Below are 70,174 nucleotides of genomic sequence, written 5' to 3'. Positions count from 1 at the left end.
TTCTTTCTGAAGACTTCAACTCGATGCTTAATTAGTCCCAGTTCTAGAAATGTAAAGCTCCACATAATATATGTAGGAACGTACTCTCAACATAGGAATTGAACTCAATCCAAATTGATTTTAGATGAGTAGTCTTTGTAGCTTCTTCTTTCTTTATCGTTAGGGTTGAACATTTTACTTCTTGTTTAGCTTATTCCAATTGTGGAACGTAACTCTCTAGTTAAGCTATTCCAATTAAAGAACTTGAGTAATATTTTTCACACACAATTAAATAATACTAGTAAGGTCCCGTGCAATGAACTTATGTTAAAAAATAATTTGTTTATTTTTCGAATCAAGAATCAGCATCTGATCGGATACCCATGTTTTCCATATACCCTATTTTATAGGCCGAATATATGATCGAGTTTCGAATTTTTAGATAATTTTATTGAACTACCTTTGACACTTGTTTAAATGCATAAAATATAATAAAAATCACTCAAAATTTTTATCGATGTCGAACCCGACCTGAAGTAAAAGTGATCCGAAGTAATTGGACCTGATCCGGAGTAATTGATTGATTGATAATAATATTTATTGATTTTGGTTGTAAAAAGAATGTGCCAGAAAAATTCTCACAAATAAGTTACACAATATTCTCGATATAATTTTAAAATAAAATAGTGTAATTAGTGATTGATTGTTCAAAATGAAATTGTAAAAAAATAACATTACGTATTACAAAATATTTACGTTTCCATATTTTGATAAGAATAATAATGTAATGATATTATATACCCTATATATACAAATGGTAAATTTATAGGATGATAAAGAATATCAATTATATAAGGAATGATTTTCTAATAAAAAAAAAAGAATGATAAGATTAATTTAAATATGGTGAAATATTTTTGGTAGAAAAAAAAGAGGAAAAATATACTAAGGACTCACCATGACGTAGGGCTGACCAAAAGTATCTAATTCGACTGATCCGATATGTGATCCGACCGATCAGATCCGGCAATTCGGATATCCGATCCGGGTTTTCTGCTTTCATATATTTTGCATCGGATATCGGGATTTTTTCTGATCGGATTCGCAATGCTACTTTAAAATTTTCAGATATCCGAAATATTATTCGATTTTTTTAGACAAAAAAGTATGTTCAAAAATTAAAAGAAAATCCTAAAAACTATTGTTGTGTGGGTTCATTCTCTCTCCTCTTCCACAGCCAACAACCTCTCTTTCCTCTATTTAATCTCTCTCCTCTACCCCGCAACCATGCTCCAGTAGTCGAAATTAGCATATTAAAAAATATTTGATTGTTTTTAAGCAGCTACTTGTTTTTTAAGCAGGAATTCTAGATCGGATAGGATCAGATAATCGATGATCCGAACTAAAATGTTGGATATCCGGGTTTTTCAGATCGGATTCGGATCGAATTTTATCAATTCGAAATTTTTGGATCGGATCGGATATAAGGTTTTGGAGAGTCCTAGCAGGACGTGTCACGTGCCATTCGTGGTGCATGTGTCGTTAAGTATAAAGTTATATAGTAATAATTGATGATTGATTATGATGTTTGCTTTGTCATCAACCAAAACCAAAGGGTCAACAGTATTCGTTGCTTGTAACGAAAGAAGATGTTAAAATTATTTAAGTCTATATTATATTTGGATTTTTTTTACATATGGTATGTACACAGAAGAACTAGCATGATCAACTATATCTCGGTATGCTGGCCCAACACAAAAGTGCGGGTTTTGTGCAGTATCAAATTCGCATTTTTAGAAAACCCAAGTCCAGGCCAAAAATGCTTGAATTAGCCAAAAGCCGCACCAAATTTGTGCTAAATCCGGTCCTGCCCGAATTTTTGAGTTAAATCCCCATCCGGCCCAAATTTTGATCACCATTAAAAAAAACCTTACTGTATCGGTGCTTTAGAGGGAAGTCCTTAAACGTTTAAGATAAAGAAACTAAACCATCCCATCCCTAAAAACATAACTGGCAGGAAATAAACTTATAAGAATACAAACTGTTTATCCTAACGCAACATTTACATTATACTTGGAGTGTTGGGTGTATATCTTGGAAAATTGTACTCTAATATTGAGAAGTGTCACCAAGTTAAGCTTAATATGGTGATTATAACCGTAACTTCGCATCTAGATCATGTCTAAATCTGTACATATCGGTTCTGATTTGGGGATGATATAGTACAAATTTGTGTCTAATCTGGATATGATCTGGACAGATCGATTCTAATATGGACATGATCAGTAGAGATATTGACACGATCTATACAGATAAGTTTTGATCCGGACATGATCGATCTGTATATACAAGTTCTGATTTGGACATGATCTGGACATATCGGTTTTGATCGAAATAGATCGATTCAAATTTGGACATGATCTGGATATATGTGTTTTGATATGGACTTGATCTTGACAAACCAGTACAGATTTAGACATGATCTTGACAAACCAGTACAGATTTAGACATGATCTAGATATATGAGTTCTAATCTGGACATGATCTGTGTATATCAATTCTGATCTGGACATGATCTATACAGATCAATTCTGATCTAGATATGATTTGTACAGATCAGTTCTGATCTGGACATGATCTGTATAGATCATTTCTGATCTGTCATGATCTTTACAAACCAGTTCTGATCTAGACATGAACTGTACAAATCAATTCTGATATGGACATGATCTCTTCAGATCAATTCTGATCTGAACATAATATGTACAAAGTCGATATTTAGGCCAGTTCTAATATGGATATATCGATTCTGATCTGTACATGATATGTACAAATCGTTTTTAATCTGTACATATTGGTTCTGTAAGGATCGTACATGATTTGTAAGGATTGGTTCTGATCTATACAAGATCTTAGATCTGGACATCATCTGGACATGCTCTGGACATATCAATTTTGATATCGATATTATGTGATCATACCGGTTTTGGTATGGATATATAATGGTTCTGATTTGTAAAATCAGTTCTGATATTGATATGGACTTGATCTGATCATATCGTTCCTGATCTGGACTTAATAGTTTTATTTAGACATGATGAATTTGAATGTTTTGTTAATGTTTTTTATGCCTCAAATAATAGATATTGTACGACGACATTTTTTTTTTATTAAACAATAATAGTAATAATAACTAATAAGTCACGGTAAACATACATGACGTACATATAACTATACAAGAGTAGATGCACCAATAATTAAATAACACATTATTGCTGCCTTATTTGACTTTAAACTTCATACATTGGCATATAATAGTTAAATCAACAAGAGCAAATCCTTGGTTCCCTTCACATTTCTGCAGCCTCACCATCACCATCACCATCACCATCACCATCACCATCACCATTATTATTATTGACTTTAAAAACATTCATCAACACCTTGTAAAACGGAGATGCTAGGCTGCTGCTGCTGCTTTTGCCTTCGTATTTAAGAAGCCCCATGCATGGAGTAATATCACTGACTTTCGACACTTTCCAAGGATTACTTTGATCATATGTTAAATCTAGCTCTGGCTTGATCTCCCCTTTCTTAGAGCTCTTAATTGCTTTTGTAATCTTCTGCCAACTCTTTTCCAATTCAATCGTTCTCGGGTCGGGCCTATTTTCAAATGAATCGAATTGATCCAAAATCAAGTCCTCGATATACTTGAATCGTGTTGCCTCTGCTATCGTTTGGACGACAATAAGCATAAATTGAGCTTCGTCCTTAATATCAGCGGGCTTAAGCGGGCTTCCGTATACTTTTTTGATAAACTTGTTCAATTGCGGAATTCCCAACCCCAATTTCGTTCTATCCCCACCCTTCTTCTCCATATCAGCATACGGACTTTTGTAGTTCAATTTCATACGATTAACACCTACAGGCACCTCTGGAAACAGATTCTTCATTGCATATGCAGATGCATCAGGAAATAAATGTGCTCTTAAAACCTCTTTATTATTAACTATAATTTTGTCAAGATAACCTTGCACATATAAATTGAATTTATCTTCTTTACTGATACCTATTGTGATTGTCTTTCCGTCTGATGACTTGAGATCAATCAATAGTAATTTGGGCTTTTTTGGAGCTTCTGCTGCCATTACTGGTAGGTTGCTATCGCCATAGTTGAGTTTCGGATCCTTGACATTATCACGAATGTCGGTTAACAGTTTGGAGTAGGTAGTCTTAGTAGCACTCCCAACATCCAAACTTAGATCTGATGCTGCGATAATTGGTTCAACTAGTATCACCAATATTGATAACGCTACCACGATGAAAGCCTTCACTGCTTTCCCTTCCATTTCTACCGTTTCGGACTTGTTTCACCTGTCAAAATAATATACACGTTTTTTTTTAACTTATATACTTCATCCGTCCCTTAATACTCACACCGCATTTTTTTCGGGCTGATTTTTAATACTTGCACCGCTTATATAAATGGAATTTTTTTACCAATATTATATTATTTCTCACACTTCTTACTAACCCATCTACACCCCTATAAAAAAAAAAATCATTTCAAAATTCACACCCCCACTCCCCACTCTCCACACTTACACATTTCCCACTAACTATATTAAAAAAATACCACACTATCTACTAACACCCATTATATTAATAAGTCAATTTAAGCGTCTTAAACTCCACACCGGTCAAACTGGTGCAAGTATTAAGGGACTGGGGGAGTATTCATATACGGCAACTTTTGTGTAAGACTGCCTTACCGAAAAGACCACTTTCATTGATTAACTAATTAGTTTCATTGTTTAACTAATTAGTTTCTGTGTGTAACTAACTAGTTCCATTGTTTAACTAATATGTTCTAGTGATTAACTAATTACTTTCAGTGCATAACTAATTGATTTCATTTTTTTGAGGGAAACTAATTGATTTCATTAACTTATATGACACCAAAACGGTCTTTTAGGTAAGACCTCCTTATATAAAAGTTTGTAATTCATATATACCAACCACCTCCGTTTTTCTGAGTCTGTGATCTATCCTTTTCAAATCATATACTACCTCCGTTTTAAAATGATCTTTACCTTTACGTTTTAGTCAATGCACAACTTTGACCACCAATATGTTATTATAAAAACTTATAAAAAAAATTAATATTTTGAAATATATATTAAAATAAAGCCAACAATATAGTATATTACTATATATACTAACATTTATTTTCATATATTATAAATAAGGGTCAAAGTGAATTATATAAATAGTGCAAAAGGTCAAAACGGTGTGAGCATTCCGGGACGGAGGGAGTACTTCGTACTATTTTTAGACATGAAAAAATACTATCTTAACCCTCGTATATATCCTATAACATTTACCATTTTCACCCACTTCTATTACTTTTTTCTTTTTTTTTTGCTTACACCCACCCATCTTTTTACACAATCTTCCACTTTTGTCTTAATATTTGTACAAATAATAACAGTAAAGATGACATTATGAAACGAAGGTAATACGGTACTAGAAAAACCATTAAAGTACACATAAGCACCTCAACCGCTATTTAAACAAAGAAAAATAACCATATAATTGATTGCATAGAGTAACAATTTCAACCCATCGATCATCAATAGCTTAGAAAAATTAAATGACCCTAAAAAACATATGACATTTCATGCGTATCAACAAGATTGAAGGCGGCTTACCAAAAAAAAAACTGCTATGATTTTATAACCGGATGAGCGAGTTATACACGTGGATGAGTGAGAGAACGTTATACGTACATGTCGTACTGAAGAAACAATGTGTTACTATCTTCTTTAAATAGAGAAATCAAGGAAGGAAATAATGCAGAGACGTTTTAGTTTAAAATTATTATACTATAAAAAAAATGTGATTAGTTAGTAGTTGTGATGTTGTTGTCTACAATAATTTAAATATTTTTGTAAACCATTATCATAAAATTATAAAGAAACTTTGTCCACTAGCTGGTTTGAGTGATCAGTCTGACCACATGTTTTTAAGGTTAGAAAATGTGATTAGTTGAAGCTACAATGTTGTTGTTCCAATAATAGTACTTATCTTTTATATACTGAACTTAGAATTATGAAAACGAAAATACATAAATTAGATTAGGACGAGTTAATCTCTGTCTTTAGGATAATATTAGCCCCCTTTATATTGCTGATGGGATTCAAAGCAAATTTACCCTCAGGATTCCCTAATTAAACAAACGGATTACAGCAAGATCATTCATTCTCATGAACATGGGTTCATACTAGTAGCTTTTGATGAAACATATAGCTAACGAATCAATGAAGCAAATCAATTTGATCTATTTCAGTAAATTAGGGTTTATGACCAATTTTCAAGGAAATAGGGGAATTTGAGCGTGAAATTGACCTAATTTTAACAAAAATTGAGCAATTTTCGAAAATAAATTTTCAAGCTTACCAATTCAGCAGCGAATGAGTTGAGCGAACGAGGATTTAGGGGGAAGAAAGATCAAGCCTGAATAATTTTTGAGCTGGGAGTGGATAATCTACAATGAATTTGGGAGAAAATTAATAAGGGATTTTAGGGTTTATCATTTTGCATATGCTCGAAGAAGACGATCCAGTTAAGTCGTCATCTTATTTGTATTAAGGAGGGCGAAATGTCTCAACTCGCCCTCTTTGGCTGGAATGAATAGGACGACACACTTTTGCCCAATTTGATTAGTTCTACGAAGGCAAAATTAAATTCGCCTTCTTTGTGCAATTATGTCTGCCCTTTTTTATCTCTTATTTTGTAGTGCACATTGGGTGAAGGACATGTTTCCTTCACGGGAAACGGCCTAGATAGCCCCCCTTGGATCCGCGATTGGTAACAATGTCATGGTGGAGCGCCTCCGCCTGCAGATTGAACCAACATGTGGGCGCCAGGAGAGAGAAAACAGAAGGAGAGGAGGAGGTGGGGTAGTCGCTTTGTTTTTTAAATGCACGCACACGCATCACATGCACCCAATACTAGTTACTCCCTCTGAATCTAAGTGTTTTTCCCATTTTACTTTGGCGCATTTGCCAATGTGTATTTTACATGGTTAATATCTCTAACTAAGTGTTATTAAAAATTAAATTTTTTTTATATTGTTAAAGTACTCATTGAGACGAATCAAACAAGACCCTACATGACTATGTTTTTTCTTATATATTGAACGTAATTCATAAGATTCTCTTCCATTGTGAATACTGTCAAAAAGTGAAATAGGAAAAACAATTAGATTCGGAGTATTATTTAAGTGAATTCTTGATGCATGCAAAAATATCAAGTCCCTTGTTTAATTAAGGAGTAGTTAGAGTAAACATTAATTGATAATCCTAATTAATTAACGATTAATCTGTATCTAAATTAAAGCATCGATGTGTTAATTCTTACGAATTTTATGTCCGACACTCCACTTAATTTGGTACATTAACCGAATGGATAAAACTGAAACATATGTACAATGGTCATTATGGTCACAAATCGATTCCCCTTCCCTCTTTGTTGAAAATTATGTACAATGGTCCAATAAATCATGGCTCCGCCACTGACAATGGTCATTATGGTCACAAATCGATTGGCGGACTCATTCCCACTAAAAATTAACAATAATCGAAATGACTTAAAAGTTGAAAATATTTTGTTTCAAGCATTAACACATGTGATTGATAAAATTTGAAGTTCTAATACTTAATTCTATTTAGTTGTAATAATTGAACCAATCAACCTTGTTATGTTCTTACTAGGAGTAATAATTAAACCAATCAACTTGGCCGCTGGCCGATTAGGTTCAAATATTTAATCTAGGGCTTTTTCTGGATTTGTTTGATTCCACCGATAACAATTTTGTTTTGCTAAACTAATTTTAACGTAACGTATTCGGTGGCGTGGATCTGGAGAAGAGCTCGTAAGGGCGACTTCTCATTATATAATATTTGAGATCAATGTGTCGTGGTCTAGTTGTCAAGATTAAGATTGATAGTCTGTGTACAATTGTCGAGAAACGCACTCTGGCCCACAAAATATCACATGTGACCGAATTAAAAAGTGGACCTCACACGTGAGGGGGAGTGTTGAAGAAAGCCTTTCCAAAGAACACATGTGAGTGTCCCACATTGAGAAAAGATGAGAGAGTTAATCACTTAATAAGGCTAAGGGGCTACTCCCCTTATTGCCATATGGTTTTAAGGTGGAACCTCCTACGGTCTTGTTAAGTGGACCCTCTCTCTGGGTGACGGGTGCGGTCCAGGCCCGTATTTAACATGGTATCAGAGCCGGGCCCACAACTTGGACCTTGGACCGTTAATATTCTGGGCCAAATTAAAATGGCACGTGTGAGGGGGAGTGTTGAAGAAAGCCTTCCCAAAGAACACTCACGGTGCGGCCCAGGCCCGTATTTAACAACAACGGACTCATATTTGAATAATCCGTCTTTATTGTATTATACTTTTAGCTCATTCGCATCAAAGAAAAATAACATACTTTTGAGCAGTTTGATATGCACTTTAAAAGCTCTTGAATATTAAATGCAGTCACTTGTAAATCTACTCGTCCGTTTTAAAGATTTGCGCTTTCTTTTCTTGATATTTTCCGATTGCGTCACGACTTTGTAGCAGCCATGAAACGAGTTGTGTTGTTGAGAAATACTTGGAATACCTAGTCAAAAAATGTTTCTTGTAGAAAAATATTATGAGCAAGATTAATTAGCAAACTTGAAAAACAAGGCTTGGTAAAACAGGAAACAATATTTTATTTTGCAAAAAAGATCGATTAAAACTTAGTGGAGCGCTAAAAGTCGCCTCATATTACTCAAAACTGCCCTACTATTTTCCCTTATTTTCCATTAGTACCCTTAATTAATCTTACTTTCCAATTCTCCCCCACCACCTCCGGCCACCACCATCATGTCGCCGGCGACAAAATGGCCGATCTTCACAAGAGTTCTTTTTTTTTGGTCCGAAAATTTTTGTGAAACTTATGCACCTATAGCTTGTACCATGGTACAAGCTTATGAATTTTAAGCTTGTATCATTGTACAGATTTATGAGTTTTTAGTTTCGACTATGGTATTCACTTATGCAATTTAAGCTTGTGCCATGAAAGGAGCTTGAAATTCATAAGCCCAATGAGCTAAAAATTCATACGTAAAATTAATATTTTCTTTTGTGTAAATAATTTCCATAAAATTTGCTACCAGATATTTTGATAAATATTCTAATAGTTCCTTAATATAACATTAGCAGTATTAATATTTTACACAAATTTTAAGTACAATAAACTACCTAGTCTTTGTGTCTTCCCTTTTCTGGAGATTACAACTCAGAAACTTTAGTTGTTCCGCTCTGGTACGTAGTTGTTCCTCATTTAGTACAAAGTAACTCAAAACTAGGAACTTTACCATTCTTTGCTTAATATAGGAATCGTCCGATTGTAATAGTTGTTCCTCTTATTTGTATTAGCTTTTGATGTTCTAGCTTTGCCACTTCCAACTCAGGAATTCCAGCAGCAATCCTTAGTTCCTCACAAGAACTTGAGCACTTAACTGTGAACATAAACCAACAACATTAGGAAGTTTGTTTCGAGTCATCAACCAAAACTTAGGGTCAACAATTACACCTTAGTAATAAGCAAATTAAATAAACATACATTCCATATACACAAGATGCACCAATAATAAGTGCTCCTTTTGTATTGTGAATATTTGGGTGGTCAGTTTTTGGGTGTGTCCCTTTTGTAACAAACTTTCTTATGGACTAGAGTCCTAAATTAATAATATTGTCTCTGTTTTATGTCAAAAAAAAAGATGCACCAATAATACATTATTGCTGCCTTATTTGAGTTTGAACTTGATACATTGGCAATTTGGCATATAATTAACATATAGTTAAATCAGCAAGAGCAAATCTTGGTTGGCTTCACAAATCACAATTCTGCAGTCTCACCATTGCCATTATTGACTTTAAAAACATTCATCAACACCTTGTAAAACTTTGATGTTATGCTGCTGCTGCTGCCTTCGTACTTTAGAAGCCCCATTACCGGAACAACTTGATCAACTTTCGACACTTTCCAAGGCTTACCCTTATCATCCACTAAAACCAGCTCTGGTTTGATCACCCCTTTGATAGAGCTCTTAATTCCTTTAGTAATTTTCTGCCAACTTTTTTCCAATTCAATCGTTTTAGGGTCCGGGTTATAAAATGTACTGAACTTCTGCAGAATCATCCCTTCAATATACTTAAATCGTGTTGCTTCTGCTAGCATTTGGATAACAAGAAGCATAAGCTGAGCTTCAGTCTTAACATCAAGCGGTTTTCCGTAAACTTTGTTGATCAACTTGTTTAATGGTTGAACACCCAATCCAAGTTTGCTTCTATCACCAGCTTTCTTCTCAATATCACCATATGAACTTTTGTATTTCATTTCGATACGATTAGCAGCAACTTTTGCCTCTGGAAACAGAGTCTTTTTGGCATCTGAAAGTGCATCAGGAAAGAAATGTGCTCTGAAATCTTTTCCGTTATTAAATTTGTCAAGATAGCCTTGCACATATAAATCAGTCTTACTGAAAGCTACAGTGATTGTTCCACCATCTGAAGCCTTGAGATCAACTAAAAGATACTTGGGTGTTTTTGAAGGAGCTGCCATTACTGGTATGTTGGTATTTCCATACTTAAGTTTCGGATCCTGCAAATTATTACGCATGTCGGTTAACACTTTCGAGTAGGTTGCCGTTGTAGCACTTGCTACATTCAAACTTAGATCTGATGCTGCCAAACTTGGATCAAGTATCACCATTATTGACAACGCTACCACCACAAAAGCCTCAACTATTTTGCCTTCCATTTCTACCGTTTTTAACTACCTGTCAAAAATAATATACACCAATTTTTTATTACAATTCATACGTAGTATATATATTAGGCCCTGTCCTGACATTTTATATTTTGGACAAATTGTTTTTACTATCTAAAAAAATTAAAAATTTATTTTTACCACCTAAAAAATTAAAACTTGTATTTTACCACCTAAAAAAATATTAAAATTTGTTTTTTACCACCTAAAAGCAAAAAAAATTAGGTGAAACACTTATGTATGATTATCTAATTCAATTTCTCTCCACTTTTTTACACTTCCTATGTGATTTTCTTTAACTCTTTCACCCCTTCTATTTACTTCCATTAAAATTTGTCAAATTTATGAATTAATGGTGGTAAAAAATTATGTAAATTCATGGAATATAAGGAAGTTGGGGAAGAGAATAAAGTTAAATACTTGAAATCGTGGAAGAATAAAACATATAAGAAGTATTATCGTTGTTGTTGCCCCCTACGTAATATTTCAATATATTTTTCTATCTTTCGGGTGGTAAAATACAAGTTTTAGTTTTTTAGGTGGTAAAAAATAATTTTTCGATTTTTTCAGGTGGTAAAAAAGAATTTATCCTTGTATTTTTATGTAAAAAGGTAGGTTATTTAGAAAAGTAAATAAAGTAAGAGAAAATGAGTGAAAAGTTGTAAATGTTGTGGGAGATATATATGAGGGGTAAGATAGTAAATTTTCATGTGTGAAAATAGAATAAAACACAATATAAAGAACATTATGACACAGAGTAAAATGAAAAGAAAAAAAAGTAAAGATAATACCAAACGGATGTAATATTGTACTAGAAAAGAAATTTTGTGGAACATTACCTTTAAGTTTGGTGATTTTGTGAATTGATACATTTTTAAATCTTTTTTAAATTTAACTAGCTACCTTATATGTTCGGCTTGGTTGACTAACACTACCATTTGATGTTTTCCGTTAATGTTTTCCGTTGTGTATTTCATCTATTCTTTTAAATAACTCTGTTCATTTGCCATATTAAATAACTGTTGTAGTGTGGTCCAAAGACGGAAACATTATCGACAACCGTTAAATAGTAGTGTTAGTCAAACAAACCAAACTTATAAAGTATTAAAATATAATTTCCTTTAAAAAGATATCAATTTACAAAACAACCAAATTTAAAGGTATTATTTCACAAAATTTCCTACTAGAAAACGATGAGAGTAACTAAAACATAAGCAGTTCGACAACTATTTAAACAAATAAAGATAACTATGTAATTAATTGCATAAAGTGCTACATTTCATGCATAAAAAAGAAGAGGGCTTACCAAAAGAAAAACTGCGATGATTTTGAAGCGAGTTATAGGCTTATAGACGTGGATGACTCAGAGAATGTTGTACGTGAAGAAACAATGCCGCGTTACCATCTTCTTTAAATAGAGAAATTTAGGGCAGGAAATAATGCAGAGACGTTTTAGTTTTATATAATATAATATTATTAAAAAATGTGATTAATTAGTAGAAGCTGGAATATTGTTGTCTACAATAATTGAAGTATTTGTCAACTGTTATCATATTTTTAAAGAAACTTTGTCTAGTGGGCGAGTGATCAGTCTGACCAACATGTTTTTAAGGTTAGAAAATGTGATTAGTTGAAGCTACAATGTTTTTGTTCCAATAATTGAAATATTCATCACACATTATATAATTATAAGGTGACAGTATGATCAAAAATGAAAAATTTAAGGTTAGAAGATGACTTGAGCTTTCATGAATTGATCGATAAGTATGACACATCTATTATCTCAAGTTGTCCAATAACTATTTCTTGCTCCAATGATAAGTTAATTGTTAATTAATTTTTATTGAATTCATACTCCAATGATAAGTTAATTGTTAATGAGAAATTAAAATAATGATTTTTAAAAAAAAAAATACAATAGGTCATAATGGTAGACTTGAAGGGATAAATTATAAAGACGCAAAAATTTGCAGTACTAGGCGCCTTTATTGCACGCGCTACTTCTCCCCTCACGTCACTTTCACGCACACAATTTTAGAGTATGTTAAATTCTTGGTTGATTCTGCCAAGCAAATAAGCTTAACATCGAATTCTCTTATCTAAGTGAATTAACAATATTTGCAACAACGGTTCAGCTAATTGCTTTATATTTTTAATATTTGCGAGCAAGACCCTATCAGCGACCATTGGAGTTGCTAAGAGGCTAAGAGTATTAAAAAGGACTCAAACCAGTTCATTTGTTTTTACTCTAAAGTCAAAACAGTAGCTAGTTTGAAAAATACAATAAAAAATATTTGGTAAATAGAATTTGAAAGCTACTTTGGTAAAAAGATCACAATGTTGTGAAAATAATAACGGGAGTCAAAATGAGGGAAGGGATCGAATTGAAGTCTCCCCTGGACACGTTATTAGCAACGGCAACTTTTGTGTAAGACCGTCTTACCGAAAAGACCACTTTGATTTCTTAACTAATTCGTACAATTGCTTAACTAATTAGTTTAAGTGCTTAACTAAATTAGTTTCAGTGCTTAACTAATTGCTTCTCGTGCTTAACTAATTAATTTGAGTGCTTAACTTATACTACGTATGACACTAAGGCGGTCTTTTGTATAAGACCGCCTTATATAAAAGTTTGTATATAAACAAACTCGTGATTAGTTATTTTCTCATTTTGATTTGCGGGACCATCCATATTACAATATGTCGTCTTAGCGTCCCTTAAGGAGCTCAAATTCTCACCTGAAATCATTTGTATGCCTGAGCATTTGTCCACTTATTCTCCGTTTAAAGTATTTGGTTTTGATTGGCGTGACCATCCATATTTCAATATGCATGCCGTCTTAGCTTGGCCTAATAATAGGAGATAGAGGTGAAGTTGGGACAACCAAACACAAGGAAGCACCTCCGGCAACCTGATGATCTTGGTTAACAAGTAAAGCGAAGGAAGACAAATAGTAACCGGAACTAGTTGGAAATAACTTGTGAGTAAATCACAAGTGACATGAGCCACCAAAGATGACTCCATTAGGCATTAGCATGTTATGAATCCCCAAGATTTGTGAAGCATAGTATAGATAATAGTTTTTGAAAGCGTTGAGAAAAATACACTTCGCTAACCTAAATTGAAAATTAAGAACGGTTAATCTCAAAAACCAATTAACAATCGAGGCCCATAACCACCTACTCGCACATCCACCAACACCTGCTTTCCCCGTTAATCTTCCTAAACAACTACGTCCAAGATCACACCTTCTTTCAACACCAGAAGATTTTTCGGGAAATAGAGGACACTACAGTTATTTTCCTCCTAACACCTATCGACTAATTCCAATAGTACAAAAAACTAGGTAAAAATTACAAGTTACCTTACTCGATTTTTTGTTACTTTTACGTAGTTTTTAAGAAGTTACAAATCTAGTAATTTAGAAGAACGAAAAGGAGTTCAAGGTATGAATAAATCAATCGCAGGTACTAAATGTAGTACAACTAAAAGTTACAAAAATTCAAGGCATGCATATTTTTCATTGATCAATCTAACACCATTACAAGACTACATAATACAGACAAGTAATACACCATCATAAGTTCATAACTCCATAAGCTCACCCAAGAACAACAAAATCACAAAACTCTTAATTACTTATTTAATCTTGATGTCTAAACTACACTGCATCTTCAAGAAATGGATAATCAGTATAGCCAACAACACGATCACAAGTATATAACTCTCGACACTGATTAAGAGGAGCGTTAAGCTCAAATCTTCTAGGCAAATCCGGGTTTGCTAAGAAGAGCCGGCCATAAGCTACAAGATCACAGTTTCCCTCGGCCACAACCCTATTTCCACCTTCTCTGTCATAACCACCAACAACGATGAAAATACCATTGAAAGCCTTCTTCATGGAGTTTAGACTATGAGGGCATTCTTTTTCTTCTCCAAAAATTCCCATCCTAGGTTCCAATACAAGGCAATAGAGAATTCCGTAGCTACTGAGTGATTTGGCCATATAGAGGCCTAGAGCCTCTGGATTCGAGTCCCCTGCTTCCATAAAATCGGTAAAGGGGGAGATATTAAACCCAACTCTATCTTCCCCAATCTCCTTTGCAATTGCCTCAACTACTTCTAGAGCAAATCTGCAACGGTTCTCAAAAGATCCACCATAGTTGTCTGTTCGATCATTAACTTGGTCTTTCATGAACTGGTCGATTAGGTAGCCATTAGCTCCATGGATTTCAACACCATCAAAGCCTGGACATCAAGTTTAGGTTTAATCTCAACAATTTTGGGTAATCATGGGGTAGAAGCAAACGAGTATATAATTCAAATCATTTAGAAGTGCTTATTAACTAATTAAGACTCCGTGAAAAAACTTACCAGCTTCTATGGCATTCCTTGCAGCAAGTCTGAAATCATTTACAATTAAAGGTATCTCGTCCTCTCTTAGCCGCCTTGGGGTTGAATACTGTGAAGGATCAGAGTTATTTCCCCAAACTTGAGGTTTCAGAGGCTTATCAGTGCACGAGATTGGAGCTTGTTGGTTTGGCTGGAAATCTATTGCAATATGAAATTTTGGTTACTCTTAGCACAGTCCAAAAACTAAGAAAGAGGAAAAAAAATTACTCAGTCCAAAAACTAAGAAAGATGAAAAAAATTTACTAGTCTACGAGAACAACATAAAACACAGTTTATTTGCTATCCAGCCAGAAAGAAAGAAAATTTGATATTCCCCGTCTCCCAAAAGAATTTTGCCTGCTTGTTTTTCGTAGTTTACAGAAACAAAGTCGTATTTACAAAGCAAGAAAATTATCTATGAATTTCTAATTTTCTTTCGGGAAAGAAAAAAAACAACTCCATATGTAGGGAAACCATACAACTAGATATCCTGTAAAGCTACTAATTTTAATCTAAACTTTAAGTATCAGTTTCAATCAAATATGCCAAAAGGCCCCAAATCTATGATGATTATGCAGCTTTAGATAATCAGGAGTCATTACGAGCAAAAGGTTGAAGTTGATTACCTTGATTAGAAACCCGTCCAACATGCCACAGTTGGCAGAAAATACACCACCTTTAGCATGCACAGCATCAACAATAGGTTTCCAGGCTTCAACTTGTTCTTTCGTCCATATACCAGGTGTGTCTGGATACCTGCACAGTCAAACCAATTTAAGTTCGCAGGAGAATTTCTTGTTGATGACAGGGTCGTCTGTCAGTGTTCAAAGTGACCCACAGCACAAAGTCTTCTAATAGCACAGAGTTATCTGCGGTCTAACACAAAATCGGTGCCTCTAACATACCCTTGAGCAGTTTCAGAAACTCCAGTTGCTTCAGCTATGAGCAAACCTCCATTTGTAGCACGCTGAGAGTAATATAAAATTGCATGTGGTTGAGGTATATTTCCGTAAGACCTCGACCTCATCATTGGTGCTAAAACAATCCTGGAGTTAAGGCAGAATATTACGTATGACTTAAGTACGATCAAGATAACTTCAAAAAATTGAACTTAAAACATAATAGTAGCAATATTTTGAACTTCTTTCAGATTCACATGTCCTGTTTACAAGAACTCAGACCAAATCATTAACCCCAACAATAAATATATAAAAGAGAAGATGAAATAAAAATGATAGCTAGTTGATAAATTTCACCTGTGAGAAAGATGGAACTTGCCCATTTGGTAAGGAGCCAAGAGAGGGATGGTTGTCGAATCTGCAGACATTTTCTGAAACCAAAATTTTCAATGAAACCTTCAATCTGATTAGCTTTCAAATTCTTTATACTACTAAAAAGCCTCTGCAAATTAAAGAAGAAATGAAGTTGCAGGAAGCTCACCATATTTGACCACCATGACAAGAATAGGTCAATTAGATCATGACATTTGAGTAAAAATGGGTGAGTGAGGCCTACAACAGTTATATTTATGACCGCCTAGTCAATTTTTTGACTGATTGAGAACCTTCAAGCCAATTTATGTTGTTTTGACTTGGAAACGGCCAAATGAACTGCATTCTTCAATCTGACTTCAAACTTCTGTTTCAGTGTTACACTCAACTCTCATAAAAGTCGAACTGTAACCGGACCTCAAGTGTATTTGTTTTTCCTACGACTTGTTCCAATATGCTATAAACTGCCAATAAGTTCATCTGTGTCTATCTTCCTCTAGTTCTGATGAGTAGAGATCTAGATGAAAGAAAAATATGAACACTTTTGTCAAATGATTAACTACAGTACAACAATTAACTACCTGATCTCTTATTGTCAGCCACTTAGAGGTGGACGCTCTGACCATCTCAATAGGTAGGCTGTAGCGATCTGTAAATCAAATCACCCATGCAAAATTACATTTTAGCTGTACGGAAGTTCTAATACGGGCAGTGACGTTAGCCGATTTGACAAGTGATCAAGTAGTTCGCAATAAACCAAACTCGATCCGAGCATGAGCTTGTCGGTCTCCAAAACTATTACAGAGATGGACATTATCTTTAACAAATGTTTCAAGTTTACTCCCAAAAACCTAGTTACAGAGATGTAACGAAAGCTGCCATTATGACCGAATAACGTTAACTTTTAAGCAAGACTGCAAGACCATACACAATTAAAAAAAATGCACAAGTCACAGGACCGCAAAATCTCACACCAGTGTTGGATGAATTTTCACTATAACACAGAAAATTTCTACAACAGAAATCACTCCAAGGTATTCAAAGGGCTCCCATAATGTATTCACCAAATGGCTGGTATATATCATGATTTTGCTCCAATATAGCATCAAGCTAAGCATTGCAAATAACTAAATAGAATGGAAAAGAGAGAAAAATCAACTAAGAGCATCCGTCCAATTAACAGGTGTCTCGATTTTGAACAATTTGCATCTAGTTTCAGTCAGTGGATATATGTTTTAATACAGCATCTGTAGACTTCTTCGCAAAGTACTTCTGTCTAAGCTGTACATAAGGATAACCCATGAAGGACAGAAAATGTGCTGGCTTTGAAAAGGACAGTATTTCATACCACACTTGATTGTTATCATCCAACTCTACCGAAAAGCGTTCTTCCCCAGCCTGCTTGATCAAATGTCAAAAACATCGGTAAAATAGGGTACTTTAGAACCTTTAATGTATGTCTCATATAAGCTTTTTTGGCGAGATTCAATTCTATGCATATTAAGCGCAGAAAAAAACAGGTTTATGTAACAACATTGAATGCGCCATCAAAATTCTGAAATGACAAAGTCCACAGACAAATATTCTGCAATATTTAGACCTTGTTATGGCAAACAAACCCAATGTGATATATATTTTTCATTAGAATAATCTGTAAAACAAGACAAAAGAGGAAACTGTGCAAATGACAAAGTAATCATATTCCCATAAAAAGTATGTTATTTCGGTATTTCCCTTTAATACGATAATGGATCAAGTTAGTAGTTCTACAGCAACAAGAATAATAGCATGTCAGGGACTCTAGACATACTTGTCTCACAACATGCCATTTCTTTTGTTACATGGGAGGCTGGTGTGAGTGCGTTGAGGATGGAAGTTATTAATAGTACAAACTTCAATCAGAAAAGGTTATAGAAGTGCAGCTGAGAAGGGAAGGATACTGAATACTGACCAATAGATGAGCTTGAAGGGTGCCACTACCGAAGCTGAAAGAGGCTTTCGTTTTCCCAGATCTCTTGCTTTCATTCACATACACCACCTGAAGGGGCATCATCAACCATGGCAGGAACTCCTTGACACAAACACAAAATTTTACCCCACTTTTGATTGGAGTAGTAGATTCAACGAACGTCCAATTCATTTGGAAATGCCTGTGTACATATGATGATCAAAGAGCACGGAAATTAATAGCTGATGATAAGGGTTTTTCTTCACATCTTCTAAATTTTGAGAGATATAGATGACACTACCTCCAATTCTGAAGTGCATTCTTTCCTTTCTCATATATCTCTTGACCAGAACCAATTTGAACACGAGCATGATTAAGTAAAAAACCCTCTTCTGATAACTGTTTGTCTTTCTGAAGAGAAGACACTGGTCTAGCAGTAGCTCCTTTATATTTACTATCATAGTTGAAAGAACCAGCCCTGAAAAGAACACAGAAGAAACAAAAAGAAATCCCCTTACGAACAGAAGAAAGAGAACAAATTTATAACGGCATAAAAAACAGGACTGAAAACAATGATTTACTTCTCTAAGCAAGCTTTTTGATCTTTCAGGGATGGGCGATTCCAACCTAGGAAAACCATTTCCTGCCAAAAGCATTTGAGATACCTTAGATTTAGGAATCAAGCTTAAACTTTGATGAGAAGTAAAAAATTGTACGCAAAATATAAATTAAGACGAGTGTATACAAGGTGATAAAAGTCACCCCAAATCAAATAGATATCACGTTATCACCCATCACTTAGTCTCCCCGTCTAATAAGTGATCTAACCACATAAGTTAACTACACTTCATCTCTAAACCATCAACAAAGAACACTTGCTAATTTATCAACGTAACCCAAACAAGCGAACAACGATACATAAACATACTCTTATACTGCTATAACCGTATTGTTACAGGAACCACATTTACATCATAAAAAGTAAACACAAATGTGTCATTGAGTTTAATCAATTCTCTTCAAAATGACACTGAGTTACTGATTCTGTTTCCCTTTTCCATTTCCACCATTATTGTTTACAATAATATTATAAAAACACTATCAAATACTACAAAAAAATCAAGGGAAAGCATAAAGAAAATTCAACCCAGTTCTCATTGTGGCAATATATCAAACAGTTGGTGTGCAACGCCCCACATTTTAAATCTTTTCAACAACCCACCACCTCAAAAAAATTGAAACTTTATTATTCAAACAACGACCAAATTACATTTATTATTGAGCAACATTATCATAATTATAGAGAATTGATGGGAAATTTAGTGCGATGATCAGAAGAATTATGCAATTAGATTAAACGAAAGACGGAAAACCAGAAAAATTAAACGATGGAAACTAAAGGAATTTAGAAAAGACGAACCTAAGTTAAGTTACAACAGTGGTGAGTGGTCTGTGGAAGTCGTGATTTCAGAGAAGAGAAGCCATCAGATTTCTTTCTTGAGGTTAGACGACACTACGACAGTAAACAACGACGTAAGTCGCCCAATATAATACTTTTTTAATATAGCTAGGGTGTATGTGTTAACTTTTCAAGGGTAGGGTGTATGGGACCACAAAATAACATGTGAATAGAGTACTGTATTTGATACTCCCTCCGTCCCATAATATAGTGCCTGTTTTCCTAAAATGGTGTCCCTAAATGATGTGCCTATTTCTATTTTAAACCATTAATTTTTACTTTGAAAATTGTACTTTTTGACTTTTACTCAACCCATGTGCTTGATTTTTGTCCTTTTTAGGCCTATTTATTATGTACACACCTTTAATCTATAATTTATCTCTCCATTTTTGCCAACTAACATGTACTTTATCTTGAAAGTACAAATCATTATTGTTTTTATTATCAATGTTATCCTTAACCTTAATAACCGTGATTTTGGTCAAACGGGCACTATATTATGGGACGGAGGGAGTATAATTTTAATAAAAGTTTATCATTTATAGAAACGGTGCAAGGAATCCGGGACGGCTTTGTAAGAAAAATGGTGCAAGTATTTCGGGACGGATGGAGTACGAAATACGAAGTATTTTTCTAGTACAAACAAAGTTAAGTTCAGTACCAATAAAATGAATGACTCGTATCGGTATTACTTAGTAAGTTACCAGTGTAACAGTGTTTTGATACGTCAATACTAAATTAATGAATATCAATAAGAGTAACTTACATCCATTATGGACATATGTCACTTTTGACATAAACTTGCTCGTAAACAATCAACATAACTACATAAGTAACTAAATAACAGTATATTTTGATTGGTACACGTAAGAGAAATTTCATTGCACAATCGGTTGTATCATACACATCCCTTTTAGGTATAAACCAAAAGGTGTTATTGTACATGCGAGTGATGTGCCCATTGGTGCATCTTAATTTTTTTTACAAAAGAACCAGTAGAAAAATTAAGCAATATAGTATAAAATTTGAAGGAGAACGTAACTAAAAATACACTATGAAATTTTTCAACCGCTGAACAGGGCCCACCCTCGTCATGAGGAAGATACTCCACTTATCATATGACCTCGCAATAATTTGTGGATAAACTATGTTATTCAACATCATATTATCAACCTAAGTTATATACACAAATTCTTATTTAGAAAGTAAAAGTTAACTCAAAATGTTTAAAAGTTAAGCTTATATATGTAAAAGTTATCTATTTTTTAGTGATAAATTTTTTCATTTCAGTAAAAATATATTTCTTCAAAACCACTAATAATGTATAAAATTAATCATTTAATCATTTCTATCAACTTTTTTTTACTAATATAAAAGTTAATCAAAACTAGGTTAAAGTTACGAAAAAATGGGTAAAAGTTATCTTGGTGTACAATAAATTTATTGTACACCTTGTGCGCGCAAGACCTTTTGAGTTATATATTGTACTTAGTCAACTCTTATTTTTCTGAACTTATCGACTTATTTATCTAAACTTAGCTGAATTTAATTGAACTTAAAAACTTATTTCTCCTTAAATATGTGGAAATAAGATGAACAAAACAAAGCCCTAGTGTGCGAAATGTGGATATTTATAAAGAGAAATTTGTACATGTTATGTCCCTTTACTTTAGCCGTCGTGGTTCAAATAATCATTTCACCGTTAAGGAAGGGTCAACGCCTCAACATTAGAGCATACTAGATGCACTTAGGTGCATCATATACCCTCTCACATTTTTTCCTTACATTTTTTTTTAATAGGTAAGAAGTGACACTACTAAACCAGTACCTAGCACAGGTTAACCAGTGCAACCACCACGCAGGTCTTCGCTTGAGCCACTCTCAAGCATTTTGCAGCTGATGAGGCTCGACCCTATGACCTCCAAATCACAAGGTGAGTTCCCCACCAACTCCACCAAATTATGTTGTGTGAGGAGAAAATGTGATATGAGCCACTAATAGGCGTAAAATACCCTTTGGTGTAAGGTGCACCTAATAATTTTCAACTCAATAGAGCATCTCAATAGAGCATATTAGATGCAGGTACACCTAATAATTTTCAGCTGAGCATAGTATTCCGTATTCTTAATTTAAGAGAAATAACAAACGTATACCTAAAATCACAAAATGTAAGTAAACCTAACCTAATAGGTGTTGCTGATAATTGGTTACATAAATAAATATATGAAAGCCAAAACATACAACCCTTTCCATGGAAATACCATAGCGCTAATGAACAATGCCGGTGTGTCCATCTATATAAACTATAAACTATATCTCCCGTATGCAGGAGACTCCTATCGTACAGCTATTAACAAACCAAATTACTTGTCAACTTTTACATGGAAAACCCCACTGTGAAAACTAAATCAACTGCAATAACTGTCACCGTCTCAAAGTCAAACTCTTGATGACATCTAACATGTATGAGAAGTTCTTAAAACAGCCTGAGATCCACAATCTGCAAAATAAACGCATATATCATAAACCATAACATTCCAAGTTAGCTTACACTGAAATCACAGATGGTAAAAGAGTAAAGGAAACACACCAAAAAATTTGGACAGTAGGACGCCTGATCACGTTTTGATCTTTTGTTAAATCTACAACAACTTGCATTACTTGAAATATTGAGAAATAAGTAAAAACTCCTTTCTGCAAGCGGAGAAATGAAACCATCGTTAGTTGAAGGATCGAACATACAATAAGTAGCTCTAGTTGCAAATGTTACCTACTGTAAAATTAACGGAGCTCTTCGTGGTAGTCATAATCGTCCTCATCACTGAAAATAGTACTATAGAAAACATATGGATTATCAATCATCTCTCCCAGCGAAAGCCGCCCGTCCTTATCTGTATCAGCCTGAGGTTCAAAGAACAGGAATATTAGAGCTGCCAAAGTCATATTAGTACGGTCGGCCACAAAAAAGAAATACTGCTAGGCTAAACATGAATCTTCCCCAAGGGCGAGAGGAAAAAGAACTTGATAATAAATAAAGTCGCTGATGGTAGAATTAAGCTGAAGATTATTATTAGACAACATTTTTATATATAATTCCATGTTTTGGAAGGCAACATTTGAAATGTATTTCAACAACTAGTCTACTACATACGTAGTATACTACTCCCTTTGTATTTTTTTAAGGGATACACTTGCCTTTTCCGGCCGTATTTATTTAAGAGATACACTTACCATTTTTAGTAACTTATCAACCCCACCATCTAATTAAATAATACATCTAATATACCCTATCACCCACCATCCTATTAAACAAATATTTTCATAAACCCACCCCACCCTCCACCCACCAAAATGACATGGTCCCCACATATTTAATTATTAAAATATCTATCCAACCCCACTTGCGTTATTATTTTATTTCATTCAATTATTCTTCTTAATACCCGTGCCCGGCCAAGTGTATCTCTTAAAAAAATACGGAGGGAGTAGTATATAAGAAAAAAGAATGAACGGACAACTTGGCATGGTAAACCCAGGAAACTTGTTAGAAACAGGATTAAGTACATTAATAATAAAAGATAAAGCTTGCCACAATTGTAGCTGTAAACCAGTATGCTTGAGATTCACCAAATTACCAAATACACAAGTTATTGTGGGAAAAACAATATAAAATCGAGCACCACCACTTTTAAGTCAGCTACCTAAGAGTTGAACACCACCAAGTCTACCAGCAAATCTTACAGCAAGGATTCCCTGCTTGCTCATGTGATCCGCCATCCACGTATCTACTTCTCCTGTAGTCTACCTTTATCTCAGGAAAGGAGTGCTTTTATCCCCTACCCCTTCCCTTTCCCCACTCAATAAAAGGGAAAGTAAAATGACACTGGGACAAACAGGAGAAGGGGCACAAACTTACGAAAAAGAAGCAAAATGAATAGGCAAGCTTCTAATTAGCAACATAAGAAGAGATCCTTCATCCAGCTGAATGCTCCACACGCTGCACCCATCTTACCCAGTGGGTAGTGGGGGAGGAGAGAGAGTGGGAAAGATAAGAATTGAGTTTAGAAAGCTTGGCATAGCGTACAAGTCACCAATAACCAGATCTCCAAGCTCCGACATGAAGCCCAGATTTCATCTTATCGTACTTGTTCTACTTCTAAACAATTGAAAATCCCAACGTACCCAGCTCAATTTTATTATGGGCTTTCCGCATCTGTTTTGAAAGTACCATATAAACTCCCTAGGTTTTGACCTAGCCTTATTCCTCAAATCAATAAAACTTTCCTCTCCTCAGCATGTGGACGTAGCTAACGCCTAACGCATTGTTAGTGAACCACGTAAATCTCCATGTTCTTTATTTCTATTCTTTAGTTATCTTTTCTGCATCCGTTGTAACAAATATAAAAAACTTAGAGCGGATCCAGCATAATGTAAACTAAAAAGGCAGGGAGATAATTTCCAGTTTTCCAAGACTTACTGCCAACAGTTTGTTTAAGATTTCAAGTATGTCCATAACTCATTCAACAACCAGTAAGTCATTCTCTCCTCTCCAATCCTCCCTTCTCTTCTTTTATATCGTCTTCCTCTGCCAATTCAATTCTCTATCCTTTCTTCTGCCCCTCTTCAGTTAAGCAAGTAAGCAACTCTCTGGTTAGCAAAACAGTCCAAAACTTTCATACCTAGAGTTAGCATTCAGAAAAATGGAAATCTAAAATTACCAATGAGAAACAGCATCACTATGTTAGGGACTTTAATCCTTGAAAGGGAAACGAGAGCAACGTTCATGATAATCCTATTCAGTAGTATCAGTACCGATGGCCAAAACCAGCAAGTTCTCATCCTCCCTCATTTTTCTCTCGCTGTTAAATCTTCTCTTCTCTCTATTTTGTATTTTTGTAACTTGCTTTTTTTTCTAATCTGGATTACAAAAAAATCGAAGACTAGAATTGGTGGTAGAGCCATTGACCCCAGAATTTCAGAAATTTACCCTCGACATTAGATATAAGCTTATGTACAAAACATAAAATACCAAGGCCTATTATGGATTGTATTTGGGTAGAAAATGACATGTAAGAATGAAAAAAGTGTGGGTGGTTGAATGATCTGTGACTCCACCACACAGCTCAACTCTAAGGAATCTTCACGCCAAAAACAACTTTTACTTTTAAAAGAAAAGTTTGTAACTGATTCAAAATAGCGTCAGTAAATACAACGGCTTTAATAGCTGATTATAATGACTGATGCGTAACATAACACCTACTCTATATTATAATTTATAAATGTTAAAAGTGTGACTTTAAATGCATGTTAGAGAACAACTTGCCGAATGGGAAGTTGAAACCCTTTATCAAACAGCAATCATGTAATGGAATGACCTTGATTCAACAGATGGTAGTAGCAGTAGTCTGAGCAGGACAAAACTTCAACCCACTACAGACTTCCAAATAAGGGTAGACAGGTGAAAGAAGTCAAGAACCTAATGAATCACCAGCTCCCCTAACACCTACTCATGAGGATCCCTTCTAAAATGAAAGTTCCAAGAAGAGTCCACAATTCCCAACATAATTAACAGAGTTCCAAGAAGAGTCCACAATTTCCAACATGATTAACAGAGTTCCAAATATGTTTTCGAAAATTTTTAGTACGTAACTTGTATATGTAAATGTTTTTAAAAATTTCTAGTACGTAACTTGTATATGTAAATGTTTTTGAAAATTTCTAGTACGCAACTTATACATGTTTTTGAAGGAAACATGGCCTAAGTATAAACGTTGGAAGTTGAGAAGGTATTTTAAGTTGATGAGAAGCCTAAACGTCTTAACTTTAGACCAAGGCCTTTTATCCTCACTGTAACTTCACTAAATGTAAAACCTTAAAAATTCAGGTATCATCTAAAACATCTGGACAGACAAATGAAAATAACATCGTCCCTTTGAAAGTACTTAAGTGTGTACCCATACTTCTCCGAGTTCTACTTTACTAAGCCTGCCACGCCCTTCTGCAAAATATGGTCTTCCAAAAGCCAATTTCATGACTGAAGAACTGGTGAAGAATTTGCCTATTCAACTGTGTACTGAACTGAGCAAAATCATGCTCTGATTCTTTCAGAAAAGATACTGATATCATGACATTAACCAACCACGCCAGAAACAAGTCATTGGGTGATAACTCAATCATTTGTCACCAACTTCACAGTAAAGTAGCTCAATATGACAAAGAATTTATTCGTTTTCAGAAAGTATATATGTATCAGGGTCTGTAATCTCATATGAGGAAAAGCATAGCAGAATGCTCTCACGGATTAACACCAAGTTCTAGCCACACATAGAACATTATGTAGTATGTACTACCAAATTAAGTTAAAGAATTACCTGAGATATGATGTAATCTGCCTGTTGTTTGGCGTAATAGCGTTCTGAAGGATGAAGCTTATCAATAATAGGTAACAACTCTGGGTCTGTCAGTACCCTGTAACCAAAAATACTATGTCATATTTCACCCTAAAGAATCATTACAAACCAAAGTCCGAGAGCCCAAACCAACGGGACTGCCAATTGGTAATTTGTGAGAATGGAGCAAAAGAGTCCTGCGCGAATGAAAAAAACTGAAGAATTTTGAGAAATACCCATCACCATCTTTGTCAAGCTCATTGAACCATTTCCTAGCAGCAGGAGTTTCAGTAGAATCATCTGGATGATGAGTAGAATTGTGCCCATGCCCTTCTTCATCGTAGCTCCTCACCAAATCAAAAAGCCCATGGAAAAATTCATTGAAGTTGACCTTGCCATCTTTATCTGTGTCCCTTTCCCTAAGGGAAGAGTAAATTAAAAAGGATGAAACAAGATCAGAAAGATCGAAGTGCACCATGCCAAAAAAATCACTATTGAAAATCTAGAACCAGTTAAAATATGTTTTTTAATGATACAGACAAACACAACAACATATTGCGAAACACACAACTCATCCTCACGTCAGCATCAAAAATTAACATATAGTCTTTATCAATATTATCAAGATCGGAACATCTTTACTTCAGATATGTGAGAGGTTTTCTCAATTCACCGTGTTTTGAACTCCACAATTTAAAGTAATACAGTTACATGAATCAACCAAAGGTTCAAACTTCAAAGGCAATAAAGCTAGCAATTTCAAAAGTGGCATAAGGGTATTAAGAAAAGGGATTTTCCCAAATGATCTAAAACCTAAATCCATTTTGGGTTTCTATTTAAAAATCTTAAGAACATTCTGTGTAAGTGTGTGGTTTTCTTTAACTACTCAGAAGGTTCCCAAAAATGAGTTTGGGATTGAACTGTTTGTTCTTCTGATTGGTTTGAAAACCTGATTGAGGAAGACAATATTTTGGCTTTCCTTTTAGAAAGTTAATCTATCTACCGTGCAAAACTGTAACTGCACCTTCCAAAAGTAAAAAGGTCGGTGTAAAAATTTGGTATCCTTCTGGGAAGTGGAAACATTATAACGAAATGTTATTTTCAAAATATGGAAGGAGAGGTAAATAATTTCTGACTTCCTAGACTTAATAGAAGCATACCTAAAAAGTTTGAACGAATAATTAACAGAAAGTAACACAATGGATTGTATTAATCCACTAATATGCAGTACTGTTGGGACTTGGGAAGGCCAGCCTTGCCCATATTCTAATAAGCAGTCATATCCACACTGTTACCTTTTCTCTTACTTTTTTGATAGATAAATTTGAACTCTAACCAGTGGCGAGGCTAAGTGGGGGCCTGGGTAGGCCATGGCCCCCCCTAAGATTGTAGAATAATAGAAGTTGCACTTATAAATTACTTCTTCTCACTTAGCTGAGTTGGTATAAAATGCTTGCTGCCAAAGTGCTAGTTGCATGTTCGAATCTAATGGCTAGCCTTTTCTACTTACCATTTTTTTTTTTTAACTAAATATGTATACATTCAATACTTAATATATACAGTTAACACTTAATGTTACTTAATTGTTGATACCTAGCTACTTTATACTTAACGGTACTTAGCTGGTGTTACTTAAAACTTTTTTTTAGGGTGTCCAAGTATTTTAGTGTTCGTGTCTTCAAATATTAAGAATTTTCGGCCAATTTATATTACAGTAATAAACAATAAAAAAAAAATAGTTGAATTGATGTATTGAAATTCTAGTGTTTTGTTTTAGGGAATTAGAGAAGTACTCGTGTACAATATTTTGGCCCCCCTTACACAAAAGATCTGCCTTTGCCCCTGAGTCTAACCATGACTATGAAACAAGCACGGTATTAAACACTGCCAAGCCCATGGTATACCATAACAAAAACCAGAAGCCAAGTCCACAATATGGCCTGCAAACCTAGACCCCATATACTTTATTCATCCTACGACACTTTGTCTAAACATGAGTCGAGTTGCTACTGCCTTACGACAAGCCATAGTTTGCTTGCAAGTTAAACTAGCATATGTTCAAGGTACTAGCTCATACTGCAAGTATTAGGAAAGTCATGTAAAAGGAAGATTTAAGGGATTAGATCACAAATTTCACATCCTTGGACAACAAGTTCATCAGATCCATTTACCCCAAACAAAAGTCCATTGCATTAACCACTATTGTGTCACTTAAAACCAATTTGCAATTCTCCATCCATGCTACCTGGAAATGATTGTAGGAACAAACAACTGAAATAGAAATGGAAAGAAACAGGAAAATGACAATCCCTCCCTCCAAGAATGTGATTAAAAGATTTACTTTCACAGTTTGTTTCATTTGATTTGAACAGTACTCAAATAAATTATCATTGACATCAATTAAGACAAGCAAGTAATAAACAAAAAAGGGAAGAGGAGGGGGGGGGGGGGGGTGACAGTAAGCAAACCCTCCCTAATCAGAATTCAACGCACACCAAAATTTTCAACAGACATCCTTCCCCCAGATTAAAAGTCCTGTATGATAGCTCCTTTCTCATTCGTACTTTCTATTAGTTGATCCATTATAAAATACAAATCTATAATTTGCAGATGTAATTCTAGATCTAAAAGAAAATGCATTGAAGAGGAGTGATCCGAGGAAATGGAAATACATTTCAGCACAGACTAACTACGTTGAGAAATACTAATTACTAATTACTAAACAAGCGAGAAAGGGAAGATGAGATTGGATAAATTCAAGACATATAACACGACAAAAATAATAACACGGATGCTTGCAAATTTTTATTAGAGAAAACTATTCAACATACCTTATTTCCTCTTTGCACAGCCATTGAAGTAACTTTGGGTTCTTTGTATCAGCAGGATGTAAAAAGCTATCAATTACAAAGATTAAAAAAAATTATTAGTGAATCTACGACAAAACAGAAGCCCCCAATAACCCAAATGAGAATTTCAGACGGATTGGGAGCTTACTCCTTGAATTCTGTGATATTCAAAAGACCATCTCCATTCACGTCAGAAGCATTGAAGTGTTCCTCTCTCCACCAACCCATTTCATATCCAAAGGTATTATTATCTGCCAATTTTAATGTTATTCAATAATTACGGCAAGCTCAGAGACAGCAGTGTAGCACTAGCACCTGAATAAATGGCAAAAGATGCGATGGGGACTCTAATAGAAACTGGATTCAGATGTTCTGAAAGGTAAATTACTAATAGCAGAAATGAATAAGGTGGACCCAAACAAACAACTGGAACTCAGAACCAACCCCCTTCTCTTAGTTGAACTTCCAATCAGTAACATCAAACAGTGATGTGAAATGTGGATTCAGATGACAACCACAGAAAACATTCATGCCCCTGGACATAAGTGTGTTCACAACCAAAAATACAATATCAACCAAGTTCTTCTATTGGTAAACAAAGCCCCTGAGTCCCTAGAAACTATTCCAACTCATGACAGCAATAACTCTGTAAGAAATTACAACAATTGACTTTCATAGCTTGATACACACACTTGTAGATACTAGGCACATAAACAGATATTGCTAAAGTCTCAAGGGAGATAAAGAAAATGAAACCAGACACAGATATCAGCAGTATTGACGTCTACAGAAAGACTAACAAGGTCACAAATACCGCTCCTCTTTGCTGATGCAGTTAGAAACACCGATCAAAACATCTCTTGCAAACAAATTTGGGATAAATCATATGCACAATATCAACTTTTGGATACGCTTATCAAGCAGCAACTACTTTGCTAGGAAGAAACTTGCTCAGTTTAGGCTATTTAATGATGCGGCCATCTTCTATCCATTAAGGTGTCCATTCTGTCCATAGCAATGAACTCAACTGTGATAGCAAAACTAACTTCTAGAGTCAATGACTCACTGCATTGAAGATAAGCCTTCAAAATGTGAGAAAAGAAGATTCAACCTAACCACCACCACCCCACCCCACCCCCCACCCCCATAACCCCCTTTTGGCCCCCTTTTCTCCCCAACACAAGAATAAAGTCCCATATCTAATTGCCTTCATCAGTTAATTGTAAGATTAACAAAAGAGAACCTGACTGATTAATGATTAGTCATTAGTGTCTACCAGACACAAAAGAGAAGCTGAAGCTCTAATTTCAATCACTTCGTATACATATTTCCTTGATAAGTATTGCACTTAGTTAGAGCCTTAGGGGCTTTAATTTTTTAACGGTACGAGACAACGTAAATTAAACTCCTAAAACCCTAATTAATTTCACCAATATCCAACACTCGAAAATCAGATCTTGATTTGAAACAGAAATTAACACTTCTCAGTCCATCAAATCACCGCGGTATCAGAAGAAACAATGTAACTTTATCAAGAGAAACAAACCCAAGATCCTCCTTTAGCCCATTAAGAAGTTTGGCAGTTATAGTTCACAAAAAGCAACTGATCAAACTCCTCAAACTACACTTTGAAACTCTTGAAAGCTGCATTAATCCTAAGGACTTTGATCTTAGTTCCAAAATCAGCAAAAACTACCAAACCCTAGACCCAATCAGTCAGCCATTTGGAGGTAATCGTATCAAAATTGATCTCAGTTCCACAATCAACACAAACTACCAAGAACCCTAAACACCCTAAAAACATAAACCCTTATCAGTTTCACTAAAATCCCACCATATGTACCGTTTAAAGCCGCTGCGAGCAGGAAAATCTACCAATATCAATTAGAAATACAGTTTGTTCAACACAGAGCAAACTCACATGAACAATTTCTACCCAAAAATAAAAATTGAAAGCAAACCTGCAGATTTAACCCAGCTAGGAGGCTCATACTCAGAAAACGAAACAAACCCATCGCGATTCTTGTCATGAAGCTCCATCTCCCTCTCAGTCCTATGATAAACCTCTCTCTCCGTCTGCTGCAAATTCCACTCCGTCAGCTCGTGCTCGGTAGCGTAACCATCTTTGGGGTCCACATCAATCCTCGGGAACAACAACAACAATCTCCCAGTCACATTGAACCTCTCCTCATCGTTCAAATACTCCTCTGCATCCATGAAGTCCTCCCATTCAGGCTGCTGTTCATGCCCCTGAGCGTGGTCGTAACTATGATCAATTTCCCTCTCTTCCTCGGCGTGTTGAGCGAGGCCAGCGATCTCCTGGTGGTGCTCCTCGAAATACATTCGCTCCCACTCCTTGTCTTCCCGTTTCCGCTCCATCTCCGCCACGACCGGATCGAACGCCACCGGATCGTGCTGATGGTGTCGGAACTCGAGGTGTGGGTCGGGACGTTCTAGGTGGTCTTGCGACGTGAAGGTGAAGTTGGAGCGGAGTTTAAGGCGGCGGTGGTTGTTTCTCCGGCGGAGAGAGTGGTGGTTGGAGGAGTCGTCGAACTTAGGAGAACGAGAGAGGAAAAGGAGGAGGGAAATTCCGATGGTAATGTACAATATTATAGAAAGTTTCACCATTGTTGGAGGTGCGATTTGCAGAAGGAAGAAGATGGAGATGGGGTGTTAGGGTTGACAATGTGGAGTGGTTGAGTAAACTGCGGAGGGAGAAAATGAACGGCGGAGGGCGTAACACGGGGTGGCGGTGCAGGTTGTCGTTGGAAGGCGAATCTTGAAGTTTGCTGGGATTATAAGTTATAAACACCGTAGCTCCGCTACTAGATTTACGATTTTACGTTAATACCAGTCTACTACTATCCTGATTTGTTCCTACTAATCTTTGACTTGCTAATATTTTAATCGGAGATTTGGATTGTGGGCTGGGCTGGGCTGGGTCGGGTCAAATTACCTAAACCTCTCTACGGTTGTATTTGTTCAAAGCCCATTGTTGGTCTTTTTTTTGTTGGTGTATGAAGTGTGTAGTGTATCCCCTTACGAAAATCTGAGTGAACTTGATCGCATTTAGTTTGCCTTACACAATGACATCGTATAACCATTATCTGATAAGACCTGTTACGATTCGATCAAATCCAAAATCGACCTGCATATTCAATTTGGTAGATCTATACGTGACGCATGTCAAATGAAATTATTTGTTCCTTCTCTCATGTTATAATATGTTACAAACATAATATATGGAGTGTGTGTGGAGGATGGGAGAAGTAAAGAGAGATTAAAAAAAGGGGGAATAATGTGAATGGAATGAGAAGAGAGATAAAAAGAAATCATATGCAACAAAGGAAGTGGTGCAATACTTAAGAATTGGAGAAGTATTTGGTTAAATCTCATATAGATAAATGATATCATTGTATTATACAATTATGACATATTTAGCTCGCCTTAATTTTTCTAATATGATCTGATATGAACTTACTCGCGTATTTTGTGAGTTTTGGAAAAGAATAAATAATAATATGACATGCATACATAAGTACGCTTATTGATAACATTGGATAATAATTGGATTTCCATAGTTGATCAATGCAAGATATGCATACATATATCACATAATCACACACTATATAGCAATTAAGTGTGCATATTAAGTGAAGTATATACATTAATTAAGACTCTGATCTTAGTCACATCCTCTTGGCAGCAATTAATTAGTAGCATTAATTACATTGCAAAGGACTTAGGAGTGCGATTAGGGTGAGTAGTAAGGCACAAAGTGTTAATCTTGATAGTAGTGAACACCATTAAAGCAAGGGAAACCATCATTGAAGTAACTGATAAGGCAAGTGCTAGTGTTTGTGCTGCACCAGCTTTCACCTCTTGTGCGTACTTCACGGATGCCAAAGCCAGTGTTGTCAATGGAAACGAGAACGACCACCATGCTACACTGAACTTTCTTAGTGATTTCTTGAATAGGGTTGGCCTACATACCTGCAACATTATTCATAACATTATCGATTTAGAATCTCTATTACATAAGTGAAGAGGGGAGGGGCATTTCGGTATTCCACTTTCATGTCCTCCTAGGAATAGACGATAATACCCTCACACCCTCGCAATTCAATTCAATTAAAAAAAAATATGGTTATTTAGTAATTTAAAAAACTTATTGTAATAACAAATCAGGAAAACCATATAAGTCAGACATAGAAATTAAATTGTGATTCTTTACTTATTTAAAAAACTGATGATTTGCTTCGATCTTTCAAATTAGGAAACCCAAGTAATTATCATTCATAAAATATGGCAATGTAACTGTAAAAAGTGAACAAGAATTGAATTGTGTCTCCACAAAACATAAAAGCAGTGAGAATTGAAAGTCAAAATTGTGGAAATCAGTCCTATAATATCTCATTTTCTTTCCCGGAAACAATAAAATAAAAGTCAAAGAAGAGAAAAAAAAAATTAAAAAAATATATGGAGTACAAATTACTTAATTGTCAAAATATCTACTTAATTATTTATATGGAAAAGCAAAATTACTTTAAAGAGTACCATCATTTTCAACTGGTTGACAACGTTACTATTAAATATTAAATTTTTTAATTTCTCACTTTGAAATATTTTTACATGATGACGGAGTACCATTATTCACCTTTTACGCATTTGTTTTTAAAGGGGTACATCGATATGATGTACGAATTCGATTGATTCGTAACTACGGTATGTTCAATTACTTTGGTACTACTACGTACAATTTAAAACTTTCGCAATTAAAAAATACGTAGTATGTATTACATTACTTCATTATTTAAATATTTTTAAATAGAGATGATGTCTATTTTTTTATATGAACTTTGTGAACAACCTTTTCTTGCCTATTATTTATTGTGATTAGTTGAATTGACAAAAATGTTAGTTATTCTCTTCTTATAATTAACTAGACCATGTAAGAAAATTTCAGATCAGACAGACTAAAAAAACTTAGACTAGACCATATCCAAAAAAAAAGCTCCCAAATAAAACATTCAGACCACACCAGAAAAATTCAGACCATAATCGAAAACTAGAAAAATCGAATCATACTAGAAGAAGAAAACAAAGCCTAAAAGTGGTGGAATATAAAATTAGGTATATGGTGACTCAAAGGGCAATTAAATTAATTTAATTCAAAGTATAAAAAGATATATTACATTTGTTCCAAAATTATCTTTACATTCACTTTTCATTTTAGTCCATTTCATAATGTTCTTTACATTGTGTTTTATATACCACATAATAAGTTACTACATACCCCTTATAGCCCTCTCAACATTTACAGTTTTCACTCACTTTCTCTTAATCTTTTGCACCCACCCATATCTTCACGCATCTCTCTTAGTTTATCCATTTTTTATATTTATCCACCTTTTTACCTACCTTTTTTTTATGTTAATATTTGTACAAATAATAACTGTAAATAAAAATCATTTTGAAACAGGGATAGTAAAAATCACTCACCAGGGACATGAAGAGGAACATAGATAGAAAGAAGAGCATCTTGGAAACAGCATCAAAACTCCCAGATATTGAGCTCCATGCTAAACTAGCCATGCTTGGAGTTGCAATAAACAAGAAAAAAACCGGCCTTAACTTCGGCGAAAAACCGTTACTTCCGGGATGTCTTTGGTAAAGTGTAACAAACAACACCAAGTAATGAGCCATACTCAACGCAAAGAAGCAAAGCGCCACCTCCGACCACCCCATGTAAACAGCCTCCTTCGCCGCAATCAAGTTCGCTATAACGGATAACTGGCAAGCCGGGTTAGCCACCTTGGCCAAAACCCGTTTCCCCTTAATGAACCATTGCCCATATAACTTGATATCAAGTAGTATTATGGGTATCACAACCATCCACCAAGTTATTTGTTGGTAAATACTACCGTCTGGGACAACCAGAATCGGCGAAGTTTGAAGCAATAACAGGTATGACATCATAGGGGCAAACAAGTAGTTTACCCCTACATGGTGTAAAAACTCCTCCTTAACCTTGTCATAATGATGTAAGCACCTTAACGCGTAGAGGATAGATAGGGTGATCAAGACGACTAGGGCCATCGACCATAGTAGAGTAGAGGCCGTCGATGGGAGGATTAAAAGGACGGGGTGCCAATGAGGGTCATGGTTGTCTTTTGTGTATTGGACTAGGGTTTTCCATAGCAAGACTTGACCACATAAGGCTAGGCTTATCCTAAAGTAGCCTGCATGGAAATTTGTTAACACGGTGGAAATGAAATTATCGTAAATACCGACCTTCTTAATAAGGTCGTTGTTGTTACTCATTGTTGTTGCATCTTCGATCACAACTTCTAGAGCTGGTTTATTGTTGGTGCATGCTTTGGTATCCATAATAATTAGGTTTAAATGGAGCTTATTCAGTGACTATTGATAATGATAATGATAATGATAATGATAATGGTGGTGATGATAGATTGAGTTGAATGAGGTTTTTATGGCATATATGTGAAATGTGAGATGTGTTTATGATATGCAAGTTTAGGAAACTACATTTCGGGATTCTTATATAGAAGTGCAAAATCGTACGTAACAAATAACCTTATCATGGTACATGTTGCACTACAACTAGCTAGGATAAACTACTAAATTATAAATTGTTGTAGGTCCACTACCAAAAAGTAGATTTTCAGGACTTTAAGAAAGGATGATGCAATAACTAATTTAGCACAATAATATGATGTTCTTTTTTTTTTAATCTTTAAAATTATATCCTTCCTTCGTTGTACGTTTGAATTGTCACCTGTATTGATCATATATTCATATGCATATGTGGGGGAAAAAAATGAAGTTGAAGGAGAATATACGAGTATGATTATTGAAAGACTGATATATATTTCAACTGATGATTCATTTATATGTAAAATGTATTATAAGTTGGTTTGATCGGATATATATATATATATATATATATATATATATATATATATATATATGCTACGTAAAGAATAATTATTTTTATCTCGTACGTAAAATATATTATAAGTTGGTGCGAATATATATACTACAAAAACTATCTTGTATTGTTGTATTTGAAACCAAGTTACTCTGTGTATAAAAAAGAAACTCATAAATTCTAGAATAATACATTAATACTCCTATTATTACTTCCATTTCATAAATAAGTAAAGACTTAACACTACAAGAATTTGTATCTTTAACGACAACCTAATTACGACGGGTCAAAAATCCGTCGCAAAAGCCTTTTGCGACGGGGCTAACAACCAAACAATGACGGAAATAACCGTCGCAAAATGTTTTTTACGACGGGTTAACGACGGGATTTCTATTAACGACGACCCCCTTTTATGACGGGTTCGCGACAGGAAATCCCGTCGTTAATCAACGATTATGGGCCTTTCGCGACGGGATTTCCCGTCGTTAAAAGTACAATTTCTTGTAGTGTAAAGAGATACTCTGTGTATAAAAAAGAAACTCATAAATTCTAGAATAATACATTAATACTCCTATTATTACTTCCATTTCATAAAGATCTTTACATTACTATTTGCATAAATATTTAAAAAAAATAAAAAAGTTGGTTGAATATAATAGAATATGGATAAAGTAAGATAAAAATGTAAAAATGTGGGTGGGTGTAAGAAAAAAATGAATAATTAAAGTAATAGAAAGGGAGTGAAATTTTGTAAATATCATGGGGGTAAGAAGGATATGATAAGGTAGTAATTTTTCATGCCCAAAAATAGAATAAAATAAAGTGTAAACAACATTACGAAACAGACTAAAATGGAAAATGTAAAATCATTTTGAAACGGAGGTAGTAATAGTGTAGGTGTAACGTAACAGAGCACCAAATGAAAGTGAAACGAATATATTACTCCGTAGTCCGTAGTACTCTGAAATTATATCCATCATTTCAGTACCTGCTTAAATGAATCATGATGCAGGAATGACCTAAAAGAAGTAGTAGTGCACGAAATAAACACAAGTAACAAGTAAAATTATAATTAATTATAATGAATAAGAAAGAAAGTAATATAAGATGGGTTAGTAGGATTGCATACTGCTGCCACTGAGGACTACAGAGATTACAAATTAAAGGCAAACATTGGATTTTATTTATTAATCAATAATCATAATCATAATCATAATCATGACCGGTTTTATTTTTTGAAAGAGCTTTACACCCAATATTCCATTTACTAAATAAAGTCTTATCAAACCCCATAACTTGATATCCGAATGGCCAATTAAATTAGATAATTTAGATAACCTATAACTATACATAATACATAATTACATATGACCCCGGCCCCTGTAAAAAGATCGCATGTAACACATATATAAGTTAGGTTCTTCGTCATCAATGTACTATTACTATATTCATCTACTCCCTCTATCCGGATATCTAGATATTGGATTACGTATTGTAAATTTGAAGTCAAAGTTTCGTAGTAAAACTTTCCATTTACTCCCTTTATCCCGGAATACTCGTAACGGTTTGACTTTTTGCACTATTTACATAATTCACTTTGACCCTCTTTTATTTATAGTATATGAAAATAAGTGTTAGTGTATAATATATTGTTGTCTTCATCTTAATATATATATTTTCAAAATATTAATATTTTATACTTCGTATAAGTTTTTATAATATATAATTGAAGATATTGATTGTCAAAATTGTGCATTGACAAGCGTGTCCAGTCAAACCGTTGCGAGTATTCCGGGACAGAAGGAGTACTACGTAGTATAAGGTATGATTTATTATTTCTGTTCATAAATGATCTTTACGATTAATATTTGCATAATTATTAAGATAAAAAGGGAAGAAGGTGTAAAAATGTGTGTGAATGTAATAAAATATGGATAAAATAAGTGAGAGAGTGTAAAAAATTGGGTGGGCATGTAAATAAAATATATGTAATATAAAGTAATACTCCGTGTAAAGTAAGAGAAGGTGAGTAAAAATTTATAAATGTTGTAGATAAGAAATGGTAAGATAGTAAAGTTTTATCTACATAAACGGTTAAAGTACGAAATACAATACAGTATAAAGAACATAATATCTGCCCTTACCAAACACTTTTATAGAAACAACTAATACAATAAGTTAGTCAAACAAGCTAATACAAAAAGCTAGTCAACTCAGCTAATATAAACCGCTACAGCTAACCGCTAACCGCTAACTACCAAACAGGGCCATAATATCTGCCCTATACTACGTACGTAATCGTACGTACCTCGACCTTTTGCACCACAATGGTGATCGACATGCAAGTGGATGGGGGCAAGAATTGGCCTCCATGGCTTTGGGGCACATATATGAATCATATCTGCCCCTTTGGTGAACTTGGGTAAATTAAAGGCAAATTAATCGACATGTGTACGTAATCAACAAGACCAACATGAGAGAAGAGGGGAGAAAGTAGTAGGACCAATGTCACCATTAATCATTATGGGAAAAAAATATAGGGTGTTAGGGCAAGAGTTAGGACAAATTAGTGGAAAGTAGATTAGGGTGGAAGATCGATGATAAAAAAAATATGAGTTCCCTCAAAAAATAAATACAAGTTTATGTTTTGTATAATGTATACATATACGATGTTATACAAACAATTTTATGTATACATATACGATGTTATACATATACGATGGAGTTTTAGAATATGTATACATACACGATGGAGTTTTAGGATAATGTATACATATACGATGTTATACATATACGATGGAGTTGTATATATGTATATGTATATATACGATGCTATAGTGTCAAAAAAATCTTGGTTCAACTCAAGTAAAAGCAGTAGGTCAATGGAGTAGTACGTTGTTGGCAAAAATCCTTTTCTAAATATGCATGTGGGTTTGATTAAATCTACAATTTTAAGGAAATTTTGAATTTTAACCCCTAAAAAAATCGGACTTTTTGTTAATCTCAATTTCTAAAATCTCAAATTTTTATTTTACCACCTATAAAAAAAATAATAAATAAAAAATAAACATATTTTACCATATTTTAACAGCAAAGTTAACAACACCGTTAATGGAGTCCACTCCAACAACTAATATAGCATTTCACTCATGATTTTTCACGATGTTCATCATCACAACAACTACAAGTTCATCAGTCATCACCGTCATCTTCTTCTTCGCTCCATTAGCATCATCATCTCCACCGTCCTTTTTTTCTGCTGCCGCAAAGAAGAACAACAACAACAATAAACAATAAACCCAGCAGCATTGCTGCTTGTTGTTGTTGTTGTTGTTGTTGTTGTTGATCTTGATTTTCTTTTGTTCATTATCGTTCATTAAATTTTTTAAAAAAAAATTCTTCCCAACTCATGCTTAATGATTATTAAGCCTATTGTATAAGAAAAGTTTTTAGTTTGATTAATTTGGAGATTTTGGAGTGCAAAAACAGATGGTGAAAATTTGAAGAGGACTAAAGAAGGAAGGAGAAGAATTGAAGGAGAAGGGGTAGTGAAGAAAATCGCAGAAATTGGGTAAAAAAATTAGAGGAAAGCTTAATTTGTATGTCCCACTAACAGTGTCGTTAACTTTGCGCGCTGTTAAAAGGTGGTAAAATAATAATAATAAAAAATTATTATTTTTAGTTGGTAAAATAAAAATTTGAGATTTTTAGGTGGTAAAATATAAATTCGGATGTTTCTTAAGTGGGTAATACACAAAATTTCCAAATTTAGTTACCTTGAATAAAAATGAATTTTAGCTCAAAAAGGGGTAAATAATTGAGGACAAATTAATAATAAATTGTATAAATAAATAAAGATGTGATCTAAACATGAAACTATGAAAGTCTTCTGAAACACACGATTACGAAAACATATCAATAAGAAACGAAAAGGGAGCACAATCGTACAAAATAATAAAATATCATTAAAAAAAATTACTCAAATTCCATCATAACTGGTGTATACGTCAAATAAAAATCATGTTATACCCAACAATAGTAAAATAACAGGTTTATTATGCTGAAAAGACCTTATAATTTCATTTTATTACTATAACTACAATGTTTTTCGGTCAAAAACGGGTTTAGTGGGCTTGACCCTCATTTTTCGGGTTGTCCTGGTTCGATAAAATAGGGTTTTGGATAAAAAAAATAGGTCAAAGTTCATTATTTTCAGGTGGATTGTCGATATAAAAAATAAAAATAGGTAGTTCATTTTTATATTGATTTTCGAGTCAAAACACATTATAGCCAAAGATAAATGGAATGAGGCTCAACATACACTATAGCTACTCTTATAAGATCAACACAAAGAACAAGCCTTTTCCTATGTCAAAGAGAGCGTTTTCGGTGTCAACGACTTTGTGCTCAATGCCTATCTAAGAGAACAACTGCAGCCCATGTATCACTCTTTTCCTTGGATTTGGAACAGGGGAAAAACAAGCAAGACCCACCTAAGTCCATCTAACATGCTCATAAGCTAATCTCAAGCAAGGACATAACATCACAACAACTGGCAAAATCTAGCATACACCAAGGTTATATACAAGTAAAGGGAGATGAAGTTTTCATGCCATAATTCTATTAGGGGTCACCCGACTCACTCAACCCCTAGGCCTAAGAGAAGTACTCACACGTGGTAGTATGAAACCTAAAAGATATAAGAAAATAATATTTATATATATATATATATATATATATATATATATATATATATATATATATATATATATATATATATATATATATATATATATATATATATATATATATATATATATATATATATATATGTGAAAACATGAATTTCTAATTTAATTTGAGTAAAGAAACTTAACCTAAAAGATGAACACCAAGAACGTAACAAATTAGGTAAAGAAACTCATCCACAAATCATTAAATAAAAATTCAGAAAATATAAAGTAACCAATAAATGAAATATATGAAGAGATTAAGTTAATAAATTATACTTGATTTGAAATACAAGTGGAAATCTTGCTCCAAATGTGCAGAATTGAAAGAACTTGAAAGCTAAATAAACTAAGCTCAAGTGTTTAAGCTAAACTAAGAAAGAACAAAAATGGTGTGAGTAAGAGAAATCCTTAGAAATCCAGGATTCTCAAAAGGTCTAAACTAAACTACACTCTACACGTGTTGGATTATTTAGGATAACATTCTATTTATACAAGGGGGAACATGTGCCCAAGAAATGGGAGCAGTCGTCAAGTACGCACGGTGCTCAGGAGATCTGCATGGTCTGTGTTAGAGGACCATGCAGCATTGCATGGCGTGGCAAAGAAAAGGTTGAGTACGTGCGAGGTAAGTCCCACGGTCCGTGCCAATGCTCTCCAAAGTTATTGTCTTCACGAGGGCACGACGGTTGCACGACCCCGTGCCAGGATCGTTCCCTAGCTACTCTACTTTTCTTCTCCTTTGCATAGATGCACTCCGTAACCCCGACTTGACTTGGTGGAAGCTTTATATTCTAACTCCTCTTCCTTCGTGTGAGTCCTTGGTGATGGTGATGGGGTAGGGAAATGAGGATGCAACGAAGTTACACTCGTTCCTCGTGATCGTGGTTTTTCTCTCATTTGGATTAGCGAGGCATCTGTATTCCTCGCGTCGCTTTAGCTTGGCCTGAAAATAAGGAGAGAGAAGATCTCCATAAAATACAAGTAAATAAATGCAATAGAATAGGAAAAGTTCTAAATCAAACAATATGTAACTAAACTACGCTAATATATACACAAAATAGTATCTAATATGTGCCTCATAAAGATGTGCAAATTACAAGCATCTCTTAGGTTGTGCTTTTCTTGCTTGAGCTCCAATACTGCTTAGGATTAGAACTTAGAATTCGAATTTTGAGAGCTCTTGTATGATTTAATTAGGTAAATTAAGTCACTAATTGGACATAACTTTGACCATTTTTTGTTTAGAAATTATCTCTTGAACTAGAAATGTGAGGGGTATTTATACGGAATTTGGACATTCTGCATGATGCAAGGATGCGCAAGGAACAACAGTTGCACAGGGAGCAAGGGCTTTTCCCCATGCACAACCATAAGCGTCGTGCACAGAGCCTGTTGGTCTCCGACCTAACTGTGTTCTTGCTGTTGGGTGATTTGGACGATATAGTACGATTTTGCACTAATTATGATATTTGATGCTCTTTTTGGTTGGCAAGGTTTGAGACAATGTTTGCAACTTGAAAATGACATAAAAATAGGTTTCTGGTTTTTTTTTTCCGAGATGGTTGATTGGGATTTCCGTTTTACTCGGTTTTAGAGGGTCAGTGCCCAAATTGCTCGGTCTTATGGGTTGACGCCCAATATTTCGAGTGAGTACATGATTTTGAATGAGAAATATGGCTCAAAGTGGTATTTTACCCGAAATGTGGAGATTGTACTTGGATTTTGAAGTTGTGTTTGGAGTTGGAATTGGAATTTCAACTAGTGTTCGGGATTGAGCTTGATACTTGGATTCATGGAATTGAATTAGAAATTGGAGTTTGAAAATAGGATTTTCGGAGCTAGAAATTGAAGGTTTGGAATTGGAATTAGGACTCAAAACTTACCCTTAGCAATATTGGTATTTCCGCTCAAAGTTTCTCAACTAAAAGTAGACTGGCAATGTCGTTATCAGACTTTAAAGGAGATACACATTTGGTGTTTATAATTAGGAAATGGCCCATAAGTAACTTTCTTCAATTTACTTATTTTCACTTTTTAGTTTTGTGGTGGTAGTGACGGTGATAGGTAATTTTGTGGTGAATGGTGAGTTCAAAGAGTTGGCGGCAAGATTGGATTAAAAATTTTGTTGTTAGTGTTGGGGTTAGAAGCGCAAGTGGAAGCAAATAAAGAGATTGAGAAAAATTAGACAAAAGATGGACAAGATAAAGAAAAAGAGGTATACACAAATTAACTTGGAAAAAATCATCAAAAGAGGTAAACAACCCACAAATGACGAACACTAATTATCCAATATATAAAACGGGTATGAGAGTACCACCCCAAAGGGTACAAGATTATGGTATGACTCTCATGAGTACAACCTCGAAGGGTACAAGAATATGGTATGACTCTCGAAGTTATATTATGGAGTATGGTGATGTGTTGTGTATTTTTATGATTTTATGATATTGTGTGTTGGTGATACAAGAGGAGCATAAGGGGTATTTATACTACAAGAGATAGCCTTGTCCTTAAAGCCCAAATATTACAACCTTGGAGGCCCAAGGGTCTTCAAGCCTTGGAGATCTAGTATTACATACTTGGAGGCCAAGAGTCTTCAAGCCTTGGAGACCAAGTAAATAATTAGCCTAGTGAAGAAACCCATTGCCTTTTCATATATTTTTCAAATTGTGTTGAAGGTGGTGATGAATTACAACATAATCAGATTGATTACAATATTTTTAAATGCAATTTATGTTGAGATTCGTACATTTCAACCATGTAGAAGTGCAATTTGGTTCAATTACTAGAATATCCGGTTCAGATTTTTTAAAATTTTTAGAAATATTGGCCCAAAACTTAAATTTTTGGTTCGATTACTTACATTTTCGGATTTGATTTTTTGCTTTTTTGCACAACCCTATAGTTGAGTGGACTTTAGGGTTTGAGGTTTTCCTTGTTGAAGAGGATGATTGTATAATTTTACAAGTGTAATAAAAATATTATCCAAATTCATTTGAATTGTATATAAGTTATTATACGGAGTATTTTTTATTTTTTTATTTTTTATTTATAACGTAATTAAAGATATTAATAGTCAAACTGTTGAAAATTTGGGTTAATATAGCAAATGTGGACAAAAGTTTGACAATTAACATAAAATCTTAATCCTAAAGAGGATAAAGAGTAATGATATGGATAAGAAAAATATCTTGTTTTTTAGTCCTCTAAACAAAATTAATGATTGGGTTAAACAAAGATTAAAAAAATGGAACATCAATCAATTATTCAAACCGCGACACTTCCTCAGTTCGTCGTAGGACTCACAGAGAGAGGAGAGAGAAAGCGAGGGTTGAAGAGGGAGAAAGAGGTATTGAAGCCTTGAAGGTTGAAGGTTGAAGGTTGAAGGTTGACGGTCTGTTGTTTGTTGTTCCTGCAGTTGAAGCTTTTTATGGGAATTCTGGTTTCGAAATTCCCGAATTTGACCAATTGTGGAATATTTGAAGGAGATTTAACCTCTTCAAGGTAAGACCCAATTATTATTTTCCATACCCTAATCAATTAATTAAGTTGCACTTCTATTGATTTTATTTCATTATTAGGGATTGATTTTTCATTAAGCAACAATTTAAGTTAATCCGTAGTTTTGCTTCATTATTTTTTCTGCAATTGAATGCTAGTTTAGTTGAATGATTTCGTTTAATTTCTGTATAAATGGGCATTTTGTCGTTTTTTAATTGATTCCGGATTAGTGAAGTCGAGTAGGCTCTAGATTACCGGGTGACGCAAACCCTTAATGAATTAAGGATGTAGTTGTATGCATATTGTGGGTGGGTCACTCTCATCATGCTTGGTGGTGAAATAATGAATTAACGTGGGAAGGGTGAAAGAAAGATGCCAGTGGATTGCCCCTCTTATTTAGGCAACTTGGATAATTATTTCTGGGTGCAAAGAACTCAAATAAGTCTTAATTATAAATCAACTGTCTTTTTCCTCATACACACAGGCTGAGTGAGGTTGAGGCTGAGGTGCAATTAGCAAATGCAAGTAGGGTCCTGCAGCAGTACCACTGTTGGGACCAGCTTCTGCAATCTGGATAAATCCATTTACATCATTCATCATTTCCATTATTTGGCCACTTCCTTGTAATTTCCTATTTTTGAAAGATTTTTTTTATTTTCCTTTATTTCTTGTTGATACCTACTAAATTTGTGTATAACTAAATGGGAGTAATTCTGTTTCTTTATCAAAATTTGTATTTTTATTATTTGAGGTTGGGGGTTTCTGTCTTCTAGATGGTTTCCTAACTTGATCTTTTTGTTAGGATTGGCAAAAGATCTAACTATTTGTTGCTATTTTAATATGCTCTTTTCCTGTCAACTGTTGAAATAATATATGTGGGTATTTTCTTGTTTTGAAGTTGGAATCAAATTTTTGGTTTTTATAGGAACTTCATACTATAAATAATTGGTTTAATTTATTGGAGTTTTCTCGTCAGGGTTAAAAGCTAGTAATAACAGTGTGGTTAATGGTTGAGTTGTCATGTTTATGACACCGTTTCCTTTGTTTTTTGATGTTTCAATACATTAATTGTTGTAATTTAGAAAGCTGAACAGAAAATGGTGATAAAAGTTGTGGTTGGATTCCTTTTCTTAATGGTGGATTTTAGAATTCAGAAAAGAGGAGAGTTCGTCTCACTTATGTTGTTATATTTGAGATATGTTAGTGCAGAATTAACCAAAGTTGCTAAGCAAAAAAAATTACTGGAAGAAAGAGATGAAAACTATCAAAATCACAGTAGAAAGAGGGAAAGACTAAAAACTTGTTGTGGGCCTGTTGCTGTAAGTGCTGTCTTTGTCAGATAGGAATTGGTGGTTGTATACAGAAATTGCAATTTGAGTGTTTTTTTTTTTTTTGAATCTATCAACCACCAATTGGGCTATTAGCATCTCTGTTTTGTATGTTATGTTTCTCTACAGGTAGCAGTCCATTTCCCTAATTGTGTATCATTTCATTCATGTTTCTGTTTTATTTGAGTGAGTTTGACACCTACTATTCCTTATTTACCTATCAATAATTGCATATATGATTTCATTAGCATTGCTCTTGAGATATTTTCTGAAGCGTAACTGATTTCTGTTTTCAATTAATAGGTCCGCAGTTCACATGACTCCAGTTGTTGAGTTGTAGTTTTAGTCACCTTTCATTCCACCCCCTCGTCGTTCGTTTATTTCGTGAATCTGATTGGAGGTAGTCGGTCAGCTCTAATTCCTTTTGATTCTGTCCCTTGCTTGTTTATGTATCTTGTCTGAAACATCTGTTTGTCATTGTCTTACATCCTAATTAGTTATTGGTTATTGTTTCAGCTGAAGTAAGTCACAACTTTAACTATTCCGTAGGTTCTGGATCCTGTGTTTTTGAAGATCACATCAGTCTGAGTGTTGCTGCAATTTTCTTAACTTATTAACTATACTGGCTGAATGTTTGAGAGTAGATTCAAACAAGATTAGATGACTGTAGACGAAAAGGGTGATAGCAGTTTTTGGAGTAGAGAGCAGGATAAGGCATTTGAGAATGCGATTGCTACTCATTGCGAGGATTTGGAAGATAATTGGGAAAAGATAGCAGCGGATGTTCCAGGGAAGACCTTAGAAGAAGTCAAGCATCACTATGAGCTTCTATTTGAGGATGTGAAGCAGATCGAGGCTGGCCGTGTTCCGTTGCCTTCGTATAGTTCTTCTTCAGAGGGTTCTTCAGGTCTTGCTGCTGAAGAAGGTAATGGGGGAAAAAAGGGTCTATCTGCTAATGGAGGTAGTGAATCCAATCACGCAAGCAAGGCATCGAAAGCGGATCAGGAGCGCCGGAAGGGGATAGCTTGGACAGAGGATGAACACAGGCAAGTTTGCTACCTATTTTTGGTTTTGTACCTGGAATGCTGAGTTCCTGTAGCTGCTTGGCATAAGCAGCTGCTTGCCTGCTATTTTGTTGTATGCTTTGTTTGTACATATTCTTGTGTTTTATGACTTTTCTGTGAATCCTGTGATGAGAATAATATGAGATGAAAGAGAAAGCACTTTAACCTTTCATTTCTCTCCCTTCCCTCTTCTTGTTGTGAAGATGCCAAGTGGAGCTGAGAATTGAAATAGGTGCCAGCTTCTTGCGTGAAATGAGCGAGTAATTTGTTTTGCACAAATAAGATCTAGCAGGGTTTTTCCACATAATATACACAAAATGGCTGTGTCTCACCCGTCTTTCCCATGTCCAAAAGAAAGATGCTATTCATTTAGTCTGTATCTAGATCCCTTGAATAATTCCTCATAATTTAGGCTTCTTTAACCACGAAAAAATTGAAATGAAGAACTCAGTCCACGTACCTGTGCAGAACGCTATTCCATGTGCCTTATCCCTGTTTCCAATATCCATGGCAAAGCTTAGTGGGCATTGCACATATTTGCTCCAGTTCAAGAGTATGGGCAGTCGGAGGAATTTTCTCCCAACCCCCCCCCCCCCCACTCCGGGGAATGGGGGTGGGAATGGGAATGAAAGGATGTCAAGGGGAAGAGTATGTTTTATCACGAATTAGTTCTTCTTTAAATGAAATTTCTCTGTCATTCATATATCTTTTATTAGTGCCTCATTTCTTTTGTCACAATGACGATCCCCTATGACGATTCATGTTAGCCGACCCCATGTTGTTGTTGCTGTAGGCCTCATTTCTTTAGCCTGTTGTTGTCAGTTGTCAGTTTGTCACCTTGGGCTACTTATGTACAGTTGGATTATCCTTCTACACGTGCTATAACAATGGTTCCTTTTAGATTGTGGCATAGTTTTCAGCCAGTTAGGTCCAGGGGGCTTACATCTGGAGGTTTCCAATTTTACGTGTACTGGATACATAATAAATGTTTGGTTGTGGGTATAATTGGGAATAGAAATGTATGTGAAACTAGTTGAGAGAAGAAACTGAAGGTGTAGCCGGTGATGTTCGCACAACTTGGAAGGCTCTATGGATGCTTGTTTGTGTTAATTGGTTGATGAGGGGAGATAAAAAAAGAAGTTGTTAAGAGGTAGATCTTATTGAAGAAGATGAATGAGGTAATGTTAGTAATTGATTTTGGACTTTGTTGCTGTGAAGGACAGTGCATACTGGTAATTCTTTTAAAAGCGCTTGGTTTAGTTTTGGTTGGGTCACATCATGTTTGCATTTACTTCACAATAAAAGGTACTGTCTCTGTTTCATGAATATTTTTCGTGTGACTTTGACAGTGATTTGGGAAGTAGGAAGCAACTGAAAGAAACAAGTTTAAGTAGAGTAATGCATTAGGCGCATAGTTGTATTAGAGTAATGCATTAGACGAATAGACGCATAGTAATGTTGGGGGCATTACTATGCATTAGACGCATAGTAATGCATTAGGCGCATAGTTGTATTATTGGAAGCAATTGATTGTTGTGCAGATTGATTATAGTTTTAGCATTTTTTATGGAGTATAGTGTAGGTGTAGTGTTGGGCTTTGGGTTTGTATTCTTCCGGAGGATGGAGCGTTATCATATATCGTTCGGCTAATCGTCTATCTTTGAAGTCTATTCACCAAGTTTTCTTGGAACCGGGGCTGAGGTAGTATGAGGTTAAAGCGTAGTTTCAATGTACGGTCTGTTCTACAAGAAGTATTTTATTAGCTCGAAGTCATTGTAATTCACCTATTCGAAAGGATGGCGTCAGGTAGTCCGCCTGGGTTTTCTTTCCTTATCAAAAAAAATATTTAAAAAATGCATTAGACGCATAGAGTGAATTTGATAATTTGGATAAACATATTAAGGCTGAATTGTTGTGAAGTAGAGGGAGTAACTAAAGGCTGAAGATGTTGAAGAACAATATTTCGAGATAGATAACGGAGAGGATCTGTGGCAGATTACTACTGAGTAGATTAGAAAGAGGAGGAGGTCTGAATATGAGTGAGTGAGAAAACTAGGTGCTTTTTACCATGCCCCCAACAGCTTACCCACCTACTCAATATGAACAGCTTTCGAAATCGTATCTGGCATCTAGGAAAATGGATAAATAGCAAGGATATTGCTAGTGATTCCTCTCTAATAACTACACCGAGGAGGAATCATGTCAAGGCACTAGATGTTTTCAAAACAGGGGGATAAAACCTAAAAAGAGTAATGCAGTAGATTTGACATAGGTCTATTCATATGAAACATTTGTTTCCAATAACAAAGCATACTAGGCATCAGGGGTCTTCAATAATACCTGTAGTAAATCATGTAGATAGTCATTAGATCACTACTGCTGGGAGCCTGGGACCACTGGACCGGTTAATATTGTGCAAATTTGAGTACGGCTCAGTGATCATGTATAGATAGTAATGAAATCTATATATTACTCTACTTTTCTTTCTTTATTGTTCTCAATTTATGTGTGTGTGTGTGTGTTTGTCAACTGTCTCAACTCCCTTCTACATTTGCCTGATCTCGTGAGTCAGTAATGCGTAGTTTACAACAACATTGAAGCCTTAATCCTAAAGATGGGGGCGACTACATTTCTCTCCCTCCATTCCCTTCGATCTACTGTCATATGCTCCCACGGACCCAAATTCTTCATATACCTCTTAACTCCTTCCATCCAAGTCATCTTTGGTCTACCTGAGCTTCTTCCCTCCATTCCCAACTCTCTACGTTCTTTACTAGCGCATCTCCATGGTGTTGAGTTTAATGACAAGAGTCTATTCAATCCAAGTCCTTTGAAGCTCAGGACCTGGGGAAAGGAAGGAGGGGAGTAGAAAATCTCTTGTGAAACAGTATTTCAACTGAAGAAAGCTGTTTGAAGGTCTAGCTTTTCAACCTTTTGAATCCTGGAGACATGGACACCTTTGTAGCTTGTGCCCAACTTGAGCATTTTGTTTGTGACCGTTCAAGACACTGATAATAATGTCTAAGCATACTAAATCCTCTGGGAAAATGAAAGGTGGAATTCACCCGATTTTGTGTATATCTGGTGCAAACAGGTTTTATGCGGTTTAGAAAGCGTTTAATGTGCCTGCAAAATGTAGCTGGTCACATTTTACTCTATTTTAAATTACCAGGATTTTTTTTCGAGAACTGATTTGGTTGTTATGGTCAATTTCTCCTTAACTCTACTTTTTCAAACCAGAATTCCAGCCAGTTATATAAAAACTTGAAGTGTCGTCATATTGTCTTCAAAGCAGATGTATATTTTACATCCAGGTGCGCTGCTGCCTTCTTGGAGCATTGCTAACTGTGATGTGCTTATGGATGGCACTGCATTGTGCCTTTGTGCTAAGTGTCATCTTGCTTTTTTCATGCTGTATTGTGGATTGTTGTGCTTCCCTCACCCAATGTGGTCCAGCTCACACTGTTGTGTGTTGTACACTTGTACTTCCCTCACCCAATGTGGTCTAGCACACACTGTTGTGTTGCGCCGTCCATGTGGTTTCAGGAATGATTGTGAGTTCCAGTTTCATGTTACTTGCATCTCTTTTGAGTTTAAACCTATGTTTAGTTGATCTCCTCAGCTGGATCACGATCACCTAAATCAAAGAGTATTTCTTGTTTGAGCTTTTTGTTTTAGTTACATTTTTTGTAATCTAGGCTTTCTTTTGGAAAGGTGATCTTCCTCTATTCCATTGTAAGTCTCATCTTGTTCCCCACTATTTATGATTAAGGTACAACATTAAGTGAGACATAACATGACACATATCTAGTTTCAGGATTTTGCTAATTGCACCAGGCAAAAGTAGTAGGGAACAAATCAGTCGTCATCCATGGATGTCAAAAATCTCTCTTCTTTCTTGTGTATTGTAATCCTTTTGATTTATATCCCAGGAGCCTCCAATACTTTGTTTCTCAATATTTTTGCTGTATGAATATGTGGAGTTCATTGCATTGTTTAGACTTATTAGCATGCTTATCCTATTTGGTAAATATGGTTAGCTGAGTAGCTGTAATGTTTACATGGTACAAAAGGCGTGCACCTTGGTTGCCAATAATTTCAACTGGAAACTTACATGGAGAAACTAGTCAAATTATTGAGAATTCTTTGGTGAAAACTGACATGATTTTGGTCGATTGTAGCTCTTTATCTGTGTGCTTTATGTTATGCATTGGGTATAGCAGAGGGTACTATTTGTAGTGCATAACTAGTTGGTTAGAATTATCTTGAAGAGGAAGAATGATACTTAGTTATAGGAGAAAAGTAAATCAGAATCTCTATAAATAGTAGAGATTAGACTATTAGAGGGAGGGAAATGATGCAGAAATTGTGAAATTCATTATACTTTGCTTATCTTGTAGTTGGAATGGCTGCCATCCTCGAAGGTTTCGAATGCATCAATATCCACCCCCCTTTCCCGTTATAAAGAATGTAAATCATATCTGGCTCCAAGTATGTTGTTGCTTTACTGGAAGAATGCAATGCGTAATTGACATAGAGGTAGTGTCCTTTCTTTATAGAAAAAAAAGATGAAGATATTTATTGCAAGAACCTTGACAATGTAGACATGCTAGGCTGTAGAGTAGACAGGTATGCCATTTCACTTGCTTAGGTTCTTCAAAAAACAGGTTAAGCTGATGTACTGATCTGGGCAGACTTAACTGTGTAACATAATTCCTGTTTGGCATGTAACTATTTTAGCTGCTAAAACTATGTTGAAGGAAGCACTTATACAGTATATGTAACCTATGTTTCCGTATTAATTATGTGATTTTAAGAACAGTCTTGAGCCTGTATTCTCAGAGGAATCTTACCTTTGTGGTTTTCATTTTGGTGTGTATTCTTGTGTGAACAGGCTATTTCTTCTTGGGTTGGATAAATATGGGAAAGGAGATTGGCGGAGTATATCCCGTAACTTTGTGGTGACAAGAACACCAACTCAAGTGGCAAGCCACGCGCAAAAGTATTTCATTAGACTGAACTCTATGAATAAAGATAGGAGAAGATCGAGCATCCACGATATCACAAGTGTTAACTCTGGGGAAATTTCAGCATCCCAGGGCCCAATTACCGGTCAGACAAACGGGCCCGGGCCCGTTTCTGGGACTCCGTCTGGAAAACCCGAAAAACAGGTTGCTCAGCCTCCTCCTGGTGGATCATCTTCAGGAGTGGGTGTTGGTGTGTATGGTACTCCACCAAGTATTGGACAACCGATTGGTGGTGGACCATTGGTTTCTGCTGTTGGAACTCCGGTGAATCTTTCAGCTCCTCCTCATTTGGGTTATGGTATGCGGGTACCCGTTCCTGGGTCCGTGGTTCCTGGTGCTCCAGTGGGGATGGCTCCTTTGACGTATCCGATGCCACAAACCTCTGCTCACAGGTAAGATAATGAATGAACCACAAAAGTCATTATTTAGATGTACAAAAAGGAAAGAAAAGTTTGCATACCCCCATATTCTGGGGGTAGCCTTGCCTGGGAATTACCAGTTTTTACTGGGGTACCTTTGTCACTTAATTATCATTCTTATACAAAACCTAAAATAATTCAAAGGAAGGTGAAACTATGTAGTCTTCTATTTCTTGTATAGGCAGCTGTGGTAGGGGTGTTGCTGCTTTAGGGGGAACGACATCAGCGTGCGTTCCCTAGTAGTTTATTATTACTGAGATTGTTTTGTTATTAAATTAGCAGCTAATTAGCGCAAGCCATAGTGTAGGAGCTTCTTTTGCCCAAAGTCCAGTTCTGTAGAATGTTTTTATCCTTTTGAGTTGTTTTCGTTGAAAGCCTCTTACTTTGTGGATGTCAACTAGCTTAGTTGCTAGTTGGTAAAGACCTGATATTGCAATTGTATTTTTGTTGCAAGCAGTTCTTATGGTATGTTACACGCTGCCGCAGTAGAAATGGTTACATGTTGCTATGATGAGTGATTCCCATTGTTATATTTGGGTTATTTCTGGGGATTAGATATTCTACTGTGTATATTCCAGATATAAGCTTGGACATAATATGGCTGTGGGCCAGGCCGGCTTGATGCCCGACCTAACCCAACGAAAAAAAGAGCACGAAGTCATGGGCCGGGCCTAGGCCGCATTTATTTTGGAAAAGGCATGACAAGGCACAACGCAATTCGATTCGACAAAGGCAAGCTAAATTTAGTAATTAGCTTTAGGCATGAGGCCCTTGGCCTGGGCTATGTTTTGAAAATTTATGTTAAGATTTTTCGTGTCGGGTTGGGCCGGCTTGATACCCGACCTGACCCAACACGAAAAAGAGCATGATGTCATGGGCTGGGTCTGAACTGCATTTATTTGGGAATTGGGAAAAGGCATGGCAAGGCACAGCGCAACTCGACTCGACAAAGAAAAGCTAAATTTAGCTTTAGGCACGAGGCTCGTGGCCTGGGCTATGTTTTGGAAATTTGGCCCGACCCAACATGATGCTGAGTGGGCTTGACGTGGATTGGGCCCTTTCTAGCCCCAAGCCCGAGCTGATCCGGGCTATAGCCATCTTTATTTGGATAGCCTCATGGCGATACTACGAGTGTGTAATGGCGTAGTCGTCAGGGCTGACTGCCTACTCCCAATCCGATTCTGCTGATTAAAATCTCATTAGATTTCAGTCATCCTTTTCTTTCTTTCCTCCTCCAAGTTTGTTGCAAATTCTACATTCATTTCCAGAATCACACCTGAAAGCAAGAAAATAGTATGAATCTGGGCAAAGTAACTAGAAAAACTAATTATCCTGCTTTTGCATTATTATATTCCTTAAAAGTGGAATGATGATTCAGCAATGACTCGCCGCACCTTTGATTGTCGTTTTGCACTAATGTAACTGCACGCACGTGGTGATTGTCTACTTGGCTTGTTGCTGTCTTGCTGAGCTGGACTTGCGGCATATCCAGAAAATAACATCATAGTGAAATCTTGCAAACTCCACGAAGAAGCAAAAAAAAGGGACAATTCTGGGTTCTTTACTTGAAAAACCGATTTTGAAAAGGCCTATGAAAAAAGTTAAATGGAAAATTTCCCAAAATTATAACCTAAAAAAGCTGATCTTTATATGTCAAAATAGTTTTTTTTTTCAATCAATGAGTTCGATCTGGTCTGATCTGGTCTTATTCGTAGTTATTTTTCTGGTTTGAACCTGATTTTAAACCTTGCTGATTCTGCGCATAGCCAATCAATACTCAAAGGATGCACCATAGCCAATCAACCACAGAACAAAATTACAAAACCCAACTCAAAATTGTTAGTAAATCCAAGATCATGATATATAGACATTCATGTGGTTGGGTTGGCAAGATTTTCTGTGTACAAAGTATTTATGTTAATACTCTGAATTTTGGAGGAGGCAAAATGTGATCCGTACTGCAATAATTAGAGCTTAGTATTAGATTATATCATAAATGAATTTATCTTGCCTAGTATTGTTAATCCTTAGCTAGCAACTGAACCATCATCACTTCAGAATTCAGATAATAACCAGTAGAAATGGCTACACTTACTTGTATTGGTCACATAGTTAAATGTACAAACACGTACAGTTGCGCGCCATGAAAAACTCAGAGGGGAAAAACCTCTTTCCACCATAGATTCTTACTCAATTAAGTTGAATTTACATATATAGAGCTAGCCATAGATTACACCTAGCTAGTAGCTACATCCAAATCCTAGTTTAACACCATTTTCTGCTAGCAATCGCAAATCAAGCTTTGGGACAGTGCTTGTTGTAAGCATTTCAAAGTTTTGTTATAATTGACAAATCCTGTGAACCAAAACTCAAACTCATCTGCAGTCACAACTTCTAGATACTTCTGTGACGGCTTTTCCATGTTCTCGCTTTGGTTCCATCTTTCTATCTTCCTTAGTGGTATCACAATCTGCATTTACATACACAAATATTAATTTCACATTATTAGTTGAGTTAATTAATTACACACTTAATAATATAGTCTTAGCACTTAATTGATATTATGTGAATTACATTTTATCGTATGACCTTTTATCAATCAATTATATATATAAAAATAGGTATGGATTTACCTTGTAATGAAACCTAAGAGGTTCTCCGGTGGGGGAGGAGACTTTCGCGATAGGCCTGTCGCTACAGAAGGCGAGTTTTTCCGTTGAAATAAAGAGACGGCCTGAAATCGGACCGGCCGTGGTGTACAAACAGCAACGAGAAGCCCTCGACAACTTTTCTCCTTCACGTACACTAAATATTCGTCGAAATGCTTTATCAACTCCTCCTACTAAGCTTAATTTTCCTTTCACTGCATTAATTAATTTGTTTTAACAAAAGTTTAATCCCCTGTTACATAAATAATTTTCAAAATCATAATAAAATGGTAATAATTAAGATAGATACGTACCAAGTTTGTTCATTGTCGTGAAAACTGATTCTATTTTACGTTGTTTGGTAGTGATTAACGACGAAGATCCATCAACTTGGGCCGTAGACGAAGAAGGTGCAGGCAATAGTTTGATGGTAGATGTTTTTCTAGTTTGATCATAACTTAATTTTGATGACAACCCATTTCTAAGGAGATGATCTCCTAACATACTCTTCATACTCCTTGACTTAAACGCCTCAGAAGCATTCATATTAGCAAGGTTAATTATGATTACTACTAATTAATCTCTCTAAATTGAAGTGTTTGAAACTAGATTGAATGAATGAAGTTTCTTCTCTTAGAGGGAGATTTTGGTTGTTGATGGTGGGAAGGGAGTTTGTTGAAGGAAGAATGATTTGTATTTATAGAGGTGGAGTGGAATTACTTTTAAAAAATAATTAAGTGAAATATGTCATGTATGACTCAGCTAAAGTAAAAATGAGGGACAACAAGAGATGATTCCTTGCTAAGTAAATTGCATGATTCAATTTCCATGCATTTTTATTTATTTTTATTTGCTTTTTGGAAAGTGATGACCAAAAAATATGTAATCAACTCTTTAAATAATTAGAGTAAAGTTAAACCCATCTTTCACAACTTAACAACACTATATATTGAACCCAACCAACTTTCTAATTAATGCAACAATCTTTCTAACACTATTGGGTAAGACGATAATTTATATTTCTAACCTTCTCATGGTGGCGGTTTCCTACATACAAGTGATACAACCATGAACTATAGCTACGCTTGGCCTAGTGGTCCTAGTGGTTAATATCGAGGGTCTTGCATATAAAATGTTTTAGGTTTGAATTTTCTCCCCTTCTTTATAATTTCTATTGTCCTTGTTCCTCATTCACAAAAAAAAAAAAAAAAAAAACGAAATACTTATATGTTTAGTTTTAATACTGTTATAACGGATGCAAAGAAAGATTAAAGAACGTAAATAAAGAACGCAGAGATTTAACGTGGTTCACTAACAATGTGTTAGCTACGTCCACAGGCAGAGGGGAGGAAAGCTTTATTGATCTTGAGGAGTACAGATTACAGAATATGACTAGGTTATGACCTATAGGGAGTTTATATATAGTACTCTCTAGACAGATGCGGAAAAATCCAGAAAATAGGCCCAAAACAGATAACCCTAGTCCAGAATAACATATACCGTAAAGTTCAACTTCTGAACATCAGACTTATTCTGGGGTATTGCAGTAAGGGCTTGACCGATTCAAGGCATATTCTAACAAATACGAAGTATGTGTTATACCCCTTGTAATTGTTCTTGATAAGACCTATTCACCTATATCTTCTTTTTGATGATGGACCTACCTTACTTAAGGTAATGTTTACATTTGTTAATTTGTTATAGACTTATGAAAACATAATCACATGCATGCCTAAGGCCTTAAGCATGCATGCAACCCACCAAAAAAAAGTGGATAAGCTAAATAAGGTGCATAAACATGTATCGATCTTTAGTTAAAGTAGGTGGGTCGTGGGTGGCATCAGAAAGTTGCACTGCCACCACAAAAGCTTCTTTGCCGATTCTATAAAAATAAGATTTACCCAACCAACTTCTCCTAACTGCTTCAACTGCTTTTACAAACTGTTCTTGCAAAATTGGAAAATTCAACAAAGGAAATCAAGTATTGGCGTATTGCCTAATTTCCTCATTGTAAAAGTGGCCAGACTACCATGATGACATGGTACGGTGTACGCCTTCTTAATTAGACGTGAATTTTTGACTGATTACATGGCGTAACATCTTTTTGATCGTGAAATCTTGACTGATGACATGATGTAACGTCTTTTTGATCGCGAAATCTTGACTAATCGAGGACATGGTTTAACCGTCTAATGCCTTTTTGACCACGAATTCGCGAAATATATGTTGACTGATGCCGTACATTGTGTAACACCTTCTTGATTTAGAACATATATAGGATGGGTTTGGCACGTGGGATTGAGGGTTTGGGGATTAGAATGGTGGGGATGGGGTTGAAAATTGATAGCAAATCCTTTGTTGGAGTCTTGGAGAGTTATGGGAATAAGTTAGAAATATACAACAAATTTACCATATTAGCCTTACTACTATTTTTCTTTCTTATCATTAAGGGTAATTTAGTCTTTTCACACATTTAAACCAATTCCTACCTATAATACATGCCCCCCATGTATTTGTTTGAGATAAGAAATCCCAATCCCAGTATCCCACCTAAACTCCCATGGCAGAATCCAAATCTCGGGTACCAAACATCCCCATGTAGTTGGAATGTTGGATCATGTATGTTCTTACTTTCTAAGCTAGTAAGTGGTAACTTTTGACTCATTTGGGTTCCGTTTGGTAGGGTGAAACATTTTCATGGTATATTCTTGGCAATAGGAGGAGTCAACAACCAACCTTTCTCGGCACGAGATGACCAAGCCTAAGTACATATGACGTGAATCAGACGGTGGAAAGCAACTGAACTGAACCTAACTCTGATACCAATTTGTTAGAAGTTGTAGAACAGAACTGAAAAGATAATGGAGAGAAGTTCATCTAACAAAGTCAAAGTGAAGTTCATCCTAAAACCAATCGACATAAGAAGAGTACCTCACTTGCGTAATAAACTTAAAACTTTTTTTTATTCAGTTTTCAATATGTGGAATACAATCGAGTACATAATAGTGTAATACTACTCACACTTGCACTTAACAATATACGATCATGTAAAATCATAACGTTTTATCCTCCATAACAACCTCCACACCCAAACAGATGCAATATAATAACAAAGAGATTAAATAAAATAATTAAATAAGCTTTATTTTTGTTCCTTGATAGTTAAGAGTTTGGTGCATGCATAATTCTAAAACGAAGGTTAAGGTTTCAACAAAAAGCAACATTTTTCTTATAAATGAAGAACTAATACAACAACCGAAGCCAATCAACTACTTAATTACATTATGTTGTTGATTCTGTTAATTAAATTAATCCAAATAATTCATCAAAATATCAAGGAGATTCCCTTATAATTAGCCGACCACAGAACAAAATCCAACTCAAACTTGTTAGTAATTACTTTCATGATCACGAATTCACGATCTTAATTTTTGCGAGAATAATTTCAATTATAAATCATATTAATTCGTATAATACGATACAAATGTAAAAACTTTTATAATTCATGTACGTTGTAATACTTTTATAATGCCTTATTAAAATGAATTGATTGCTAAATTCACCAAACGATCAATCAAAATCTCCATATCGATCTTGAAGTATCACAGCTCAAAAGCATGCTAGTCTTTTAGCATAATATGTGTATTATAAATTTGCAATAATTATTATTCGTTTAGGTTATTATAAATACTGAATGATTTCCCTTTTAACAGAAAGACGTTCAAAAATTGATTTGGTTTGACTAGCTAATTAAACAACAACGTAACAAATTGTTTGAAACAATGATTGTCCACTTTAGTGTTGCCGTCTCGATCTCTTACAAAATTTTCCGGGTCCGGAAAAGTTGCCCAAACCTGAAACCGAAGATTGTAATACACATAATCGGATCATGTTTGAAGACTTCTGGTCGTTTTGGGACCTGTTTCGATAAATCTGCCATGCATGCGCGCATGCATTACATATCTTTGCTATTGATGTTAATTTGCCCGTTAATATGTTTATATTTATAATTTATTGTATTACGTATTAGGCTATGTTGCCGCTGTGATCATCACTAGACCTGGCTACTGGGCGGGGCGGGTCAGGGTCGGTGCGGCTCAAAAGAGGGTCGGGTAGTGCAAGGGTCATTTTTAGCGGGTCGATAATGGGCGGGTCAAAAGCGGGTCGCGGGTCATTAGTGGGCGGGTCAATAAACGAGCAATTGAAAATGAAAAACAAAAGAGCCATGTGCAAGTACAAGTAAATACGAAGCTATACACGTAATTTTTTGTATCATTACTATTTTAATTTTCAAAATAATTGTAGTATAAGTTTGACCCTATAATGACCCTGTCCAATAAAGGCCCTGTCCAATAAGAGCCCTGCACAATAAAAACTCTATTAACTTGACCCTAACCCTATATCCATTGGACTACCCTGTCCAATAACCAGGTCTAATCATCACATACCTTCTAAGATATTAATTAGTGCATATTTTTAATTTTTTAAAATTTCTTTGCATGGTAATTGGAGAACATAAACACATGCCTAAGAACGTAGAACTAGAACATACTTCCTCCGTTTCTTAAAGTTCTTTACGCTTTAGAATACGTGTCCAAAATATGAAAACTTTGACCGTAAATTCTCACTATTCTATACATCAAAACGTTAGATGTAAGATTTTGTTAGATTGGTCTCGATATGTATTTTCAGAATATCAACTTTTTAAAAAATTTCCACATACGAAATTGGATATATTAGTAGTTAAATATTACATTGAAATCCGTGCAAATAGTAACTGTAAAAAACTTTCTGGAACGGAGGTAGTAGTAGCTTATTTGGCCAAAAATCATAGAAGTAGGTGGCATCACAAAGTTGCACTGCCACCCCCAAAAGCTTCGTGTTGATCTTAATTTAACAAACTTTACCCCAAAAGAAATTGAAAAAACAAACTTTACCCCAAAAGAAATTAAGAAAACAAACTTTACCCCAAGGTCCCCAACCACTTAATTAACTTCCCGTAACTGCCGCAACTGCTTTTACAATAAGTTCATGCAAATTCAAATTGAAAAAAGAAGTTATCTTTGTGACTTTGTATCATGAAACTAACTTTTGATCATGCCAACAGAGAAAAGTGACCAACATGGGTAAGGGTAACATACTAACATTACATGGCATAACGTCCACTTGAATATACGTACCGTTAAATCATGATCGGTCATTTTGCATACCCCGTACACATTTTCCTATTTTTTTTTAGTCAGACTAGTTGTCTAATTACAGTTAGACAATTGAAAACTATCATGTATTTATCGGTGGATGAATCCTGTAGGCAGGGGTCACTACTTAAAAATTAATTAAAAATTAACTGAAATTAAGTATTTTAAATAAAATAATGAAAAGTTAACTAAAATTAGGCATTTTTTTTTTTGGCAAACGGGGTCGTAACCCCACTTAAACTACAAAGCCGCTTCTCCCCTCTCTCCCTTTTTTCCCTCTCTTTTTAGGATTTACAAAAATTAGGGTTTTCTAGGGCGGAAATAGCCAATTTTCTTCGAAAATTTGGTTATTTCCGCTCCTTCTCTTTCAATTTCGTTGTGTTTTTGCGTTAGGTCTCAATAAAACTACATAGTTTCAGTGTGGTGAGTACCCCTATGGTGGGTTTGATTGTTTCGGTGTAGTAAGTACCCTATGGTGGGTTTGTTTTTAAGTTAAAATTTGTGTGTTTAGCTTAGTTCAGGTTGTTTCTTTGGTAAAGATTTATGCGGAATCGAAGAGGATGTCAATCTTTCGACTACAATCAGACGAATTAGATCAGCCATTGCCCCCTCCATCCCAGTATGGTGCCCTCCCCCTGCAAATGTTCTAAAATGGAACGTCGACGCATCTCTCAGCCCTACTTTACAAAGAACATCCATTGGAGGGGTCCTTCGAAACTCTCATGGAAGTATCATATGTATGTTCTCGTCCCCCGTCCCACCAATGGAAATCAACTCCGCCGAAATATTTGCAATTCATAGAGCCATTAAAATATCCATGAGTAGCGAGCGAATCAACAATCATCATCTGATCATTGAGTCAGACTCAGCAAATGCAGTACAATGGTGCATTGCTAAGTCAGGAGGTCCTTGGAACCTCAATTTTGTGTTGAACTTCATCCGTAACGCTTCTTGCAATGGTCTGCAAATTTCCATAATACACAAGACTCGAGCCTCGAACAGCGTAGCCGATGCCCTTGCCAAACAAGGTCTTCGAAGGGAAGACGAATTCCTAGCATGGATATAGTAGAGCAAAGTGGACGTAGAAGTTGCATAGTACAGCATGAGTTTTCAATGTAATGTATGAGAATAGCTTTCCATTCACTGTCAGGAAGGCATGCTTTGTAACTCCATTAAACATTTTATAAATGAAATCCCCCAAAATTATCAAAAAAAATCTGACGAATTAGACGGAAATCATATTTGTCACGGCTACAACAGATTTATAGACCCCCTCGTCAATGAAGGCTGTTGTAAATTACAGCGATATAAAAAAGGGTATACAGAATGTTTGATATACTACGATCGTAGCTATGGTGAAAGGAAGTTTTTATTTGATTCGATTGTTATGTATTTGTTAGATTTATATCTTTATGTAGATGTCGTATGACTTTTTATCAATGAATTAATTTGTTTATAAAAAAAAAAAAACCCCACTTAAACTCCCTCCCTCCACCACTGGCATTTACTTTAAAAATTTCCTTCAAGATATTGTACTTATTAGGAGCCAAACATCAAAAACCAATAATGTTTGAGTATGTATGATAATTTTTTTTGGAAAGGAAGATGCTAATGAAATCATTCCAGAACTTAATGTTATACACTTATGCTGTTTTTCTCGAATTTTAACATTTTTTACTTATGTATACTACGTAGTATGTACTTATCAAAAAATCATTGAAACTTTCCCAGTTACTTGTATACTTTAATTTATCTATAGAACCGCAAACTCATCTCAATCTCGACATTAATAGCTAGTGATGGTGTCCGCTTTGAGCCTAGCCCGACGAGGTTGTTTTTTCGGATATCAGATATGTGTCACACATATCAACTAAAAGACAAATAGCTAAAAGACAAAAAAGGAAGTACCATTTATGTTAAAAAAGTACCATTCTGTAAAAAAAAAGTACCATTCAGTTAAAAAAAGTACCATTTTTATTTAAAAAAGTACAATTTAATTTCTTTTTTATCATTTTTCTTATTTTGTCTTTTACTATGATATGCATTTGCCCACACATATCTGATATCCGAAAATACTTCCTCCTAGCCCGACATATTTGTTTTACACACCTTCTCTAAAGCCCTCACACTAAAAAAAAATGATTAAATCTAGGCACTTCTTCCTTAATTTCCAAATGGGTTGATACTTGATACCCAACAATTTTATGTGTGGCCAGGTGATTGGCTAGAGTTTTACTTGAATGTGAAAGGGAAAGGGACTTTTTGATGTGATTAGCTAACTTTGTTCCATGTGAGTATCCTTAAATTTGGAAGAAGCTTTATATCTTCACAAATCACAAGTATGTTATCTGACTCAAAAGTTGCCACACATTGCAATGTTGCCCATGTTTATACTTACTCTATGGTTACCAAAACTGGCAAGAAAGCTAAACGTAACCGAATAATTTGTCATGGGCGATCAATTAGGTTGGTTTCGACTCAGACATTGTTAGAATATGCCTTGAATTCGGATTTGATATAAGTCGTCTTTCAAATATCATCAAACCACGTTGCTAAATATGGTGTTACAAAAAAATTCACTATTATTTAACGTCATTCACAAAACCAAATGAGTGTACATGGCAAGGGCGGTTTTTGGGGTGGGTGCAGGATGAGCAACGGCATAGGGCCCCAAATTTCAGAAATAATATACTCCGTAATTAGTTTCTAAGTATTAACAAAAATAAAATTGAAGTACTGGTTAAGGTGGTACGTGTTGTGATACCAAGGCCAGGAGTTCAATTCTTAACAAGTCCACCCCGTTCCATCAGTAGCTAATACTCCCTCCGTGACGGATTACTTGTTACACTTTCCTTTTTGTCTGTTCCAGATTACTTGATACACTTCTAAATTATGAATGACCCCACAATTATTATATTGTCTCTCTTTTCTTTCCACTAATTTTTTTTTGTCCTCACCCTATCTCTCATTTCAATTTAAAAAAAAAACCACTAACTCTTATCACATCTACTTTTTTCAATAAAATAACAATTGATTACCAAACAACCACTTATCACCTAAAACTTTGTGTAAAAGCAAGTGTAACGAGTAATTTGGGACGAAGTGAGTACAAGATTCTCCAAATTTAAGGTATAGATGTTGTTTTATACAGTTAGTGTGGCCTTTCATACATTCCTCAGGCTGCCAACTCAAAAGCTTGTTTGCTTACACAAGCTAGCATGAATGATTCATACTACAACACCTGAAGCCAAGAACATTTATTGCTAAATATGCCTAGATTAGATCTTATTATATAACCAAAGAAAAATTAGAGACTATTTTTATAAAGTTGAGTTTGGATCCATTTGTTTCCTCTTTCTAAAAAGCAACCAAACATCAGAACATGCTACCAACTACCAACTACCAATTCAACTTCTTGTATAAGAAACCATCCATGTTTGTCTAAAAGTTTCATGAGTATTCTATCTGCTACACATACTAGTACTATATATAATATGATCGTGAGTTCTACAACTCCTCTGCATTCATTCATTCACTACCACAAGCATTCTAAGTGTAAGTTTAAAAACAGAACTCAAAAGTTTAACAAAAATGGATGGTGCACAATTAGTATTCAAATCCCTGAAGTGTATGTTTGGAGATCAAGTCCTTAGAATTGAGTCGTCAGAAGACGATCAAAACAAGCGTATGAAATTAACACAAACACTTTCTAGCAATGCAGATGGGTGTGATTCGAAGAATATGAAGCAGAGTAAAAAGAAATCAGTAATCAGCACAATGAACAAACTTGGTATGTGTAGTGTAATCTGTGTATATACTGTTGACATATCTTGCATTTTCTGTAACTTCAATTCAAAACAGAACTCTTTCTGATTTCTTGTACTGATTTCTGCTTCAACAGCAAAAGGGAAGCTGAGTTTAGGAGCAAAGATTCTGCAAGTAGGTGGGGTGGAAAAGGCATTCAGGAGAATGTTTAATGTCAGTGAAACTGAAAAGCTTCTGAAGGCTACTCAGTGCTGTTTGTTCACCACCGCCGGACCTCTTTCAGGCCGCCTTTTCATCTCCTCGGAAAATCTAGCTTTCTGCAGCGACAAAGCCGTTGCCAAGTATTCTTCTCCTTCCGGGGAGACCTCTAGATACCATTACAAGGTAAACTCATTAATTCCCAAATTTAAAGGCTCTGTTCTGTTCAACTTATTTCTACTCATTTCAGGAAAAATAAAGGTTGACCCTGTAAATTTTATAACTAAAATAAGTTTTGATAAAGTACACCTAATACGTTCAGATTAAAAAAAATAAGTAAAAATCAGTTGAATAGAACGTACCATTACTCCATTAGTATTATTCTGTAACTGTGTAACAAATCGTGTTTATCTTATTTAGATTGTTCTGTTTACCTGCAACAATGTTTTAACTGAAGTTCCTATATCTGCATGCAGGTTGTGATCCCTCTGAGGAATATCAAGAAAGCACACCAGAGTGAAAATGTGAAAAAACCATCAAAAAAATACCTACAAGTTGTGACTAATGATGATTTCGAGTTCTGGTTTGCAGGATTCTTGAAATTCAAAAAAACATTCAAAAACCTACAACAAGCACTTTCCTGGGATTCTGACTCTTAACTAGACGAGTTGAATTGAGTGAGAATTTGACCTGAAGAAGTAGGAAAATCGTTTGTTTTCCACAATGATCAATCAGGCCGGCCTTGTGTAGATAAGAAATGAGTAGCTTTGTAAATGTGGTTTAGTATTATTGAAATATTTTCAGTATTTTTAAAATCTGATCCTGTTTCATGCAGATTTATCAATGTATTTGGTGATGACTTATGACTAGCTTTGTATAACTCATCTTTCACATTTCTGATCTTATGAATATCGCCTTTCATACACCTATTGATTTTTCATTTTTGTGAGAGAAATCAAAAATATCAAATGCAGAAACTAACATACATTTAGAGGACAATCAACACAAAGTTTAATAAATTAATAGTCATGTACCTTTCTCAATATATATATTGGTTAAATAAACAAGGTTGGATTACGTAATTTAATTCCAATCTTTTGTGGGAAGTCATACTTCGTAGGAAAGAAATTCTACTTCCTCCATATTTCTTCTTTTTATTGCTAACCAAACAAATATTCCGTACCAAATACTGTATTTCCTAAGAGTTCCCGCTTCAACGGCCCCATTTACGAGATATAGAACTGCGGAGTATAAAGTAAAGTATTGTTTGGTAAAGAGAGGTATAAGGTTTGTAACACTTTTTGAGGGTTGATTAGTCAAAAACTCTAAAAAGGGTGTCTGGTAAAAAGATTATTAAAAAGAGGATTGAGCTAAAACCCCTCATTTTGAAAAAACTTCTTTCCAACTTTTTGCTTAGAGTATTGTTTTTATTTTTTGATGCAAGCTAGGAACAAAGATTGAAGTTTAACAATAATTAACCTTTCAAGCCAAAGTGTCATGGAGATCTATCATCCATCAAAATATCCGAAACATACTCCGGAGAATGTTCAAATGAACACAAGTCATTACTAGCTATTACATCCGTATGACACATTTTTGCTAAGCGACCCACCACCTTGTTAGTATTCCTAGCCTCAAACTCCAAAGTGATATCATTCATCTGTAAATTGAGGTCCCTGCATTGTTGCACAATGACTAGATTACCATCCTTGATCATATAATCCTGCAATTTTTTTTTATTGCTTGCTTTGAGTCCGAGTTAACAATCACCCTTGACCATCCTTTGTCCCTAATGATATGTTACCAAACATATTGATAACAACAATTAGTCAAATTTGCTAAACAAAAAAGTAATTAATCAGTTAATTACTAATACAGTAAATAGCTAAACGCTAAACTCTAATTGCCAAGCAGGCCGGCCGAGCCTAAGTTTTTTCATGATACTTTTCCTGTTAACTGACTTTCAGTTTCAGATGACCAGAAGCTGATTCAGCAAACTTTGTTACATGTGAGCATCCTAAAAGTTTGGGGGGAGCTTTAATTTTTTACCATAAAAATGCAAATCATCCTGAAGTCAAGCTTAAGGAATATCCTGCATTTGGAAATCTAAGGAAAAGTAAAATTATCCTTGCCCAAAGTAAATGTTTTCTGACTCAAAAGTTGTTACAAATTGCAATGTTGCTGATTCAAATCTGACATATATAATATATTGGTCCTGTCCATGATTTTTTTTAATCCTATGAAGGGTTGACAGCAATCTGTATGTATGTCATACTCACACCTCAATCCTGCAAGTATACACATCAGCAGGAATACAAGAATTAACCAAAAACAGATCGACATATCATAGACTCGAACCATTAGATAAGTAGTAATGTGTGTGATAATGGAAAATGCTGATCAATGCATAAGCCTGAACTATACTAAACCTGTCAACCCGTCTCCATTAATAGACCTGTCAAACATCAATCCAACCGGAATAACCTGAAAAGAAATGTGTCAAAAACCGCATAAAACCCATTTTTAACTCGACTGATTGAAAATCATTCTATTTATAGTGATAAATGAGATTATGAATAACTTTGAGCATTGAGTGCAATAAACCCGTTATTGTCACTATCATTGAGTATAATATGATTTTCATTTGAATTATACGTCATGGTTGAATTTGACTAAATATAAACTTGTGTATAAAAGTTTTATTAATTTGTGCATGTTTTATATATTTTTTAACCAAATTAATAAAAATATAATACGGAGTACATTCTAAAATCACTCAACCCGTTGGGTTGACCCGAACCCAAAAAGTCCTGGTCTTGAACAAGCATTTGTAAAACCTTACCTAAAAGTAATTTTTTTTTATAATCCGACCCGAACGGCCCGTTTGACAGGTCTAGTCTCTAAGTCAGTTTCAGGTTGGGTGAACTTGGGGATAAGTCACTATATTCGGGATTCCAGGTCATTTTTTTGTTCTGTTTCCGGATTATACTAGGCTTCAGCCCTTAATAATTAGCTCAAGACCATGTTGTTTTGGTACATTATAACTTATAATTAATAGCGTCAGAAGTTCAGTTCACATTTTTAGGTGCACCCTGAAACACATTATAACTTATAACTAATGGCGTCAGAAGTGCCTACTCAAAATCCTGAATCCTGCCAACAATATCATCACTTGCTAATTTTGTAATCAACTGTTTTCACCTGAAAGCATAAGTAACTAAAGGTAGTAGTAGATTCAAGCAAATTTAAGAAAAATAAAAAAGGGAGACAATTATAGTTTTTGTAAAGTAGATTTAGGATCTACTCGTTACCTCTTTAACAAAAAGCTTTGCAACCAAACACGGTATCAACTTCTCAAAGAAGATTTCACATTTTCACATTTGCTGATCCATGCATACATGACTCACTTCTTCTAAAAGCTTCAAGATTCTTTCACCAACTTGCTTCGGTTCTTGACTATATATATCTAAGGTTATAACACTCTTAATTCCCCTCCACTAATCGATCATCACAATCTTACTAAACTCCGCTCTCAAGTTTCAACTGATAGCAACAAGGAAGTTAAACAACTCACAACAATACAACAAAAATGGATGCTGCAAATGCATATAACTCCGCAAAATGTATGCTAATTGGGGATCATGTACTCAGAAATGGGTTAACAAACAATCAGAACAATCCGATGAAACTACTGATGGCACCATCTAGTCACATTGTTGATGGCTGCAGTAATGCCAAAATTTCCAACAAGGGTAAAAAGGAATCAGTAATCAGTGCAATGAACAAACTTGGTATGTAACTATGTACTGTCAGTAAATATTATGTTCTTTCTTCTGTAAATAAATTCTGAAAAGGATTCTGTTTTTCTAGAGACTAATTATCTTTTTCCTGTTATTACAGCAAAAGGGAAACTGAGTTTAGGAGCAAAGATTCTGCAATTAGGCGGAGTAGAAAAAGTATTCAGGCGAGTATTTGAATTGACTGAAGGCGAACAGCTTCTGAAGGCTTCTGAATGCTCTTTGTTTACCACAGCAGGACCACTTACAGGCCGTCTTTTCATCTCCACTGAAAAGATTGCTTTTTGCAGTGATAAAGCCATTGCCAAGTATTCTTCTCCTTCTGGGGAAACTGTAAGATACCATTACAAGGTTGTGATCCCTTTGAAGAAGATGAAGAAAGCTAACAAAGCAGAGGATTTGAAGAAGGCGTCAAAGAAGTACCTACAAGTAGTGACTGATGATGATTTCGAGTTCTGGTTTGTGGGATTCTTGAATTACAAAAAGACTTTCAGAATCTTACACCAAGCACTCTCCTGCTGTGAGCCTCTATGAAAATGAGTTTAAGGGAAATTTTTCATAGGGAAATCATTTGTTTTCCACATGCAAATTAGGCCTTGTATAGATAGATAGCTTTGACCTGTAAAATGTAAATATGATATTGTTCATATTGGTAGACTTCCAGCCAAGTAAATGCACACATGAAAACGCGCACTTCTAACAGCATTGCAATGGCTGCAGGAAGAAAGGCAACCTCACCTGTGCTGTGCATCTACATTGAAATTGAGATCGAATAAGGTTGAAACAGATGCAGATAGAGTGCAAACACACCTCACCTGTGCATCTATATTAATGTATGTTAATCGTGAACTGGATGAAGATTTTAGCATGGAAATTAAACTTGATCTTTCATCTTAGTTACGGATTTGTTAATTATCAACTAGTACTAATTACTCAGCAGTCAACTTAACAGCAAATTGACTTGTCATCTTAATTATGGAGTAGTTCCTTTTAGCAAGCTAGACGAGTCCTTCCTATAAGATTTATTCTCGTCTAAAGTCTCCAAATCTCGGAAATGGGAAACGGGGTGTGCATGATTAAGTCAGTATCACAGTAACGCCCTGTTCTTTTGGACTTTATTGCAGTTCCATTCAGCTCAGTTCAATTCAGTTCAGTTCAGCCAAACAAAGTTCGGAAGAACAGGGCTAAGTATGTATTATCATTAGGCCTATTTATCTTTATCATGTATCATTGTATTGTCTTTATGTAAAATGTTCCATAAACACTTATGTACTGTCTTTTAACGCTACAAGCCTACAACCAATACAATACAAAAACATATATAAGGACGGTTTTATGTATAAAACCAAGTTTTTACCAAATAGACAAATAGTTAAATTCTACTACAAGTATTATTAATTCACTCCAAATCTCCCATCAAAAGTTATATTTTCTAATTAAATAGTTTTTTTTCTAATGCTGACATCAACGGACTTGTGAATATTGTGGTCTTAAGAGCAAGATCAAGGGGGTCTTGTCTTAATATTTTCTTCATTTGCCATGTCAGCATTTCATTAATATTAAATAATTAAATTATTGTTAAGACTCCTTAAGATTCAATCAAATTTAGCTCTTCACCCATTAAATCATTTAAGACTTGTAAATTTATGTAAAATATCATTTATTATTTAATTTAACTCACATACCAAGTCTTAAGTTGAGTCTTAATTTTTTAAGACTCACTTTAAGACTTTGATAAGACTTGTCTACTTCAATGCTAAAATTTCTATATGTCTGATCTTAAGACTGATGAATGATATGCCATGTCAACATAATTTATGTCTTAATACTTGGGGTTGATCATGCTCTAAGACATACTCCTAGACTCCTAGTACAATCCCTGTTCGTTTCCCATGTCAACCCATAACAACAGAGTAACTTATAAAGCTATACTACCTTGTTCATCAAACGTCTTTTTTCTATTTTAGGAAAGGATGTTGGAGTTTCTTCCTCCAATGTTATGCTTAAAATGAAGCAAATTTTCTTTGTCCCACATTGATAGAAAAAACACAAATCTTTACCTTCTTTAAATATACCACTACCCTTTAATGATTTGTTAGAAAACTAGAGAGGTGGGACTAGTAAACTCACACGCGCGCCAGACTCGGGCAAGTGGCGCGGGTGTGGATGGGGCTCCTTTTTACTAACCGTTATTATTATTGGCCGTGTAATCTTTGCATGATTTACGTAACAATTAATTGATTCCTTTGACGATTTGATTTCCATCAAAGATATTTTACCGATTTGTTGCTTCAGTTACGGAGTCAATTAAAGACTAATTGATTGGTTTTCCGTTTTTCTGGCTTGACCGTTTTTTTGCTATAAAACTCCAC

General features: G+C 35.2%; 9 protein-coding genes and 1 pseudogene across 16 annotated transcripts; 3 read left to right on the top strand and 7 right to left on the bottom strand.

Moving 5' to 3' along the window:
- Positions 1-3,173: 3,173 nt before the first annotated feature.
- On the bottom strand, positions 3,174-5,822 carry LOC110781973 (dioicin-2). Its single transcript, XM_021986017.2, has 2 exons — positions 5,691-5,822; positions 3,174-4,353 (listed from the first exon to the last, which is right to left on the bottom strand). The coding sequence occupies exon 2, from the start codon at positions 4,326-4,328 to the stop codon at positions 3,330-3,332; it is 999 nt and encodes a 332-aa protein (XP_021841709.2). The 5' UTR covers positions 4,329-4,353; positions 5,691-5,822; the 3' UTR covers positions 3,174-3,329.
- Positions 5,823-9,190: 3,368 nt separating this feature from the next.
- LOC110781974 (ribosome-inactivating protein PD-L3/PD-L4-like) lies at positions 9,191-12,306 on the bottom strand. The gene is made up of 3 exons (XM_021986018.2): positions 12,170-12,306; positions 9,951-10,873; positions 9,191-9,550 (listed from the first exon to the last, which is right to left on the bottom strand). The coding sequence occupies exons 2-3, from the start codon at positions 10,852-10,854 to the stop codon at positions 9,417-9,419; spliced, it is 1,038 nt and encodes a 345-aa protein (XP_021841710.1). The 5' UTR covers positions 10,855-10,873; positions 12,170-12,306; the 3' UTR covers positions 9,191-9,416.
- Positions 12,307-14,356: 2,050 nt separating this feature from the next.
- Positions 14,357-17,341, bottom strand: LOC110782145 (putative 12-oxophytodienoate reductase 11; annotated as a pseudogene).
- Positions 17,342-17,584: 243 nt separating this feature from the next.
- Positions 17,585-20,048, bottom strand: LOC110782146 (UPF0548 protein At2g17695). Its single transcript, XM_021986250.2, has 5 exons — positions 19,896-20,048; positions 19,057-19,118; positions 18,777-18,953; positions 18,479-18,677; positions 17,585-17,925 (listed from the first exon to the last, which is right to left on the bottom strand). The coding sequence occupies exons 2-5, from the start codon at positions 19,113-19,115 to the stop codon at positions 17,743-17,745; spliced, it is 618 nt and encodes a 205-aa protein (XP_021841942.1). The 5' UTR covers positions 19,116-19,118; positions 19,896-20,048; the 3' UTR covers positions 17,585-17,742.
- A 1,981-nt stretch (positions 20,049-22,029) lies between these two features.
- On the bottom strand, positions 22,030-32,053 carry LOC110782147 (uncharacterized). 2 transcript variants are annotated; one of them, XM_056837748.1, is made up of 8 exons: positions 31,134-32,053; positions 29,321-29,423; positions 29,155-29,220; positions 26,560-26,742; positions 26,311-26,402; positions 22,705-22,840; positions 22,525-22,628; positions 22,030-22,434 (listed from the first exon to the last, which is right to left on the bottom strand). In XM_056837748.1, the coding sequence occupies exons 1-6, from the start codon at positions 31,798-31,800 to the stop codon at positions 22,716-22,718; spliced, it is 1,236 nt and encodes a 411-aa protein (XP_056693726.1). In that variant the 5' UTR covers positions 31,801-32,053; the 3' UTR covers positions 22,030-22,434; positions 22,525-22,628; positions 22,705-22,715. The 2 variants fall into 2 exon arrangements, with proteins under 2 accessions (XP_056693726.1, XP_056693727.1); XM_056837749.1 differs by having other exon boundaries at positions 22,709-22,840.
- A 607-nt stretch (positions 32,054-32,660) lies between these two features.
- On the bottom strand, positions 32,661-35,713 carry LOC110781975 (S-type anion channel SLAH1-like). The gene is made up of 2 exons (XM_021986020.2): positions 34,675-35,713; positions 32,661-33,165 (listed from the first exon to the last, which is right to left on the bottom strand). The coding sequence occupies exons 1-2, from the start codon at positions 35,560-35,562 to the stop codon at positions 32,899-32,901; spliced, it is 1,155 nt and encodes a 384-aa protein (XP_021841712.1). The 5' UTR covers positions 35,563-35,713; the 3' UTR covers positions 32,661-32,898.
- An 8,388-nt stretch (positions 35,714-44,101) lies between these two features.
- LOC110782148 (transcription factor SRM1) lies at positions 44,102-52,652 on the top strand. Of its 6 annotated transcripts, none has more exons than XM_021986253.2 (4): positions 44,102-44,361; positions 45,990-46,086; positions 46,203-46,732; positions 51,645-52,652. In XM_021986253.2, the coding sequence occupies exons 3-4, from the start codon at positions 46,347-46,349 to the stop codon at positions 52,171-52,173; spliced, it is 915 nt and encodes a 304-aa protein (XP_021841945.1). In that variant the 5' UTR covers positions 44,102-44,361; positions 45,990-46,086; positions 46,203-46,346; the 3' UTR covers positions 52,174-52,652. The 6 variants fall into 6 exon arrangements, with proteins under 6 accessions (XP_021841945.1, XP_021841948.1, XP_021841946.1 ...); XM_021986256.2 differs by having other exon boundaries at positions 45,990-46,093; XM_021986254.2 differs by lacking the exon at positions 44,102-44,361 and adding an exon at positions 45,718-45,815.
- Positions 52,653-54,340: 1,688 nt separating this feature from the next.
- LOC110782150 (GEM-like protein 4) lies at positions 54,341-55,518 on the bottom strand. Its single transcript, XM_021986259.2, has 3 exons — positions 55,159-55,518; positions 54,830-55,059; positions 54,341-54,666 (listed from the first exon to the last, which is right to left on the bottom strand). Exons 1-3 carry the CDS (start codon positions 55,388-55,390, stop codon positions 54,478-54,480), a joined length of 651 nt encoding a protein of 216 aa, XP_021841951.1. The 5' UTR covers positions 55,391-55,518; the 3' UTR covers positions 54,341-54,477.
- Positions 55,519-63,287: 7,769 nt separating this feature from the next.
- Positions 63,288-64,928, top strand: LOC110781976 (GEM-like protein 4). 2 transcript variants are annotated; one of them, XM_056835598.1, is made up of 4 exons: positions 63,288-63,597; positions 63,764-63,832; positions 63,944-64,191; positions 64,482-64,928. In XM_056835598.1, the coding sequence occupies exons 1-4, from the start codon at positions 63,495-63,497 to the stop codon at positions 64,662-64,664; spliced, it is 603 nt and encodes a 200-aa protein (XP_056691576.1). In that variant the 5' UTR covers positions 63,288-63,494; the 3' UTR covers positions 64,665-64,928. The 2 variants fall into 2 exon arrangements, with proteins under 2 accessions (XP_056691576.1, XP_021841713.1); XM_021986021.2 differs by having other exon boundaries at positions 63,303-63,832.
- Positions 64,929-67,413: 2,485 nt separating this feature from the next.
- LOC110781977 (GEM-like protein 4) lies at positions 67,414-69,153 on the top strand. The gene is made up of 2 exons (XM_021986022.2): positions 67,414-67,796; positions 67,906-69,153. Exons 1-2 carry the CDS (start codon positions 67,595-67,597, stop codon positions 68,334-68,336), a joined length of 633 nt encoding a protein of 210 aa, XP_021841714.1. The 5' UTR covers positions 67,414-67,594; the 3' UTR covers positions 68,337-69,153.
- The last annotated feature ends 1,021 nt before the right edge of the window (positions 69,154-70,174 follow it).

The sequence above is a fragment of the Spinacia oleracea genome, chromosome 2 (genome assembly GCF_020520425.1).
Source record: "Spinacia oleracea cultivar Varoflay chromosome 2, BTI_SOV_V1, whole genome shotgun sequence".
Taxonomy (NCBI): Eukaryota; Viridiplantae; Streptophyta; class Magnoliopsida; order Caryophyllales; family Amaranthaceae; genus Spinacia; species Spinacia oleracea.
Note: the sequence above shows the minus strand (reverse complement) of the source record. Positions and strands in the feature narration are given on the sequence as shown.

Excerpts from the sequence above, each read along its gene's own strand:
- LOC110781973 (XM_021986017.2), bottom strand. The coding sequence starts at position 4,328 with ATGGAAGGGAAAGCAGTGAAGGCTTTCATCGTGGTAGCGTTATCAATA.
- LOC110782146 (XM_021986250.2), bottom strand. The coding sequence starts at position 19,115 with ATGGTTTTCCTAGGTTGGAATCGCCCATCCCTGAAAGATCAAAAAGCT. Across the intron at positions 18,678-18,776 it reads AATGCACTTCAGAATTGGAG|GCATTTCCAAATGAATTGGA; the intron begins GTAGTGTCATCT and ends ATATGTACACAG. Across the intron at positions 17,926-18,478 it reads CCCTTCAAGCTCATCTATTG|GCTGGGGAAGAACGCTTTTC; the intron begins GTCAGTATTCAG and ends TTGATCAAGCAG.
- LOC110781977 (XM_021986022.2), top strand. The coding sequence starts at position 67,595 with ATGGATGCTGCAAATGCATATAACTCCGCAAAATGTATGCTAATTGGG. Across the intron at positions 67,797-67,905 it reads CAGTGCAATGAACAAACTTG|CAAAAGGGAAACTGAGTTTA; the intron begins GTATGTAACTAT and ends CTGTTATTACAG.
- LOC110782147 (XM_056837748.1), bottom strand. The coding sequence starts at position 31,800 with ATGGTGAAACTTTCTATAATATTGTACATTACCATCGGAATTTCCCTC. Across the intron at positions 29,424-31,133 it reads TAGCTGGGTTAAATCTGCAG|ATAATAATACCTTTGGATAT; the intron begins GTTTGCTTTCAA and ends TAAAATTGGCAG. Across the intron at positions 29,221-29,320 it reads AATATCACAGAATTCAAGGA|CTTTTTACATCCTGCTGATA; the intron begins GTAAGCTCCCAA and ends TGTAATTGATAG.
- LOC110782150 (XM_021986259.2), bottom strand. The coding sequence starts at position 55,390 with ATGAATGCTTCTGAGGCGTTTAAGTCAAGGAGTATGAAGAGTATGTTA. Across the intron at positions 55,060-55,158 it reads CACGACAATGAACAAACTTG|TGAAAGGAAAATTAAGCTTA; the intron begins GTACGTATCTAT and ends TAATTAATGCAG. Across the intron at positions 54,667-54,829 it reads CTCTTAGGTTTCATTACAAG|ATTGTGATACCACTAAGGAA; the intron begins GTAAATCCATAC and ends ATGTAAATGCAG.
- LOC110781975 (XM_021986020.2), bottom strand. The coding sequence starts at position 35,562 with ATGGATACCAAAGCATGCACCAACAATAAACCAGCTCTAGAAGTTGTG. Across the intron at positions 33,166-34,674 it reads TGTTCCTCTTCATGTCCCTG|GTATGTAGGCCAACCCTATT; the intron begins GTGAGTGATTTT and ends ATAATGTTGCAG.
- LOC110781974 (XM_021986018.2), bottom strand. The coding sequence starts at position 10,854 with ATGGAAGGCAAAATAGTTGAGGCTTTTGTGGTGGTAGCGTTGTCAATA. Across the intron at positions 9,551-9,950 it reads TAAAGTCAATAATGGCAATG|TTAAGTGCTCAAGTTCTTGT; the intron begins GTGAGACTGCAG and ends TTATGTTCACAG.
- LOC110782148 (XM_021986253.2), top strand. The coding sequence starts at position 46,347 with ATGACTGTAGACGAAAAGGGTGATAGCAGTTTTTGGAGTAGAGAGCAG. Across the intron at positions 46,733-51,644 it reads TGGACAGAGGATGAACACAG|GCTATTTCTTCTTGGGTTGG; the intron begins GCAAGTTTGCTA and ends TTGTGTGAACAG.
- LOC110781976 (XM_021986021.2), top strand. The coding sequence starts at position 63,634 with ATGGATGGTGCACAATTAGTATTCAAATCCCTGAAGTGTATGTTTGGA. Across the intron at positions 63,833-63,943 it reads CAGCACAATGAACAAACTTG|CAAAAGGGAAGCTGAGTTTA; the intron begins GTATGTGTAGTG and ends CTGCTTCAACAG. Across the intron at positions 64,192-64,481 it reads CCTCTAGATACCATTACAAG|GTTGTGATCCCTCTGAGGAA; the intron begins GTAAACTCATTA and ends ATCTGCATGCAG.